Source organism: Coregonus clupeaformis, unplaced genomic scaffold, assembly GCF_020615455.1.
Source record: "Coregonus clupeaformis isolate EN_2021a unplaced genomic scaffold, ASM2061545v1 scaf0013, whole genome shotgun sequence".
Taxonomy (NCBI): domain Eukaryota; kingdom Metazoa; phylum Chordata; class Actinopteri; order Salmoniformes; family Salmonidae; genus Coregonus; species Coregonus clupeaformis.
Window position 1 is genome coordinate 176,864 of NW_025533468.1, and position 72,089 is coordinate 248,952.

Below are 72,089 nucleotides of genomic sequence, written 5' to 3' on the forward strand. Positions count from 1 at the left end.
TTATGGTAGAGTGGCCAGACGGAAGCCACTCCTCAGTAAAAGGCACATGACAGCCCGCTTGGAGTTTGCCAAAAGGCACCTAAAGACTCTCAGACCATCAGAAACAAGATTATCCGGTCTGGTGAAACCAAGATTGAACTCTTTGGCCTGAATGCCAAGCGTCACGTCTGGAGAAAACCTGGCACCATCCCTACGGTGAAGCATGGTGGTGGCAGCATCATGCTGGGGGGATGTTTTTCAGCGGCAGGGACTGGGAGACTAGTCAGGATCGAGGGAAAGATTAATGGAGCAAAGTACAGAGAGATCCTTGATGAAAACCTGCTCCAGAGTGCTCAGGACCTCAGACTGGGGCAAAGGTTCACTTTCCAACAGGACAACAACCCTAAGCACACAGCCAAGACAACGCTGGAGTGGCTTCGGAACAAGTTTCTGAATGTCCTTGAGTGGCCCAGCCAGAGCCCGGACTTGAACCCGATCAAACATCTCTGGAGAGACCTGAAAATAGCTGTGCAGCAACGCTCCCCATCCAACCTGACAGACCTTGAGAGGATCTGCAGAGAGGAATGGGAGAAACTCCCCAAATACAGGCGTACCAAGCTTGTAGTGTCCTACCCCAGAAGACACAATGCTGTAATAATAATAATAAAATTATTAATTAATATTATTATTATTATTATTATTATTATTATTATTATTATATTACTGTAATCGCTGTCAAAGGTGCTTCAACAAAGTACTGAGTAAAGGGTCTGAATACTTATGTAAATGTGATATTTCAGTTTTTTTACTTTTAATACATTTTTCTACAAACCTGTTTTTGCTTTGTCATTATGGGGTATTGTGAATAGATTGATGAGGGAAAAACAACATTATGGGGTATTGTGTTTTTAATCCATTTTAGAGTAAGGCTGTAACGTAACAAAATGTGGAAAAAGTCAAGGGGTCTGAATACTTTCTGAATGCACTGTAGCTACACCACCACATGGCAAAAAAAGTAATTAACTACTGAAAACATTTGAAAATGTAGTTAAATTACTAGTTGAACTACATGTAGTTCAATACTCACCAACAGTGGATACTGGATGGTGGTGGTTCCGTTAGGGTGGCCATGTTTCCTCAGAATGTTGTTGTAAAGTCATCTTGCCACGTCTTATTGCACATCTAAGAATGACGAACACACGATGAGTCCCGGACTCCCTGCATAACTCTCTCTCTCTCTCTCTCTCTCTCTCTCTCTCTCTCTCTCTCTCTCTCTCACCCTTTGCCTTGAGGACAGCTTTGCACACTCTTGGCATTCTCTCAACCAGCTTCACCTGGAATGCTTTTCCAAAAGTCTTGAAGGAGTTCCCACATATGCTGAGCACTTTTTGGCTGCTTTTCCTTCACTCTGCCGTCCGACTCATCCCAAACCATCTCAATTGGGTTGAGGTCGGGGGATTGGGGAGGCCATCTGATGCAGCACTCCATCACTCTCCTTCTTGGTAAAATAGCCCTTACACAGCCTGGAGGTGTGTTGGGTTATTGTCCTGTTGAAAAACAAATGATAGTCCCACTAAGCCCAAACCAGATGGGATGACGTATCGCTGCAGAATGCTGTGGTAGCCATGCTGGTTAAGTGTGCCTTGAATTCTAAATAAATCACAGACAGTGTCAGCAGCAAAGCACCCCCACACCATAACACCTCCTCCTCCATGCTTTATGGTGGGAACTACACATGCGGAGATCATCCGTTCACCCACAACGCGTCTCACAAAAACACAGCGGTTTGAACCAAAAATCTCAAATTTGGACTCCAGACCAAAGGACACATTTCCACCGGTCTAATGTCCATTGCTCGTGTTTCTTGGCCCAAGTAGGTCTCTTCTTCCTAATGGTGTCCTTTAGTAGTGGTTTCTTTGCAGAAACTCGACCATGAAGGCCTGATTCACACAGTCCCCTCTGAACAGTTGATGTTGAGATGTGTCTGTTACTTCACTCTGTGAAGCATTTATTTGGGCTGCAATTTCTGAGGCTGGTAACTCTAATGAACTTATCCTCTGCAGCAGAGGTAACTCTGGGTCTTCCTTTCCTGTGGCGGTCCTCATGAGAGCCAGTTTCATCATAGCGCTTGATGGTTTTTGCGACTGCACTTGAAGAAACGTTCAAAGTTCTTGAAATGTTCCGTATTGACTGACCTTCATGCCTTAAAGTAATGATGGACTGTCATTTCTCTTAGCTTATTTGAGCTGTTCTTGCCATAATATGGACTTGGTATTTTACCAAATAGGGCTATCTTCTGTATAACGCCCCCCTACCTTGTCACAACACAACTGATTGGCTCAAACGCATTAAGAAGGAAAGAAATTCCACAAATTAACTTTTAAGAAAGCACACCTGTTAATTGAAATGCATTCCAGGTGACTACCTCATGAAGCTGGTTGAGAGAATGCCAAGAGTGTGCAAAGCTGTCATCAAGGCAAAGGGTGGCTATTTAAAGAATCTCAAATAAAACATATATTTTGATTTGTTTAACACTTTTTTGGTTACTACATGATTCCATATGTGGTATTTTATAGTTTGGATGTCTTCACTATTATTCTACAATGTAGAAAATAGTAACAATAAAGAAAAACCCTTGAATGAGTAGGTGTGTCCCAACTTTTGACTGGTACTGTATATATATATATATTCTTGTTCTTTCTCTCCTTCTCCTTCTCTCTCTGTCCCTTTCTCCCCCCTCTCCCTCTCTCCTTCCTTCCCTCTCGCTCTGTCCCTTTCTCCCCCCTCTCCCTCTCTCCTTCCCTATCTCTCTCTGTCCTCAGTCTCCTTCACCCCTCTCTCCCTCCCACTCTCCCATTCCTTCTCTCTCTCTCTCTCTCTCTCTCTCTCTCTCTCTCTCTCTCTCTCTCTCTCTCTTTACGTGGGAGTTCATTCATTGAGTGCTGTGACCTACAGGGGGTAATGAAAACATCGTCACCATTCATGAGCTCTGATTTCGGAGAAGAAGTAATCACAGGTGTGCTAGCCTGCTCTGCCTCGTGGAAACAGCACACCAGGGAACTGCTTCTGTAGTGGGGCAGGTGCTGCTGAGCTGCTTTTCTGTGCTGCTTACCAAGAATAGTCTTATGTTCCAACCAAATATTAACAGCGGGACGCCCTGTTCAATTATGGATGAAGCAACTCAGCACTCATTTAAAAAATGGTCACTTGAATTCTATTGTAACAGTTATCGTAGTCTTGCAGGAAATACGTGGCCTATTTAATACACGACGACCTCAATATTTCATTGAAGAAAAAAGAGCGAGGTTGAAGTGGACTAATTGGGTGTATTTATAAAAAGTGATGACCTATTAATGCACTCTGAAACACTCACAAGTGTTCTTTCTTCCTCTCATCAGTCGATTTCCCCGGAGTGCAAACGGGTGTGACTTCTGTACCCTTCAGGCCCTCCGGTTCACCACGCGACACTCTGCCTTACTCTTCCCCAATCAGCTCAGCAGAGAGAAACACACTCTGAAGAGATTCACATTTCACTTTTACAGTACCTGGGGTATAGCACACACACGAACACAAACACACACACACACACACACTTATCTCCGCAGAATCTCACTTTGCCCTCCTCCTGATACTTTGAGATAACACCCTATCTGAGTATTTATATAATAATAAATTAATTAATTAATACTGTCTATTTACTTCCATGCAATAAATAGGCTGTTTATAAGCTGTGTATGTTGATTGTCAATCTCTTATAAACATACACGTACACACACACAGACTTTCTGGATGCTTTATAGCCTCAGGATAGTGAATTAGCCTGTCCCTTGATGTTCATCCCATCCTTACATTTATCATGTTGTATCAGCAGAAAATCCTAAATAAACCTTTTAAAAAGGCTTCTCCTCAGTAATGCTGTAAATGATACAAGAGGCCAATGGGTTTATCTTGGTCTTAAAAGCCCAATGCTGAGATTTTCGGTGCAAAAAAGAAGAGGACAATCAAAAGAAAATCATAGAATTTGAATTTTTCAACTGTATTTCTTGTATTTACATTACAATCCTCAAGTCCAAATGTATCATTCACTTTGACCAAATGTATGTAATGTAACCTATACAGAACATTTATGTGGTCCCGATTCTCATAACTACGGTCTAGCGTTTTCCTGGTCATGTCATCATATGAAACGGTGAGGAAAACCTCAGGGCCCTAAATCCCTCCAATTACAGTAGGTTGATATGATTCTCGATGAGGGCTGCGACTGTGTTATATATTGTGTCTCCAGACGTTTCTTGGCTCTGTGGGATTCACAGTGATGTGTAGGAGGGAGGACTGCCGCTGTATCTGTATGTGCATTATTACACATAGTCAGTCAGTCAGAAAAGATCGAATCAAATGTAATTTAACATTTTACATTTTTTACATTTTAGTCATTTAGCAGATGCTCTTATCCAGAGCAACTTACAGGAGCAATTAGGGTTAAGTGCCTTGCTTAAGGGCACATCGACAGATTTTTCACCTAGTCGGCTCTGGGATTAGAACCAGCGACCTTTCGGTTACTGGCACAACGCTCTTACCCACTAAGCTACCTGCACCCATTTAATTTGTCACATACTTCGTAAACAACTGTGAAATGCTTACTTATGGCCCTTCCCAACAATGCAGAGAGAAAAATAGAAAAAGGATAGAGCCCTGCCTCCACAGTGCCCCTGTTGAGATAAATCCACACTACTCCACATAATCATTTTCCAGAAATGATCATAATCAACCAGTGTAATCTCTCTTTGGCTATTCCCATATAGTGTAGCATTTGGACAGAGCTACTGTATGTGGAAAAGTTATTATTTGAGTAGGGTGTCATTTGAGATGTGCACCTTGGCCACCTTCACGGTGATATCTTCACAGACTATACAGGATAATTGTATGCTCGATGTGGTTGTCTTTTCTGATCAATGAGTGTTAAAATTACTTTAATTGTTTAATATCAATACTGTTAACATAAATAATTATATTTCATTGATGTCACCTCTAATGGATTAGTAATTTACTGAGAGGGACAACCTGCTGTGAAACCACATTCGATTTCTCTGCAAACGCAAAATCTCAGCTATGTTTGTCTCATCATCCTTGCCGTAGTTTGGAGTCCGGAAACGAAACAAGTTTTTAAGCAAACAAGAGTAAGCAACTCAAGATTAATCTTTCGTTTTGTCATCGCTAGTTATTTGTGAATACCTTTAATGATTTGAAGTAGTTTTACTGTGATGCCTCTGGAATTGCGTCAGATGTCATCACTTACTCAACCTTACGCAGCGTAACTGGCTAGCTACTATAGCTAGCCATTCTTGTGCTATGTGGCATTCTTGTGCTATGTGCTAGCCATTATAGTGCTATTGACAGCAGCACCTAGCTAGCTAGCTGTCTGACTTAGCTAGCTAACTGTTTCTCAAATCTTCTGTCAATAGCAACTGATGAGTGTCAATGTTTATTGCTATGATAATTGTCATCCAGCCAACATATGACAGCTAAATTAGGATAATCGTTGTGTTGATGATAATTAATGTAAACATTTTTCACATTCCAAAAATATGTTCTCCTTTCACAGTGGCTGAATAGCCTATTTCATCTGGATCTCATCCTTAATGTTGCCTAAATTCAAGTGCCCCAGTCCACTACAAAACCTGCACAAGCTTGCTACTGTCAGTGACATACCTGATCATTGAATCATGAGTCCCTCCAGTTGAATGTTCAGGAGGATTCGTTACTGCCTCAGCCACTGTCTCTACGCAGCCATGTCACGCCTGGAGCCGGAGGAGGAGTGCAGGCCTGGACCTGCGCCCGGCGTGGAGGTGGACATGTGGTCATCGGTGCGTTGCCTTGGTTACCTGTCCAGTTTCAACCTGATGGTGGCGGTATGCCTGGGCCTGTACGTGCGATGGGAGCAGACGGACGAGCCCATGATCCTTGTCATCTTCATCCTGGGTCTCTTTGTCCTGGGCATCGCCAGCATCCTCTACTACTACTTCTCCATGGAGTCAGCCAGTCTCAGCCTCTTCCACCTGTGGTTTGGCTTCCTTCTGGGCCTCCTGTGCTTCCTCAATAATCCCTCGCTGGAGGAGAATGTGAAGGAGCAGGCTACTAACTACCTGCTGCTGGCTAGTGTGATTTTGAGGACAGTGTGGGCCTTAACAGATAGGATAATGGGCTGTGTTCACTATAAACCCACCCTGCTCTCGTCCGAGGAGCTCCTTGAACTCCTGGGCTTTGGCATCGCCAGCACCACCATGCTGATGCACAAATATATCGCCCTCATTGCCCTAGTGGTGGCGCTGGGGGCTCTGATCGTGGGCCTGCGCGTCAAGTCCCTCATAGCCCTGCCCAACTTGGCCTGCTTCGCCCTAGTCACCTCCCTGCTGTTCTTCAAGGCCGTGGGGATAACCACCAACCCCTTCGCTCTGGGCTGCTACCTGGGCCGTCTGATCTGTGACCCCCTCCTGGACGTCTACTTCAGCAGCCTGGGGGCCACTGAGCGCTGGCTGCCCCTGCTTTCCTGGGGACGTGTCTGGCGTCGACTCTCCCTGCTCCCTCTGGGGCTTGTGGAGATAGCCTTCTTTGTCCTAGCCGCTGTAAAGATGAGCCATCTAGAACTGTGGTACCTGGTGATCCCTGGGTTCTGTGTGTTTGGCCTGTTCTGGACAGTCTGCCACGTGGTGCTGCTGATCACACTGTGGGGCTTCCACACCAAGCTGAGTGACTGTCAGAAGGCGCGCTCGGTCCAGCAGTCAGACACACGCAGCCTGGACCGGGTCATGGCATCGCGGGGGATGAGACACTTCTGCTTGATCTCTGAACGCCTGGTCTTCTTCAGCCTGGTGTCCACAGCCATACTGGCAGCTGTGTCCTGGCAGGTAAGATGCTACATAGGGCTGAATGGTGAACTGGCAGGGTAATATATGTTAAACTAATGAATGAAAAGATGGATTGATAAATCAGTTGGTTTATTGATCAGCTGATTGATTAATGGATTGAGCGATTGATTGATGGATTGATTGATGGATTGAGTGATTGATCTGAGCTTTTCATTTATTTGGGTTTTGCCTCATTGAGAAGATTTGAATCATTGAGAAGATTTGAATTATCTTATTCGAGACAGACCTGACCATAATAGCTGCATAGCCTAGTAACAAGACAAGTTGAGTAGCATCATCAACATTGAAACATCAAGCTTCCCGTCATAAGCCCCAGAGACTGATGCTTGCTAGAGGCCTGGCATGCATTCACAACAGTCCCAAGCCGGAGAGGAGAGCTGCTTCTGCTCTCAACCGTGACCAAGTTAATTAGCACTTTAATATGTCTATCTCCTTACATAAAGAGCCATAAATGATCTAGCCCTAATTTAGCTTTACCTTGAAATCTGCTATTAGCATAACAGGCTACACTGAGGCATGTCCAACTATTTACCACATAATATAAGATCTCCAGCCAGTGTATGCTACCTTACCTGTAGACTTCCAGTTATTGCGCTAATACTAGGCGAGTAGTGTCATCATTGGCTTGCGAAAAAAAACGACCTGTAACTTCTTTCATACTGCACGCAGAGACATAAACATGGTATCCACGAGTTTGTCTGGGTAGGTAGAAACATTAATTGTCCGAATCTCGCTGTATCCCTTTAAGCTATGACCCCACCATTTATTTTAATCATGAGTAAAAGCTATTTGTTTTCTATTTAAACTTCCAATGGGTCCGTTTAAAGGCCCTGTACAGTCAAAAATGTGATGTCCTGTGTTTTATATATTTCCACACTATGAGGTTGAAACAATACTGCGAAATTGTGAAAATTATGATAATGCCCTTTCAGTGTAAAAGCTGTTTGAAAAGGCCGCCTGAAATGTCTGCCTGTTTTGGTGGGATGGATATTTGGCCTGACTGGTGACATCACCAGGCGGTAAATTAGTAAATAGACCAATAAGAAAGAGTTCAGTTTTCCCACTCAGACCACTCCCAGACAATCCTAGTAAAATTCTTGCTTGAGAAATTGCTCTTTGATAAGAAGCTATTTTTGGTTCTATTTGACCATTTTAATTTGAAACAATCACAATCAAGGTACTTAATTGTTACTCAGAAATGATTTGATATTGAGATAAAAAGGACCTTTAATAAGCACGAGAAACCTGCAAAATTAATGAAAGGGTGTGTCACTAAGAGCAGGAACAGCAGCATCTAGTGGGCAAAACCTGGTACTTTCACACTAATTTATGGGGGGAAATGCAAGTGACTTCAATGGCTAATTTCTCTGAACAGGGGAAAAAAACATCACCAAATTTACTGAGAATACATTACATAGTATGAATTAACAATACTCCAAGCAACAGCTTCATACTACTTGTCAAACATAGAGAACTGATACTGTATACTGGCGGTTGGGGTGGGCTTGGTTTGGGGGGGTACGTGGGTGGCTTTTTACAATTTATTTGGATTCCTCACATCTTAGGCATTTTAAGAAGTGGTTTGGTCCAAATCGGATGTTGGGTATTATATTTAATGAATATTATATGAATCATATGAATTCACATGACCAATTTGGGTGCAATCAATTAGCTTAATTTCTCAAAGTTCAAATAGTCTTTCAACAAAATAATGTTGTTGGAATGCTTATCTTATCTGTTAAAACTACAGAAACCATTTCAGAACAATCGAAGATGGTGGGTGTCATGGCTGGCTGAAATGAAATGGAACTACCTTTGTATACTTTTTAGCCAGTAGTTTTGAAAGTGGTACTCACGAGCCAAAAGTGTTCGCCAAAAATTGCATACTACGTCACATATGTGCAACTACAGTGGGGAGAACAAGTATTTGATACACTGCCGATTTTGCAGGTTTTCCTACTTACAAAGCATGTAGAGGTCTGTAATTTTTATCATAGGTACACTTCCACTGTGAGAGACCGAATCTAAAACAAAAATCCAGAAAATCACATTGTATGATTTTTAAGTAATTAATTTGCATTTTATTGCATGACATAAGTATTTGATACATCAGAAAAGCAGAACTTAATTTTTGGTACACCTGTTTGAACTCGTTACCTGTATAAAAAACACATGTCCACACACTCAATCAAACAGACTCCAACCTCTCCACAATGGCCAAGACCAGAGAGCTGTGTAAGGACATCAGGGATAAAATTGTAGACCTGCACAAGGCTGGGATGGGCTACAGGACAATAGGCAAGCAGCTTGGTGAGAAGGCAACAACTGTTGGCGCAATTATTAGAAAATGGAAGAAGTTCAAGATGACGGTCAATCACCCTCGGTCTGGGGCTCCATGCAAGATCTCACCTCGTGGGGCATCAATGATCATGAGGAAGGTAAGGGATCAGCCCAGAACTACACGGCAGGACCTGGTCAATGACCTGAAGAGAGCTGGGACCACAGTCTCAAAGAAAACCATTAGTAACACACTACGCTGTCATGGATTAAAATCCTGCAGCGCATACAAGGTCCCCCTGCTCAAGCCAGCGCATGTCCAGGCCCGTCTAAAGTTTGCCAATGACCATCTGGATGATCCAGAGGAGGAATGGGAGAAGGTCATGTGGTCTGATGAGACAAAAATATAGCTTTTTGGTCTAAACTCCACTCGCCGTGTTTGGAGGAAGAAGAAGGATGAGTACAACCCCAAGAACACCATCCCAACCGTGAAGCATGGAGGTGGAAACATCATTCTTTGGGGATGCTTTTCTGCAAAGGGGACAGGACGACTGCACCGTATTGAGGGGAGGATGGATGGGGCCATGTATCGCGAGATCTTGGCCAACAACCTCCTTCACTCAGTAAGAGCATTGAAGATGGGTCCTGGCTGGGTCTTCCAGCATGACAACGACCCGAAACACACAGCCAGGGCAACTAAGGAGTGGCTCCGTAAGAAGCATCTCAAGGTCCAGGAGTGGCCTAGCCAGTCTCCAGACCTGAACCCAATAGAAAATCTTTGGAGGGAGCTGAAAGTCCGTATTGCCCAGCGACAGCCCCGAAACCTGAAGGATCTGGAGAAGGTCTGTATGGAGGAGTGGGCCAAAATCCCTGCTGCAGTGTCTGCAAACCTGGTCAAGACCTACAGGAAACGTATGATCTCTGTAATTGCAAACAAAGGTTTCTGTACCAAATATTAAGTTCTGCTTTTCTGATGTATCAAATACTTATGTCATGCAATAAAATGCAAATTAATTACTTAAAAATCATACAATGTGATTTTCTGGATTTTTGTTTTAGATTCCGTCTCTCATAGTTGAAGTGTACCTATAATAAAAATTACAGACCTCTACATGCTTTGTAAGTAGGAAATCCTGCAAAATATGCAGTGTATCAAATACTTGTTCTCCCCACTGTATGTGCACCATGTCATTGCTCTCTCTCTCGCTTTCTCTCTGCTGTGTCCATTGAGCCGTTGGGCCCGCACTGCAACCTCTTTGGATAATGATGGGCAGGCGTCTTGCTAGCTGTCACTCAAATGCGAGGGCCTGAAGCTCATTGGCTAGAACTCGAATTGCTAGGAGGCTGGCCCACGTGGGGGGAAATGTAGGGAAAATGGCGCGGCACAGCTTTAAAAAAAGCAGTCGTTTTCAAACCAAGGATTCCGTGGCTAATTAAGGTGACAGTAATTCTGCTCATATATTATGCATGTATGAACACATCCAGCCCAAAGCGGGAGGTTTAAAAAAATACTTTCTTAGTCGCCAAAGTACCGGAGCATGTCTTTAAGCAAGGATACTTACTCAACCCACCCACACACACACTCTTCAACATTTTAAAGTAAAATATACAATGCAATGTCCATGTTACCAAACATATAGGCCTAGCTATAGCCTTGAATTGTTTCTATAATCTAGGCCTATAGCCTTGCTCTACATTAAAAGGGCTTGAAGGCTGGGATGGCATAAGAGCTTCAGTGTTGCTGTGTCATGAGAACTGAGGAGATGAAGCTGGACCAGCTGTGAGGCCTTGGGCAGTAGGACCTGAATTTAACAAGAGGTCTGCTGCCTCCATCCAAAACTCAATAGCTAATAATGAAGCAGGGAGCTCTGAAGTGATGTGGTAACCTTGCTGGTGCCTCGCTAATTGGACAAGTCGTATTGAGGAAAAATATGGATTTTAATAAGGATTTTAATTGCAAATGTGAATGTAACACAAGTGTAATTGAGGAAACGCAAGGCTACGTGGAAATCGTCATGGCAACGGCATAAAATTATTTTGTTGTCCATTTTTTCTGTGTAATTTGTGTGTATTTACTGAATTTTAACAGCTTGGTGAATTTATATAACAGAGTCCATTGTGGCCTTGGAATTTCATTCTCACTCATTCCCACAGCTTCACTTGAGTGTGTTTTGAAGGGTGTTTTGAGCTGAAGCCTTGTGATAGAATTTTCTTTATGTGTGTATCTAACTAGCTAAATTCTCTTATGCTTCAATACATTTAAAAAAATCACAAATTAAATGCTCTCTTGTGTTGCAGCCCTCCAACGGTGTGTTCATGAGTATGTTCCTGGTGGTCCTCTCTCTGGAGTCTCTGGCCCACGGGCTCTTCCATGAGCTGGGCAGCTGCCTGGGGGGCACGTGTGTGGGCTACGCTGTGGTCGTCCCTACCAGCTACAACAGGTACAGTGCATTCGGAAAATATTCAGACCCTTCCCTTTATCCACATTTTGTTACGTTACAGCCTTATTCTAAAATGGATTAAATAAATAAAAGTCCTCATCAATCTACACACAATACCCCATAATGACAAAGCGAAAACAGGTTTGTTGAAAGTTTTCAAATGTATAAAAAAACAAAACAGAAATACCTTATTATATTCAGTATTCAGACCCTTTGCTAGAGTCTCGAAATTTATCTGAGGTGCATCCTGTTTCCATTGATCATCCTTGAGATGTTTCTACAACTTGATTGGAGTCCATCTGTGGTAAATTCAATTGATTGGACATGATTTTGAAAGGCTCACATCTGTCTATATAAGGTCCAACAGTAGAGCGCCGAGACAGGATTGTGTCGAGACATTTCTGCAGCATCGAAGGTCCCCAAGAACACAGTGGCCTCCATCATTCTTAAATGGAAGAAGTTTGGAACCACCAAGACTCTTCCTAGAGCTGGCCGCCCGGCCAAACTGAGCAATCGGGGAGGGCCTTGGTCAGGGAGGTGACCAAAAACCTGATGGTCACTCTGACAGAGCTCCAGAGTTCCTCTGTGGAGATGGGAGAACCTTCCAGAAGGACAACCATCTCTGCAGCACTCTTCCAATCAGGCCTTTATGGTAGAGTGGCCAGACGGAAGTCACTCCTCAGTAAAAGGCACATGACAGCCCGCTTGGAGTTTTCTAAAAGGCACCTAGAGGACTCTCAGACCATGAGAAACAAGATTCTCTGGTCTGATGAAACCAAGATGGTACTCTTTGGCTTGAATGCCAAGCGCCACGTCTGGAGGAAACCTGGCACCATCCCTACGGTGAAGCATGGTGGTGGCAGCATCATGCTGGGGGGATGTTTTTCAGCGGCAGGGACTGGGAGACTAGTCAGGATCGACGCAATGATGAACGGAGCAAAGTACAGAGAGATCCTTGATGAAAACCTGCTCCAGAGCGCTCAGGACCTCAGACTGGGGCGAAGGTTCACCTTCCAACAGGATAACGACCCTAAGCAAACAGCCAAGACAATGCAGGAGTGGCTTTGGGACAATCTCTGAATGTCCTTGAGTGGCCCAGCCAGAGCCCGGACTTGAACCTGACGAACATCTCTGGAGAGACCTGAAAATAGCTTTGCAGCGACGCTCCCCATCCAACCTGACAGAGCTTAAGAGGATCTGTAGAGAAGAATGGGAGAAATTCTCCAAATACAGGCGTGCCAAGCTTGTAGCGTTCATACCCAAGAAGACTCAAGGCTGTAATCGCTGCCAAAGGTGCTTCAACAAAATACTGAGGAAAGGGTCTGAATACTTATGTAAATGTGATATTTCAGTTTTTAAATGTTTAATACATTTTCAAAAAACCTGTTTTTGCTTTGTCATTATGGGATATTGTGTGTAGATTGATGAGATGTTTTATTTTTAAAATCCATTTTAGAATAAGGCTGTAATGTAACAATGTGGAAAAAGTCAAGGTGTCTGAATACTTTCCGAATGCACTGTATATAACCGTACACACACACACCAGGGTCTTCATTAGCCGGTAATAGCCGGCTTTTGGCAAAAATAAAATAAAATGAAAAGCCAATAAATATAACTGGCACCGGCCAATTGTCCTGGAGAAAAATACAATCCCATTGCAAAATAATGGAAATACAAGTTGATGTAAATGCATTTGACCAATTATGCTTATCAGTCTATAAGTTAATTTGCATAATTTTGTGGAATTAAATTGGCACGTGTGTGTTTTCGTTAGTCGTTATGTTTATCACACGAGATACAGATACAGAGCCTATGAGTGGAAAATCTGTCACACAGCGTGAGAGCTGCTGCTACAGCTTCTCAAACAGCTCATTTGTTGCTGCTGGAGTGAAACTTGCTTTTATAAGCCCAATCATTGCGTAAAAATTCTAAATGCAATCGCGTGTTAAAAATTGTTTTGATGGCCACAATTTAAAAAAGCTACTATTTTTATTTCTCAGCTGGTAATTGAAGCATGCTTCCCATTCGTCATTCAAGTGCATATAGGCAACGGTATAGGCAGGCTTCAGCGTGTCACTCACCACTTTGCAATGAGCTGGAGGCAGTATGCATTTTGAAAACATATATTTAACTGTTTGAAACCTGAACGTTTTACTTCATATTATGAGGCATGTCTTACCTTACTTCAAAGTCAAATCCGACCATAGAAACGTGGAGGCAATTCTTTTATAAAGACTTCCATATGCCATTGAAACCAGTAGCCTATTTCTCTCATGTTCTATTGGTTTTCAAATCAACTTTCTTTCATTGTCCAGTAGCCAAAGGCACAATCCTAGTCATATTAGCAACCCATGCTAGTTGTTGCATCTTTAGATCTCCCCTCTTTCAAAATGTATAATGGATGTTTTTATCTCTGTCACATGAAACCGCTTGCATGTGCAGTTTGCTTTTGAAAACGGTGGTTTCCCGCTAATTGCATTATGGAACAAACGTTTGTGCGCAGCTTACTGACGTGTGCACATTGCTAAGCTTATAATGTGAAGAAATAATAGTTTATCAACATTTTTTGCTGAGAGTTATTTTCTGTTGCATCAGCCTCATTGCTTTAAAACATTTTATGTAGCCTAGGCCTACTAGTTGTATGAATTTGGGATCTATCATCCCACAACTGTCCCAGAGTCAGTTTGGAATAGGCTATTTCTTTCTCGCACAGAACAACAAGCTGACCATAAGAATAGGTCAACTTTTTGTACTATGGGGGATATTACATTGACATAGGCTAGTGATTTTGCTGTTCGTTACTTGTCTTGTTGGCTGATGAAAGTAAATGTGGCAGTTATTCTTACATCAAGTATGCATTGGAATTCGATAAGAAGGACGCACGCCGTTGCATGTTTTGTGAAGATAAGTAATCTAAATGTGATTTCTGTCATTGGGTGGACGCCCTAATCAGGTTAAGCGCCCAATGCATATGGGTCCGGTAAATTTCTCAAATGTCTGTTAAATTAAAATGCTGCCGGTCAAAAGTCTGGCGCCACATTTTCCTAATAGAAACCCTGACACACACGCACAGGCACACACAATTCAGTATACACGTACACAGACCTCACACACACAGACACACTCACTATATTTTTCTCCACAATCATCAATCTTCCCTGCACCGAAGTCAAAAAATCCCTGTCCGGAGGGACAGACCATAATTTCAATTCCCTCACTGGACAAACTAAGTGGAAAAATATCCCAATAACCATGCATAAACATGGCCCTAATGTTTCCCCCCTGAGGCTGCTCTCTCCCTGGCATACTAAGTGGCTGTGGGTGGAAGATGTGTTTACGACCAGTCAGGGCTACTCTCTGTCCGAAATGGCACCCTATCCCTTTGATTAGGACCCATAGGGCTCTAGTCAAAAGTAGTGCACTATGTAGGGAATAGGGTGCCATTTCAGACTCTACCTCTATCTTTGTGCTAGGGCAGTTAGCACTTAGCAGTAGCTAGCTGCTGTCTGTCTGTGGTGGTGATTCGGATGCAGGCCCATACATCTGCTCTGTATGCCAGGGCTGTGGATGTAGGCCCCAGCGGGAGACCAGAGTGCATGTTGAGAATATAGCAGTGTATTATCTACTGTTTGATGGGTTCAGATCATGTTTTTACAATGATGAGGGCCCCTTGGGAAGATGAGAAAGAGGAGGAGGAGAAGAAGGGAACGGCGAGGGACAGAGAGCATAGGAGAGAAAGTCAGACAGGGACAAGGAGAGAGAGGGTGAGAGGGAGAGAGACCCAGGCCAGGTTAGTGAAACAAATCTGTCACATCAGCCTCCAACAGCCATGTCATCCACTGCCCCCAGTCATCTCAATACAACTACTCAGACAAAATCTACTCATTATTCAGACAGAACTCTCTCCAACTCTCCAGCCCAAGGTCTCTCTCAAGATCATAATAACTCTGCTTTCAGATGACATGTTTTGAGTTATGCAGATGTCTATATGAGTGAATGGAGAAAGTCGTGAGCAATGCCAGGGACAGACAGATACAGAGTGAGTGGGGCTATATTGAGTAACAGAGACTGGGGCAGCCTTGACTCCTGTCCTTATGCCTGGTGCTGTGGGGTGGAGAGAAAGAGAGAAAGGTGTGTCGGATCGAACAGATGGATCTGTCTTGACCTCCGAATCTTGTTGTGGGGTCGTTGGGTCAGAACTCATCTTTATTGTCACTCATCTTAGTCCTCCACACACACACACACACACACACACACACACACACACACACACACACACACACACACATTCATATTATCTCATATTCCATCTCTACTGTTCTGCCAGTGCCTGCACCTCTCTTTCACCTCTATTCCGTTTCTTCCTCTACATTCTCCTCATCTTCCTCTTTTCAATTCTGCTCTCCATCTCCACTTGCCATTCTCTCCTCATATTCATACTCTTCCTCCCCTCTCCCACCCTATTCAGCCATTCTCGTTCCCTCCTCTCCTCCACCCATCCACCCATCCTTCTCTCCCTTCCCTCCACAGCCCAGACGGCCAGCCCACCCTCCTACCTCCGGACCAGGTGCAGGAGCTGAACGTGCGCTCCACGGGCATGTTGAACAGCGTGCAGCGCCTCTTCTCCCACCACATGATCGAGACGTTTGGCTGTGACTACTCCACCAGCGGGGTGACCTTGGAGGCCCTGCAGGCCAAGCTCAAGGCCTTCCTGGAGCTTCGCACGGCCGACGGGCCCCGCCATGATACATACGTGGTATTCTACAGCGGGCATACGCAGCGCACCGGGGCCTGGGCACTGGCAGGTGAGGGTCACCATAGCTTACAGAGTCTGGTTGGCTGGCTAGTTGGCTGGTTGGTTGGCTGTCTCTCCTCAACTCTCAGAAAGCAGCAGACAAGCTTATTGCCTCTCTCTGTCTCTCATCATCAATCAATGTTTATTTTGCACCTATTTGTTTCCAGACTAGATCAAAAATGAAAAATACAAATACAGGATCAAATTAAGGTTATATGTTTGAATAAAACATGATGATGAGGGTAGAATAATGTATTCTTGCTTTGCCAAACATTTTAAAGTTTTCCATTTGTTTGTGAGAAATGTCTGGAACAACAGCAGTAGTTAGAACAAGTACAAAATATTTTGTAGTCTGCCAGAACCTTTCAGTAATCCATGCAACTCTTAGTAGAAATGAAGAGTACAACATTTTCCCAGTGTGATAACTGAAGTTTGTCTTTAGAGTGGCTGCCAACACACACCCACGCTTTATCACTGCATGGTGCTGCTAGGAAGACAAGCTCCATGACAATTAAACATGACTTGACCATGTTGTTAACTCCCACTCCTAACTTTTATTTGTCTCCATAAACTCAGACAACTTTGACCCTTTGTCTTTAATGTCCATTACTTGCTCACCACCTACCTTAACCTAACAGTCATCGTGACTCATCGGGCAAGTCAGCTGTAATAAGTAGATAATTAGTATTATTATTAACCCATTACCCAATTATTCTTTAATGGACTATGGAAGGAATATATGTTAATCATACTGTAATTTTTTAAAACCCTTGTTATCAAACTAGCTGCTAAACTCCTAACATTCAGGGTGAATAAAAAAAAACTAGTATGTATTGTCTTCCTAAAGATACAGATCCAACTACGGACCAACCAAGTATTCTAGTAATATGTGTCAAAACATCAACGTGGCCACAGTATAGTATCCCGGTGCTCCCCTGAAACCCACATTTTACTTAAAACATCAGTGTGTCGCGACCACACAGTATCGCTCCTCCTAACCGTTCCCTTTCTGAGCAGCTCCCCAAGCTGTAAAGAAATATCTTATCTTGGCTCCATCTACGGGCACCTCTTAATCTTCCTGCCATGGAGCACACTGCCGTATTAATCCTCATGAAGGATACTGCGTGTCATACCCTGTGTCGCAGTGTTTGAGCAGTGGAGGCCGAGGGGGAAAAACAACCCGGGCCCTGGCTGGCGTGGGAGCTTTACAGAACAGTCTGGGAAGAGCGTGCTGGGGGGTGTCTCTGGCACTCTCACTCACTCACGCAGGCTGCTCACGCACACATATAGACACTCATACGCCGCTCACATATTTGCCACAGAGGAGGGGTGTCCAAACAGAATGTCCCTGTAACTCAAGATTTAGGCGCCTTAGACTAGGGATAGGCCATACAGGCGTATAGCTGTAGATGGTATTCAGAATAACAATAGAGATGATTTGACAAATAACTTGACGAGTCACATGTTCCTTTTGTTTCCATTGTGCATGTTATGATATAGATCATATCAACTTTTCGCAAATGGTTGTTCCTTGTTGGTCCCAGCCTAAGACTAGGTTGTGGTTATTAAGCTAGAAACATGTTTATTTCTCTCTCTCTTCCAGGAGGAGACTCTCTGCGTCTGGAGCAGCTGCTGGAGTGGTGGAAGGAGAAGAACAGCGGCTTCACCTCCCGCCTCATCCTGGTCCTGGACACAGAGAACTCCCTGCCCTGGGTAAAGGAGGTCCGCAGCTTGGAGGGAGTCTACGTGGCCGTGCAAGGGGCCGAGCTCGCCCCCGCCGGTGACATCGAAGGTGTGGACGCCGCCCGCCTCGGGGACTTCACCTCAGAGTGGGTGGAGTTCAACTGCAACCCGGATAGCGCCACCCAGTGGTTGGAGAAGGACAGGACGGTGGCAGCGGCCTACGGCGTGTCGAAACACTGGAGCGACTACACGCTCCATCTTCCCACAGGGAGCGATGTGGCCAAGCACTGGAAGACCCACTTCCCCCAGGCTACCTATCCTCTGGTGCACCTGTCCAACTGGTGCTGTGGGCTCAACCTCCTCTGGCTGTGTGGAGTGTGTCTGAGGTGCTTCAGGCGATTCAAACTGGGCTGGTTCCCTCCCAATATACTGGACACGGGACAGGGCATCAAACTGGTCCACTCATAGACTGAGCTGTGTGTCTGTCTGGGTGATCACTTGCCTGACCACTCACCCTGAATTTAATTCCTCTGCTCTATCAATCGCTACATATATTCAGTCTGAAACTGCCATCCTAGAAGTTGTTTGTGTGACTTCAAAACAAATTCATCAGTGATTGGATCGTCTATAACAAATCTAACCAATCAGAGAATCAAAGTTGATAATTTCATCAGGTAGGCTGGCTCTGGCCCAACCCATCGGTTTCTGGGACCAATCAGATTGGTCAGATTGTGTTTGCATTCTAGAAATCGTCGGGGAGGGAGGCAAATCCAGACGCATCTTGGAGAAGAAACGTCCGTTGGCCGGAGCAATGTGGATGGGTAGCCAGGCAAGGAGATCACAATGGTGTTTCAGCAGGTAGCCTAGTGGTTAAGAGTGTGGGGCCAGTAACCGAAAGGTCGTTGGTTCAAATCCCCGAGCCGACTAGGTGAACAATCTGTCAATGTGCCCTTGAGCAAGGCACTTAACCCTAATTGCTCCTGTAAGTCACTCTGGATAAGAGCGTCTGCTAAATGACTATAATGTAAATGTGTTAACAATCATAAGTATCAATGGTAAGTCATGTGTAGACAATCACCAATAGTATATGTGGTAAAGTACAGTCACCACAATAGGCCTGCTTTCTATGGTAAATCTGTAGACAATCAGTCTTATTGCCACAGAACGCTACCATGCTAGTATGGGCCTTGCATCTAATGGTACAAGGAGACAATCTCCACAATATTCTTTGTATCTGTGGTTTACTGACATCCACCCTATGTGCCTTGTGTTACTTTGTAAATTGAACTTTCTTGGGACAGTGTGCTTTATTTTGAAAATGTAATGTATCATTATTTCAAGTGTTTTTTCTGGGATTTTTTTTGTAATTGTTTGCCATGTTTATTTCCGCTTCTGAACCCGATAGTAAATAGGTTTTAACATTTAAAATGTCTAGCCAAAGATTTTGGGACAATTTTCAAGAGTCATGTGGCCAGTGTCTTACCTTGTGTTTGGTGTTGGTTTCTATTGACTGATTATTTAAAATGATGAGATGAAAGCCTTATTACCTTGTTTTAGCACCCAATTCTGTTCTATTAGATGGATCACAACAAATGTGGTTAATTTACTTATTTGTTTTTTAAACATTAATTTAGTAAATGTGCTGTAAAAACAATGACTCACCACATGTAGCCTATCATTGCATCATAAATAGTTCACTGTGCCCTCATTGGTTGCGATGGCCATGGTGACCCATATTGGCCAACCTTTCTGCTTCATTTGATGTTGGTCTTGCTCTCTCTCTCTCTCTCTCTCGCTCTCTCTCTCTCTCTCTCTCTCTCTCTTTCTCTGCAATGCTGCCTTTATGATACACTGTGATGTTTTTGCTAAAAAGGTCAAATTGTATTATTCGACATATAAATGAAAGCCAAGCCTTTTGTCTCGCTATATCTTTGTTGTCCTGATTTGAACCGATGTGATGCCTTATCTCAGATTATGCTGGAATAATAAAGTGAATATGTAAAAAGTTGTATACATGTGTTGATCACTTATCTTTAGAAATGTATTGCCTTTTGTAAAAAAAATTGTGCAGCTGAGCAACATTCTGGTATCTACCTGGACATTGAAATGGGAAGTTTCCCCCAGAGATTAAAAGTCACTCAGTTTAGTTTGGAAAGCACAGTCAATGGGTTAAATTGGGCCCAATCGCCTCTACATAATTGCTTTTCTCTCAGTTGTGGTTTGAGAGGATAGGATGGGTAGAGAGAGGATGATGCATAGAGAGAGAGAGGGAAAAGAAAAAGCAGAGTGGGAAAGACTAATCATGAAATGGGGGAGGGGGAGATGACCCAGAGGTGTCCCTAGCCATCCGTTCCAATTCCAGACATTAATATTTCGTACTAAATTCCAGACATTAATATGGCATGGTTTACAGACATTGAGCAAATACAGACCCTCGCTGTATAAATGTTAGTGTTGGCAGCAAATATTGGGTTTGGGAACCTAGAAGTCCGGACAGATGTTGTAGGAATAATTGTCCTGTGCTGCTGTAAAAAGCTGTCAGTTCTTTCTCTCTCACCGGGGAGTCTAGCTAGACACAAAGCGTTCACTTCAGTTTAGTCCCCCTTTCCTCAACATGTCTCCCAAGGTAGAGCTGCTTTCAATGGTCACATTTTCGATGCATTTTATTGGTTTCATAGAGCAGGTCAGTGAACCGCCGCATGGTGCCTGGAATATACTATTAGACTAGAGAGAGGAAGGAATAAAACAATGTTGATAAGCTTTGGGAGGAATAGAGAGAACTCCATTGTCAGCTTTGATGCTTTCATACAGGCCATTTAAACCTGCATCCTCACACAGACGCACGCACACACACACTGTCTCTGTCTTTCTATTGGCCGTGGCTGGAATAGAGTTCTGTTATTGGGTAAGGTCAGTGATTCATGTATACAGGAGGAATCATTTATGGGGATATTAGATTTAAGGCTGGATTCATCTCCTAAACTGGATTAGGCAATAAAAGAGCCTGTCTCTCGCTCTTCTCTCTCTCTCTGTGGCCCACATCAATGGTCTCTCTCTCGCTTGCTTCCCCTTCTCTCTGCACCCCACATTAATGTGCTGAGTCAGAGCCTGCCACTCACATACACACACACACACTGACAGGCAGACTACCCAGCATGCTTCATTCAGCAGCTGTGCCTCATCTGTACTGAGTGGGCAATTTGAGCTCGTCATAAAATGTTTCCCTAAAACAGGCAAAATGATGTGCGTGAGTGGTATCCAGAATTTACTTGAGCATTACTTAGCTTTATATCATGCTTTTGTAACCGTGAATTAAGTCACTTGAAAGAAGCGTGCTTGAAAGAACAGAAACATTGAAACAGCCCACATTAGGAGGTCATGGGTAGAACATCTTCTTCTAGAAATCTTATTTCGCTGCTAGACAGCAACACACCAATATGAAATGACTCACTGTCTTCATTTAACCATTTCTCCACAATCAGGTAGGTACACATCATTATTCCTAGTCTCATTCATTATGTTTCCAAGCCTTTGCATTGTTGCAATATGAACCATCATGCAGTACTGTATGACTATGAGCTCATTCCACTCTTTCCTATTCAGAGTTATGGGCTGTCTATGGTCTGTCTGTTCTCCTGTGTGTCCTTCAGGCCTTTAAGTGTGCTGCTCACAATCATTCAGCATCTGCTCGTTGCGAGGGAAATGTACTGTAGATGTATGAATGCTGAATTTCTATTTTCTCTCTGGCTGGAAATGAGCCTGACTGGCTGCTGAAGTAATAGGATGAGATTATTGATTCATTCGATTCCTGACCTCTCCAACCTTTCCGCCCAAAAAAGACAGTTGATGTTGCTGTGACATTGAAATGTCAGAGGCGTTATCTCTTATCACGAGGTGAGGAGGCGTTTAGTCGCCACATAACCACTGAACGCTTCCCTCTCCACATGATTGTTATTTTAAAGAAGGCTGCCAAATACAAAACCTTCCATCCAGCTCACTTGTCCTTCCTTCATCCAGCAAGGGAATTAAACAAACTAGCTACCCTTTTGGTCTTTTGAAGTAAAAAGGTCTTTCTCTGTCCCACTGTCCTTCCATCTATCTGTCTGTCTGTCTCCTTATTACCAATAGCAATATATGCTCCTCCCTTTTGATGATAATAAGAAACGTGCCATGAGAAGGAAATAGATATTATCCTGTTATTTTGTACTTTGATCAGTTTTTACGGGAATGACTCATAAACAACCATTATATTAGTTAACTATTGATAGAAAACAATAGTTGCTTCCTTGTGGCCAGGTGTATATAGGTGATCCCCTTTCTCCAACTAAACAGAACCTATAAAGACTTCCAGAGATTCCTTAAACAACAGGTAAGTCCACTATACTCAACTCCACCTACTGTGGCTTGCGAAAGTATTCACCCCCCTTGGCATTTTTCCTATTTTGTTGCCTTACAACCTGGAATTAAAATTGATTTTTGGGGGGGTTGTATCAGTTGATTTACACAACATGCCTACCACTTTGAAGATGCAAAATATTTTTTTAGGTGAAACAGACAACTTGAGCGTGCATAACTATTCACCCCCCCCCAAAGTCAATACTTTGTAGAGCCACCTTTTGCAGCAATTACAGCTGCAAGTCTCTTGGGGTATGTCTCTATAAGCTTGGCACGTCTAGCCACTGGGATTTTTGCCCATTCTTCAAGGCAAAACTGCTCCAGCTCCTTCAAGTTGGATGGGTTCCGCTGGTGTACAGCAATCTTTAAGTCGTAAAACAGATTCTCAATTGGATTGAGGTCTGGGCTTTGACTAGGCCATTCCAAGACATTTAAATGTTTCCCCTTAAACCACTCAATTGTTGCTTTAGCAGTATGCTTAGGGTCATTGTCCTGCTGGAAGGTGAACCTCCATCCCAGTCTCAAATCTCTGAAAGACTGAAACTGTTTTCCCTCAAGAATTTCCCTGTATTTAGCGCCACCCATCATTCCTTCAATTCTGACCAGTTTCCCAGTCCCTGCCGATGAAAAACATCCTCACACCATGATGCTGCCACCACCATGCTTCACTGTGGGGATGGTGTTCTCGGGGTGATGAGAGGTGTTGGGTTTGCGCCAGACATAGCGTTTTCCTTGATGGCCAAAAAGCTCAATTTTAGTCTCATCTGACCAGAGTACCTTCTTCCATATGTTTGGGGAGTCTCCCACATGCCTTTTGGCGAACACCAAATGTGTTTGCTTATTTTTTTCTTTAAGCAATGGCTTTTTTCTGGCCACTCTTCCCTAAAGCCCAGCTCTGTGGAGTGTATGGCTTAAAGTGGTCCTATGGACAGATACTCCAATCTCCGCTGTGGAGCTTTGCAGCACCTTCAGGGTTATCTTTGGTGTCTTTGTTGCCTCTCTGATTAATGCCCTCCTTGCCTAGTCTGTGAGTTTTGGTGGGCGGCCCTCTCTTGGCAGGTTTGTTGTGGTGACATATTCTTTCAATTTTGGGGTGAATAGTTATGCATGCTCAAGTTTTCTGTTTTTTTGTCTTATTTCTTGTTTGTTTCACAATAAAAAATATTTTGCATCTTCAAAGTGGTAGGCATGTTGTGTAAATCAAATGATACAAACCCCCCAAAAATCTTGTAATCAGGTTGTAAGGCAACAAAATAGGAAAAATGCCAAGGGGGGTGAATACTTTCGCAAGCCACTGTACGTGCCGCAATGCATAGTACCAACTGTAAAATTTGGTGGAGAAGGAATAATGGTCTGGGGCTGTTTTTCATGGTTCGCTCTAGGCCTCTTAGTTCCAGTGAAGGGAAATCTTAACGCTACAGCATACAATGCCATTCTAGATGATTCTGTGCTTCCAACTTTGTGGCAACAGTTTGGGGAAGGCCCTTACCTGTTTCAGCATGACAATGCCCCCGTGCACAAAGCGAGGTCCATACAGAAATGGTTTGTCCAGATCGGTGTGGAAAAACTTGACTTGCCTGCATAGAGCCCTGACCTCAACCCTACTGAACACCTTTGGGATGAATTGGAACACTGACTGCGAGCCAGGTCTAATCGCCCAACATCAGTGCCTGACCTCACTAATGCTCTTGTGGCTGAATGGAAGCAAGTCCCCGCCGCAATGTTCCAACATCTAGTGGAAAGCCTTCACAGAAGAGTGGAGGCTCTTACAGCAGCAAAAGGGGGACCAACTCCATATTAATGCCCATGATTTTGGAATGAGATGTTTTCGGTCATTTAGTGTACTTACAAATCTGATGGATAGGTGCTCTAAATCCTTTAGCTTCAAATGTTCTTAGATTCCCACATTTATTAATGGCTATATAAATATGAAAACAGATGGGAGCAGAGTTTGAGAGCTGGGCCCTGTTTCCCAAGAGCATCTTAAGGCTAAGTTCATCATTAGAACCTTTGTAGGAGCATCGTTAAATCTTTGAGCTGTTTACCAAAACCATCCTTATTAAAGTTGCACTTGAAAATGCTCGTAAGCTAACGCCTGCCTCAGACTTCTCGTAGAACAGCTAAGTGCTTTGTTAGATGCTTCTTTGCCGGCCCGCGTCACTTTATACACAGAAGAATGGTTTATCCGTCTCTCTGTGAATGCGATCACTACAAAACTTATTGTCGGACCGCTTATATACTATATTAGGCCCAGCCTTTGGAACTTTGGTTTTCCTAGATATGGCTACTATATTGTGATCACTACATCCAATGGATCTGGATACTGCTTTCAAGTTAATTTCTTCAGCATTAGTAAAGATGTGATCAATACATGTTGATGATTTCATTCCTGTACTGTTTCTAACTACCCAGGTAGGTTGACTGATAACCTGAACCAGGTTGCAGGCTCTGGTTACAGTTTGAAGCTTTTTCTTGAGTGGGCAGCTTGATGAAAGCCAGTCCATATTTAAATCACCCAGAAAATATACCTCTCTGTTGATATTACATACATTATCAAGCATTTCACATGTCATCCAGATACTGACTGTTAGCACTTGGTGGTCTATAACAGCTTCCCACAATAATGGGCTTTAGGTGAGGCAGATGAACCTGTAGCCATATTACTTCAACAGTATTTAACATGAGCTCCTCTCTAAGCTTTACAGGAATGTGTTAGCAAGCATGGCATTTTCTTTTGTCTGCGCACAGGTCACGCAAGCAAACAATGATCATTATGATGTTGTTGTTTTACCTGGATGCTTTGTGTGCAACCTGCACCCCTGCTACTTTTTACTTGTGGATAGAGACTTCAGGTTTTCGGGAACACATTGAAAAGTAACTTGACACTGTGTTGATCAGTCAGCATAAATTTGGATTATAATGACAAGAAGAAAATGTCATTGACAGAGGAGGGAGCGAACTGAATTAATGTATAAGGTAAGTGCTAGAATTTGCTCTGGATCTTCTAACAGCATCACGTCTGTCTGGTGTGTGCATGAATTATAATTAGCAGCGTGGCAGTTTCCCCAAAGTTCCCAAAGTTTGGTGTATCTAACTGGCTATAATAGCAGCCAATAGGAGGTTCGCTAGCTTATTTGTTTGTTCTCTTATTACGCGCAAGTGTCCAGGTCAGCAGTTTGCTTAGGAGCTAGAAGCAGAGCTGCAATATCTGTCGGCACCATCATATTGTGTTTAATGGTGCCGACAGATTTGCACAGATGACTGTCTTCAGCCACATGAAAACCTTCCACAACAAAATATACCTAGCTAGCTGGCTAGTTATTTTATTTTGCTTCTCATCCAACTGGTGTTAGCTAGCCAGCTAAAGCTGCTGGCTTTCTACTAGCTAGCTGCTACTGTTGCGCAGCAACCGAGTTGCTCGACTGGTTTTAGAAATGTATCTAAGTCTAATGGTCACCTTATGGACGCTGTAGCCTTGTTTTAATCCAACGTCTAAAATTTGAGCTAGGTTTGGGAGAAAAAATTAATTGGACAACCCTAATGCTAACGGGCCTGAAGTTCACCAAACGGAAGAAAACAGACAAGCAGGGAGGGACTACCTGGACTTGTCCAACAGGAACCACTTGGTTTTCATTTTTAAACTGTTTGCTACAGTGTGCCCTATTGACTAAAACCCTGGTCTAGAACAAAGGGTGATGCATGAGAAATCCTTCTGCTTCACATCATCACATTCACAGTCCAGTTCATACTTGGAGCTCCCGAGTGGCGCAGCGGTCTGAGGCACTGCATCTTGCAGGCTGTATCACAATCCGGCCGTGATTGGGAGTCCCATAGAGCGGCACCCAATTGGCCCAGCGTTGTCCAGGTTTGGCCGGGGTAGGCCGTCATTGTAAATAAGAATTTGTTCTTAACTGACTTGCCTAGTTAAATAAAAATATATATATACTCAATAAGCATCTAAGACCATACTCATCAAATGCTATTCATTCTTCATTCAAAGGAATGTGGGAAAGCTCCCTCAAACCTTTTTAGTGATGGATATTTTACCCTCTTTATGTAATGTTGGGAGATGGGAGTAAATTGTTTTAATTGCCCATTAAGTCATATATTCATATGAAGGTGCTTTTTGACCTAGACCATCCAGACCCACAGAGGGCGTTGTTCTGCCTTGGCACTACACCCTTCATTATGACAATAATGATGGCAGCACAGTGCGAGAGGTTCTTGAATGGAAGTGGTCCTCATTAACACAATGTTTTCACACCCAAGACTGTTTCCCTGTTTTATAGTCCATTCACACGTCCCATGAAAGATATTCTTCATCCAAATGGAACAGCTGAAGCAATAACGGCAATAACAGGTCTCCTGCCCCCCATGCATCATCAGTGTGTTTGTGCCTCAACACAAAATACAGTCTTGGTCTCAGTTGCTTTTTTTGTTCCCTCGCTCTCTCGTTCTCTCTCTCTCTCTCGTTCTCGTTCTCTCTCTCGTTCTCTCTCTCTCAGCAGTCACAGCAAGGACACAAATGAGACGAGCCCTGGAATGTCCCCACACTGCATGCCACGGAGGATGACAGATATTCTCATGGGAAATGTGGTTATGTCTGTTCCGTACTTGTGTCTCTTACTTTTGCTGTTTGTCGCATATTTGCGTTTCGCACGCACACACACACGGTCATCTACTTTAGGCTATTCCATTCCGTTGCCCAATTGCCCAACAGCGAGGGAGTCCTGCCTCTCTACAGCAGGGCAGGGACCGTGCAGGCTTTTATATCCTCCACCCAGGCAGGCGATGATGCTGCTGAGGACGTGCGTGTGTGTACGTGCATGTTTGTTTGTCTATTCTATCTCTCTCACACAAACAGATAGAGAGGGAGAGAGAATGATAAAGAGAGAGACTCCTCCCACCTCTCTTCCCAATCCAGCACCAGGGTCCAGCCTGATTTTCAGATTTTCACAGCTGGGGGCAACTGACTCGCCCCCCTCCCCTCCTCCCTTCATCATTCCATTCAGGCCCACATCACAAGCCAGCTGTGAGGCTGCAATCAAACAAGCTCCTGCAGGGAGGGCCTCTTGGGGAGGCAGTGCCCAGGAATGAGCTAATGGCTCCAATAATAAGGCACGGGCAAATCTGGGAAATAAATCAGTTATCTGCATCATTTATGTCTGGCATCTTTACTCATACAGTTCACACTGGATATACATCAAAATGTAAACCGAACTAGTTGCGAATGGTATTCCACATTCCAGAGAAGGAAGGTAATATTTGAATATAATGGTATAATTCTGGAGATTCCTCTGGGCAGGACAAATCTCATGTGTACTGTATGTGGGCTACCGACATACATGCGTGCAAGCATGCACTCTGTCATGCATGTAATATCATGCAATATTTTATCTCAGCAGAAATGTCATACTGTAATATAATGAAGTGGTCAAATCTCTAGTGTACAGTGTGTAGGCTACCTACACACATGCATGCATGCAAGCATACATACATACATACATACATACATACATACATACTACAGGCACAACATCTCTTGAGACAACACACACATGAGTATTACACACATAACATCAGCCCATGTAGCTAAGTAACACTGTAGGGTACAGTATTCTGCACTACCATGATGCGTTTCCCATTTGTTATTCCTCCTCCCCCATCCACCAAACGGTTGCCATCCATGCTCTACTTTACGGTGCAGTAAACAGGTATGTCTCCAGCAAGCTACAGTCTGAGTGCATGTGTGTTATGGCGGGGAGGTGGAGGAGACCCCGTCTTGTCTCCATAACCCAATTTTCACTGCGCAGCCAGATGGAGAGCGCTTAAGTCATGTCAGCCACTTCATTAGGGGGAGAGTGGATTTGATGGCAGGGACTTAGGGAGAGGAGGCTGGCACGCTGGCTGGCTTTGTGTCTTTGAGGAACTCCTGTATCAACTACAGTGGGGGAAAAAAAGTATTTAGTCAGCCACCAATTGTGCAAGTTCTCCCACTTAAAAAGATGAGAGAGGCCTGTAATTTTCATCATAGGTACACGTCAACTATGACAGACAAAATGAGGAAAAAAATCCAGAAAATCACATTGTAGGATTTTTAATGAATTTATTTGCAAATTATGGTGGAAAATAAGTATTTGGTCAATAACAAAAGTTTCTCAATACTTTTCTATACCCTTTGTTGGCAATGACACAGGTCAAACGTTTTCTGTAAGTCTTCACAAGGTTTTCACACGCTGTTGCTGGTATTTTGGCCCATTCCTCCATGCAGATCTCCTCTAGAGCAGGGATGTTTTGGGGCTGTCGCTGGGCAACACAGACTTTCAACTCCCTCCAAAGATTTTCTATGGGGTTGAGATCTGGAGACTGGCTAGGCCACTCCAGGACCTTGAAATGCTTCTTACGAAGCCACTCCTTCGTTGCCCGGGCGGTGTGTTTGGGATCATTGTCATGCTGAAAGACCCAGCCACGTTTCATCTTCAATGCCCTTGCTGATGGAAGGAGGTTTTCACTCAAAATCTCACGATACATGGCCCCATTCATTCTTTCCTTTACACGGATCAGTCATCCTGGTCCCTTTGCAGAAAAACAGCCCCAAAGCATGATGTTTCCACCCCCATGCTTCACAGTAGGTATGGTGTTCTTTGGATGCAACTCAGCATTCTTTGTCCTCCAAACACGACGAGTTGAGTTTTTACCAAAAAGTTCTATTTTGGTTTCATCTGACCATATGACATTCTCCCAATCCTCTTCTGGATCATCCAAATGCACTCTAGCAAACTTCAGATGGGCCTGGACATGTACTGGCTTAAGCAGGGGGACACGTCTGGCACTGCAGGATTTGAGTCCCTGGCGGCGTAGTGTGTTACTGATGGTAGGCTTTGTTACTTTGGTCCCAGCTCTCTGCAGGTCATTCACTAGGTCCCCCCGTGTGGTTCTGGGATTTTTGCTCACCGTTCTTGTGATCATTTTGACCCCACGGGGTGAGATCTTGCGTGGAGCCCCAGATCGAGGGAGATTATCAGTGGTCTTGTATGTCTTCCATTTCCTAATAATTGCTCCCACAGTTGATTTCTTCAAACCAAGCTGCTTACCTATTGCAGATTCAGTCTTCCCAGCCTGGTGCAGGTCTACAATTTGGTTTCTGGTGTCCTTTGACAGCTCTTTGGTCTTGGCCATAGTGGAGTTTGGAGTGTGACTGTTTGAGGTTGTGGACAGGTGTCTTTTATACTGATAACAAGTTCCAACAGGTGCCATTAATACAGGTAACGAGTGGAGGACAGAGGAGCCTCTTAAAGAAGAAGTTACAGGTCTGTGAGAGCCAGAAATCTTGCTTGTTTGTAGGTGACCAAATACTTATTTTCCACCATAATTTGCAAATAAATTCATTAAAAATCCTACAATGTGATTTTCTGGAGAGAAAAAATCTCAATTTGTCTGTCATAGTTGGCGTGTACCTATGATGAAACTTACAGGCCTCTCTCATCTTTTTAAGTGGGAGAACTTGCACAATTGGTGGCTGACTAAATACTTTGTTTCCCCACTGTATCTATCTGTGTGTTTTTCCATTCTTCCATCCGGTCCAGATCTGACCCAGGCCCGGCCCGGTCTCGGCCCGGAGTAAGACCCATCTGAACCATACTGTGACAGCTGAGCTAATTACCGTCCTCGAATCCCACAAGGCTGACAGGCCAGTTAGCTCCCAGATTTACACTTTGAATCCTATCATCCGTTTCAACATCATCTTGCTCATACTAAGTGTATTTGGCCAGCTATACAGCAGATATATCCAGCATCCAACACCATCCTCGGTTAAAATAATCCGATATGCTGAGAGCTAAGGGGTAGGTTTGGTTGTTACAAAGGAGTACTTGCAATTAATGGTGTACATGCACGCACATATTAATACATTGTTTCATGAGGGTGCTTCTGCAAAGGAAACCCCCTCCCTGGAGCCACACGTGAGCATTTTCTTTTTTTTTGTTGCAAAAACGACCACTGAACAGGAAATATTACAGACAGTGGCTTTATTGAAGAATCCCATATCCTGAGAGCCTCCCAGATGTAATAATAATAACAATAATAATATATTTTATTTTAAGTGCTTTTCAAGACACCCAAAGTCACTTTACATAATCAGCAATAATCATCAAGATAAAAAAGCAATAAAATCCCACATTACAATCAGCAAAAATATAAAAGTACACTAAACATGATGACAGACTAACCTGGCGAGTAACGATAGAACATGTATTCTCTCCTAATCTGTAGAAATCACCGTTTTCTGGAACACATGAATGGAAGTAGCATCCAGCAGGGTGCATCATTCTGGCCGCGGTCACGTGGGAAAGAGGTTAACACAGAGAAAGCTAAGTATTGTATTGATGTTTTTTTATGTAGCTAAAAAAGGAACATTCTCTTTTTAAGATTTATTTTTACATCTATTAAAATGTTTGATGCATAATGTGAGGGAGAGTGCTCTGGCAACTGCATCGTACCTCAATAGTTCATCTCCATGCAATGCTCATGGCCATTCGTGTTGTCGTTCCCAGCACCATAGTTGCTGTTATCGGGTTGCCCCTGGCCCCAGTTCTGGTACCTAAACCTGGACCCGTCGCTCCACAGCCAAAGACCCTCCTAAAGAGCATCCAGGCAGATGTGTAACCAGCAGACACTAAACACTACTGTTCTTTAAAGGAAAGTGCAATCTCTTCGCCAGTGTTTTGGTAAACCGCTGAGGGATGGGACTGGAGAAATGTAACCACTCTCAAATTCATAGACAGACCTAATCATACATGATATGAAAATTATTTAACCATGTTTTAAAGCTACACAGTGTATGTTTACAGTTACATTGTTTACAAACAATGGAATAAAACAAGCTTTATATTTCGGGTGAGACAATACTAGGCATTTATAAGTTATGTCCTCAAAGGATCAACACATGCTACTGTATATGTTAAACAGAGTGCTTCTGACCTTGATGGCATCGTTGGCTACAATCCAGATGCGCTGGATTTAACCTTTATTTTGACAGTTAAGTCATACTGAGACTAGGGTCTCTTTTACAGATGAGCCCTGTATAAATACAATCAAACACATACAACATACAAAATTATATAGCATATTATCAACATAGATGTCTCCGATCATTACTCTGAACTGACCAAGGGGGACCAGAACATCTCATTTCAGAGAGCTCTGTAAGTTGTTCCACATAAAGGGCGCAAAATAACTAAAAACAGCTTTACCCAACTCTGTGGAGACCAAAGTGGCCTCCAGTGTTATCGAAGCCTGAGAACCGGTTTGGTAATTTGTAAATCTAAATTGAATGAATTATGATAGATTCTGCATGAGTTTCTGAATTTGCAGAAAAAGAGAAGGAATAGCACATCAAGTTTTAGTTTAGCAACACTGTTAAACACACTAATCCTATGACGTTTACAATGAGTAAGTCTGGCCCTAAATATGGACATTTATTTACAGCAATTTACAAGTACCTCTGCCTCTGGCCATTTGGCCAAGATGGGGACGTAGTGATAGCAGTGTGTCCAATAACTGTGCCAACCAGGTGGGCATGATGAACTCCTGGTTTGTAGTCCCCGCTTCTCCTTCGCCCCCATCTCCTCAGACTCTGTAGGGGGGAGAGATTACATTCAATATTATGATGAAATGATTAGTCCCGACCACACAATCTGAGTGGTCAAAAGTGCGTTTGAGCCGTGATGTTATTGAGCACAACACCACGGCTGTCTGTGCTATCCGTATATTATCAGTCCGTTAACATTAGCGAACCAATGCAATATTATAGTTTTCTGCAGGTTTCAAAAAGCCTGTTGGTATGGGATTGAGGACGGCATTTTACTGATTTGGCAGGTTAAGTATCAGGTTCTCCATAATGTGTTTCTCTGCATCATTCAGATCACCTACAACAAAGACAGACAAAGACAGAGGAAAGATTAAGACTTGTGCTCTTTAAAGTGTAGAATGATACAGTATCATCAAACTGCATATGATGAGTGTGAACAGGTAATCATACCATTGACAAGAATAACTCTGCTACCTACACATCAATAAACAACTCTGTTATCTACACTCTATAACTAAAAGTAGTTTTAAAAAATCTGGTGGAATCGACGAGGTACAGTGGCTTGCGAAAGTATTCACCCCCCTTGGCATTTTTCCTATTTTGTTGCCTTACAACCTGGAAGTAAAATGTATTGTTGGGGGGTTTGTATCATTTGATTTACACAACATGCCTACCACTTTGAAGATGCAAAATATTTTTTATTGTGAAACAAACAAGAAATAAGACAAAAAAACAGAACCCCCCCTTGAGCAGAGCCACCTTTTGCAGCAATTACAGCTGCAAGTCTCTTGGGGTATGTCTCTATAAGCTTGGCACATCTAGCCACTGGGATTTATGCCCATTCTTCAAGGCAAAACTGCTCCAGCTCCTTCATGTTGGATAGGTTCCGCTGGTGTACAGCAATCTTTAAGTCATACCACTGATTCTCAATTGGATTGAGGTCTGGGCTTTTACTAGGCCATTCCAAGACATTTAAATGTTTCCCCTTAAACCACTCAATTGTTGCTTTAGCAGTATGCTTAGGGTCATTGTCCTGCTGGAAGGTGAACCTCCGTCCCAGTCTCAAATCTCTGGAAGAATGAAAGAGGTTTCCCTCAAGAATTTCCCTGTATTTAGCTCCATCCATCATTCCTTCAATTCTGACCAGTTTCCCAGTCCCTGCCGATGAAAAACATCCCCACAGCATGATGCTGCCACCACCACGCTTCACTGTGGGGATGGTGTTCTCGGGGTGATGAGAGGTGTTGGGTTTGCGCCAGACATTTTCCTTGATGGCCAAATAGCTCAATTTTAGTCTCATCTTACCAGAGTACCGTCTTCCATATGTTTGGGGAGTCTCGCACATGCCTTTTGGTATGTGGGAGACTGTTTGCTTATTTGCTTATTTTGCTTTTTTCTGGCCACTCTTCCGTAAAGCCCAGCTCTGTGGAGTGTACGGCTTAAAGTGGTCCTATGGACAGATACTCCAATCTCCGCTGTGGAGCTTTCCAGCTCCTTCAGGTTTATCTTTGGTCTCTTTGTTGCCTCTCTGATTAATGCCCTCCTTGCCTGGTCCGTGAGTTTTGGTGGGCGGCCCTCTCTTGGCAGGTTTGTTGTGATGCCGTATTCGTTCAATTCCGTGGGATGTTCAAAGTTTCTGATTTTAAAAAATTATAACCCAACCCTGATCTGTACTTCATTTCATTTCATTTCAGTCATTTAGCAGACGCTCTTATCCAGAGCGACTTACAGAAGCAATTAGGGTTAAGTGCCTTGCTCAAGGGCACATCGACAGATTTTTCACCTAGTCGGCTCGGGGATTAGAACCAGCGACCTTTCGGTTACTGGCACAACGCTCTTAACCACTAAGCTACCTGCCGCCCTACCTGCCGCCTACTTCTCCACAACTTTGTCCCTGACCTGTTTGGAGAGCTCCTTGGTCTTCATGGTGCCGCTTGCTTGGTGGTGCCCCTTGCTCAGTGGTGTTGCAGACTCTGGGGCTTTTCAGAACAGGTGTGTCTATATACTGAGATCATGTGGCACTTAGATTGCACACAGGTGGACTTTATTTAACTAATTATGTGACTTCTGAAGGTAATTGGTTGCACCAGATCTTATTTAGGGGCTTCATAGCAAAGGGGGTGGTGAATACATATGCACGCATCACTTTTCCGTTATTAATTTTTTAGAATTTTTTGAAACAAGATATTTTTTTCATTTCACTTTACCAATTGTGACTATTTTTTGTATGTCCATTACATTAAATCCAAATAAAAACCATTTAAATTGCAGGTTGTAATGCAACAAAATAGGAAAAACGCCAAGGGGGATGAATACTTTTGCAAGGCACTGTAGTGTTCTCCTGGCATCCGCCAAACCCAGATTCGTCCGTCGGACTGCCAGATGGTGAAGTGTGATTCATCACTCCAGAGAACACGTTTCCACTGCTCCAGAGTCCAATGGCAGCGAGCTTTACACCACTCCAGCCAACGCTTGGCATTGCGCATGGTGATCTTAGGTTTGTGTGCGGCTGCTCGGTCATTTCATGAAGCTCCCGACAAACAGTTATTGTGCTGACGTTGCTTCCAGAGGCAGTTTGGAATTCGGTAGTGAGTGTTGCAACCGAGGACAGACGATTTTGACGCACTAGGTGCTTCAGCACTCGGCGGCCCCGTTCTGTGAGCTTGTGTGGCCTACCACTTTGCGGCTGAGCCGTTGGTGCTCCTAGACGTTTCCACTTCACAATAACAGCACTTACAGTTGACCGGGGCAGCTCTAGCAGGGCAGAAATTTGACGAACTGACTTGTTGGAGAGGTGGCATCCTATTACGGTGCCACGTTGAAAGTCACTGAGCTCTTCAGTAAGGCCATTCTACTGAAAATGTTTGTCTATGGAGATTGCATGGCTGTGTGCTTGATTTTAGCAACGGGTGTGGCTGAAATAACCGAATCCACCAGTTTGAAGGGTGTCCACATACTGTTGTGTATATATGGTGTATGTATTCTTAAAAGTATTTTGTACTTGTCTAATGACTTTGTATTTTACAGGTGTTTCTCAGCAGTTTCTCATTTGTCACAGTGTTTGTATCAGGAGTTACCAAAATTGCTATTGAGGAGCCACAGAGTTCTGCAGGCTTTTTTGTTCAAGTCCATTGCTACCACACCTGATTCCAGTACTCAGCTGTTCATCAAGACCTCAACTGTTCATCAAGACCTTGAATAGTAGAATCAGGTGTGGTAGAACTGGGCTTGAACAAAAAAAGCCATCATAAACCTGTAGCTCTTCAAGAGCAATTGTGGCCATCCCTGAATTGTATATACTAATTGTACTATATCTGATGAATGTACAGTACCAGTCAAAAGTTTGGACACACCTACTCATTCAAGGGTTTTTATTTATTTTTACTATTTTCTACATTGTAGAATAATAATGAAGACATCAAAACTATGAAATAACACATATGGAATCATGTAGTAATCAAAAAAGTGTTAAACAAATCAAAATATAGTTTATATTTGAGATTCTTCAAAGCAGCCACACTTTGCCTGTGACGATCCCGGCTGTCTGAGTCGGGTCCTGTCTGGTGACTAGTGTTCCTGCTCGTAATCTCCAGTTTCCCGAGGGTTCGGGAACGCTCCGGGGAGCGCTCTGGTTTTCCGCACCTGCATCCCATCAGCAATCTGCACACCTGGTCCTGATCATCACCCTTCTTAGGCTCTGGCCCAACATCCAGTTCCTGCCGGATCGTTAGCCATGAACAGTATGTTTGTCAGCGTATCAGTCTCTGAGCCAGTAGTGTTAGTTTTGTTGTTTTGCACCTTTTTGACTTGCTGTGTACTGACCTCCGTTTTGTTCTGTCTGCAGTCTCTCACCCGGAACCTTCACCCAACCTCTGCCTGATGGTCGGCGGCTGCCGAGCCAGTACCGGACCAACCACTGCACCCTCAACAACCCATCCACGCCACCCGCTCTGTTCCCTGGATTATTCAGCCTCACTCGGAATCTATTAATAAACACTCACCTTTGTCTCAACGTACCTTGTCCTGGTCTGCTTCTGGGTTCTGGCTTAGTTAACCGTGACAGAACGATCCGGCCAGTAATGAACCCAGCGGACCTGGACTCTGTTCGCCATGCTATTACCCAGCAGGAGAAGATGTTGGGCCATCATAGCACGGTACTACAGGAGATCGCGTTGTCAGTTCGGAACCTTTCTACCGGTCTGACGGAGGTCCAGAACCAACGCAAGTGTCCGGTGGAGGATCCACTACCGGTTTCACCCATCTCGCCTGCCGCTTCTGAAGCTGTGTCCATCCGTGAGCCCAAGGTTCCGACGCCGGATAAGTATGAGGGAGAGCTGGGAAGATGCCGTTCCTTCCTTATGCAGTGTGGACTAGTGTTCGATCTACAGCCCTACTCTTATGCCACAGACAAGGCTAGGATAGCCTTTGTGATTGAGTTGCTGCGTGGTCGAGCGCTGGAGTGGGCTTCAGCCGTTTGGGAACGACAGGATCCCTGCATGGCTTCATACCAGGGGTTCACGGCCGAGATGAGGAAGCTCTTCGACCATTCCGTCCGAGGGAGGGACGCAGCTAGGCGCCTGTTTTCGCTTCGCCAAGGAACTCGCAGCGTGGCCGACTTCGTGATCGAGTTCAAGACGTTGGCTGTGGAGAGTGGGTGGAACGAGGAGTCTCTGCAAGCGGCCTTTTACCAGGGTCTGTCGGAGCAGCTCAAGGATGAGTTGATCTCCTATCCGGAGCCTAGTGACCTGGACAGCTTGGTAGCTTTGTCTATTCGGGTGGATAATCGAGTCCGAGAGCGAAGGAGGGAGAAGCAATGGGGTCCGTCCAATCGATCAGCTTCTCAGTTCCCAGTCGGGTCGGGTGGTGGACCAGAACACGTCGATCATTCTCCACCACAATGGATTAGTGGAGAGGTCCTCTCTCCCGATTCTGAACCCATGCAAGTGGGGGCGGCACGGGTTAACCAAGGAGGAGCGTCAACATAGACGTAAGACCAACTGCTGCCTCTACTGTGGTAGCTCGGGACATTACATCTCCACTTGTTCCCGGCGGTCGTCAAACTGCCCGGCTCGCTAAAGTTGGGAGGACTTTTAGCGAGCCAGTTTCAACCTCTCAGTACCTCTGTCAGACCCCGTTTCCGGCTACCCTTGTGAACAGGAATCAGAGCTTAGCGCTTAACGCTTTTATCGATTCAGGTGCCGATGGAAGCTTTCTTGATGCCGAGTTGGTGGAACAGCTGGGGCTTTCCAAGGAGCAATTGCCGGAAGCCATTGAAGCGACCACTCTGAACGGCAGTAGTCTGGCACGTATCACGATGAGGACTGAACCGGTTAAGATGCGGTTGTCGGGGAATCATTCTGAGATGATGTCATTCTTCATTCTGCCGTCTTCCCATGTTCCTCTGGTCCTTGGATACCCCTGGCTGAAGGAACACAATCCCACGTTCGATTGGGTGACGGGCAAGGTAACGAGTTGGAGCCTTGATTGTCATGCTAACTGTCTCAAGACTGCCTGCCCCCATTCGGTTCCCAGTCAGGTGATTGAGGCTAAACCCCCAGATTTGTCCCTGGTTCCCGAGACATATCACGATTTGGGGGAAGTTTTCAGTAAGCAGAAGGCTCTGTCACTCCCTCCCCACCGACCATATGATTGTGCCATCAACCTGGTCCCTGGAGCTGTCTACCCCAAAGGGAAGGTTATACAGTATCTCCCGACCTGAACGTGAGGCGTTGGAGACCTACATCAAGGAGTCCCTAGCTGCTGGTCTCGTTCGTCCCTCGTCATCACCCCTGGGGGCAGGATTCTTCTTTGTGGGTAAGAAGGATGGCTCTCTTCGACCGTGTATTGATTATCGGGGGTTGAATGACATCACGGTCAAGAACAAGTATCCCCTGCCCTTGATGAGTTCTGCCTTCGACTCCTTACAGGGTGCTACGGTGTTTACCAAGCTAGACCTACGCAATGCGTATCACCTGGTCCGGATCAGAGAGGGGGACGAGTGGTTGACGGGTTTCAATACACCGATGGGTCACTTCGAGTATCAGGTGATGCCGTTTGGACTGACCAATGCTCCAGCGGTATTCCAGAGTATGGTGAACGACGTCCTGAGAGATATGATCGGTCTCTTTGTGTTTGTTTACCTGGATGACATTCTGATCTTCTCGAAGGAACCTTCCGACCACGTCCAGCATGTCCGGCAGGTTCTGCAGCGATTGTTGGAGAATCGCCTGTTTGTGAAGGCCGAGAAGTGCGAGTTTCACGCCCACACGACATCCTTTCTCGGGTACATCATCTCCAGGGGAGAGATTAGGATGGACCAGGAGAAGGTTAGAGCGGTTCTGGAATGGGCCCAGCCCGGTACGAGATTGCAGCTCCAGAGATTTTTGGGGTTTGCGAATTTCTACCGCAGATTCATCCGGGATTACAGCCGTGTGGCCGCTCCGTTAACTGCCTTGACTTCCAGCATCAGGACCTTCAAGTGGAATCCGGAGGCGGATCGAGCGTTTCTGGATTTGAAGAGGCGATTCACCAACGCACCGATTCTCTCTCAACCGGACACGGCCCGTCAGTTCGTCGTTGAAGTGGACGCGTCTGATGTGGGAGTTGGCGCCATCCTGTCGCAGCGATGCTCCACGGACAGTAAACTCCATCCCTGCGCCTACTACTCGTCGCCTTTCGCCTGCGGAGAGGAATTACGATGTGGGTAACCGGGAGCTTCTCGCGGTGAAACTTGCCTTGGAGGAGTGGCGCCACTGGTTGGAGGGGGCGGAGCAACCGTTTATTGTCTGGACTGACCACAAGAATCTTGCTTACGTGCAATCGGCTAAACGTCTCAACTCCCGTCAGGCCAGGTGGGCGTTGTTTTTCGGACGATTCAAGTTTGCCCTGACGTTCCGACCTGGATCTAAGAACGGCAAGGCGGACGCCTTGTCCCGGATGTTCTCCAAGACGGAGGAGAGTGGGTCCAAGACCGAGACAATCCTCCCCCGGAACTGCGTCGTGGGAGCAGTTATGTGGAAGATTGAGGAGGAGGTGCTGGCGGCCCTTCGGACTCAGCCCGGTCCCGGTAACGGTCCACCCGGTCGGTTGTTTGTGCCTGAGTCGGTTCGTCCTGCTGTCCTCAAATGGTCCCACGCCAGCAAGATGGCTTGTCACCCTGGCGTGGCTCGGACAATGGCGTTTCTTCGCAGACGCTTTTTGGTGGCCTGCCATGGCCGAGGATACTCGGGGTTTTGTTGCTGCCTGTCCAGTGTGTGCGCAGAATAAGAGTACCAATCGGCCCAGCTCTGGACTACTTCACCCCCTTCCTATTCCCCGGCGACCATGGTCGCATCTGGCCCTGGACTTCGTCACGGGGTTGCCCGCTTCTGAGGGGAACACGGTCGTTCTGACTATCGTGGACAGATTCAGCAAGTTCGCCCACTTTGTGCCAATTGCCAAGCTTCCCTCTGCCTCGGAGACGTCCGAGATCCTGGTTAGGGGAGGTTTTCAGGGTCCACGGTTTGCCCAGTGATATCGTTTCCGACCGTGGCCCTCAGTTTACCTCTGCTGTCTGGAAGTCCTTCTGTTTGGCCATTGGAGCTACTGTCAGTCTCACATCTGGTTTTCACCCCCAATCCAATGGTCAGGCGGAGAGAGCCAACCAGAAGATGGAATCAACGCTACGCTGTCTGGTCTCTTCCAACCCCACCTCCTGGGTCTCTCAGTTGCCTTGGGTTGAGTATGCCCACAATACTCTTCCTGCATCTGCCACTGGGATGTCTCCCTTCCAGTGCCTGTATGGCTACCAACCTCCCCTGTTTCCTTCTCAGGAGAAGGAGCTCTCAGTGCCTTCTGTTCAGGCCCATATTCGGCGTTGCCACCGGACCTGGCATCGGGCCAGAAAGGCACTCCTTAGAGTTTCGGACCGGTATCAGCTCCAGGCGAATCGTCGCCGGATTCCCGCTCCCACCTATACCATCGGAGATAGGGTTTGGTTGGCCACACGGGATCTTCCGTTACGGACTGAGTCTAGGAAGTTGTTACCGAAGTTCATTGGTCCGTTTGTGGTGGAGAAGGTGATCAATCCAGTGGCAGTTCGACTCAAACTACCGAGGACGCTCAGAGTCCATCCCACCTTTCATGTCTCCTGCCTCAAGCCTGTCTTCCTCAGTCCTCTGTTGCCTCCTCCGCCTCCTCCTCCTCCTCCTCGGATGATCGGAGGTGGTCCTGCCTACACGGTGCGTCGCATCATGGATTCCAGACGGCGGGGCCGGGGTTTCCAGTATCTCGTGGACTGGGAGGGGTATGGCCCTGAAGAGAGGAGTTGGATTCCGCGGCGACAGGTCCTAGATGCAGACCTCATCAGTGACTTCTACCGCCTCCATCCTGGCGCTCCGGGAGTCCGCCCGGTGGCGTTCGTCGGAGGGGGGTACTGTGACGATCCCGGCTGTCTGAGTCGGGTCCTGTCTGGTGACTAGTGTTCCTGCTCGTAATCTCCAGTTTCCCGAGGGTTCGGGAACGCTCCGGGGAGCGCTCTGGTTTTCCGCACCTGCATCCCATCAGCAATCTGCACACCTGGTCCTGATCATCACCCTTCTTAGGCTCTGGCCCAACATCCAGTTCCTGCCGGATCGTTAGCCATGAACAGTATGTTTGTCAGCGTATCAGTCTCTGAGCCAGTAGTGTTAGTTTTGTTGTTTTGCACCTTTTTGACTTGCTGTGTACTGACCTCCGTTTTGTTCTGTCTGCAGTCTCTCACCCGGAACCTTCACCCAACCTCTGCCTGATGGTCGGCGGCTGCCGAGCCAGTACCGGACCAACCACTGCACCCTCAACAACCCATCCACGCCACCCGCTCTGTTCCCTGGATTATTCAGCCTCACTCGGAATCTATTAATAAACACTCACCTTTGTCTCAACGTACCTTGTCCTGGTCTGCTTCTGGGTTCTGGCTTAGTTAACCGTGACATTGCCTTGATGAGTACTAGTACTACTGTAAAGCACATTTTCATATCATTAGTTAATGGTTGCAAATTAACTATTTTAAGGTACTTTAAACTAGGCTGTTTGAGAATGTTTGAATCCTAAGCAACCTGCCTACACATTGTTGGAAGTACAACAGACCAACATAGCTACTGTAGTAGGTCAAAGCTGTGTGCTGGAAAACCTTGGTAGAGCATGGGTGAAGTATGCATTGTGGTGCTCATGTGAATTTCCTTCCTTTTTCGACTTCAGACCAATGCCTACTTCTCACTTAAAACATTGTTTTTTGTTTTTAATATCATTACATTGACCGATTGAATGTATTCAAAGAGGCAAGGGGTGTCTCTTTATTAAGTACACTTATTCATGTATTCATCATTCATACATCTAGTGGAGGTTGAAAGGCAGAGCAGCAGATAAGAGGCAAGGGGCTACGTTGAAATATTCAATGGGTACAATGTTTTCAAACACATTAATTTATCAGGACCACATTAAATCCAGTGTCAGGTGTAAATGGACCATCTTTAGAGCTTTTTGAGAATCACAACGAAACAAAAGGCAGGTCCTGTCACGTTCGCTCATAGACGGGTCAGACCAAGGCGCAGTGTGATATGCATACATGTTTATTTTAAACTTAATAAAAAACGGCAAAACAATAAACCAACGAAACGTGACCTCCAAAGGTAACACACAACAAACCTCACACGGAACAAGATCCCACAACCCACTAGTGCCAATAGGCTGCCTAAGTATTGAACCCAATCAGAGACAACGAGCGACAGCTGCCTCTGATTGGGAACCACACCGGCCAACATAGATCTAGGCCTACTAGATCCTAAAACATAGAACAAGCACAACAAGGAATATACACACCCGACTCAACATATAAGCCTCCACTGAGTCAGGGCGTGACAGTACCCCCCCCCCCAAAGGTGCGGACTCCGACCGCACAACATAAACATAACAGGGTAGGGGCCGGGTGGGCATTCCGCCTCGGAGGCGGATCCGGCTCAGGGCGTGACGACCTCTCACTCTTCGCCTCCCTGTTGCGCCCCTGGTCTGGTCTAGACCTCGGCGCGTTGCTTCCCCTCTCCTTCCTCCCACGATACGCCAGGCCCAGTCTGGACCCTGGTGTGGGAGACCCCGAACCTGGAGAGGGGCTGACGTCATGGACTGGAGCCGCTGACCAGAGCTGGACTAGGCACCGGTGGAGCGGACTGCTCTGGCTCCGGAGTGGAGCCGCTGACCGGAGCTGGATCAGGCACCGGTGGAGCGGACTGCTCTGGCTCCGGAATGGAGCAGCTGACCGGTGCCGGACCAGGCACCGGTGGAACGGGCACGGGCCGTGCCGGACTGGACAAACGCACCACTGGCCTGGTGCGAGGAGCAGGCACGGGCCGGACCGGACTGGCGACGCGCACCACTGGCTTGGTGCGAGGAGCAGGAACGGGCCGGGCCGGGCTGGCGACGCGCACCACTGGCTTGGTGCGAGGAGCAGGAACGGGCCGGGCCGGGCTGGCGACGCGCACCACTGGCTTGGTGCGAGGAGCAGGAACGGGCCGGGCCGGGCTGGCGACGCGCACCACTGGCTTGGTGCGAGGAGCAGGAACGGGCCGGGCCAGGCTGGCGACGCGCACCACTGGCTTGGTGCGAGGAGCAGGACTGGGTTCCTTTATTAACCCCCGCTCCTTCTGCTGCCTTATCAGCTCCTCTCGCCGTGCCTCTACACTTTCCTTCTCCCTTTTAGCCTCCTGTAGCGCCTCCCTCTGACCGAATAACTCCTGCTCCCTCTGAACCAATAGCCCCCGTAACTTGGTGGCCTCCTCTCCTAACCTGCAGATTCGCCCTTCCACAGCCTCCTGCTGCCTCGTCATCCACCCCGTGTGCCCCCCCCAAAAATGTTCTTGGGGTTGCCTCTCGGGTCTCCGTCGTCGGCACGGTTGGCGCCGTTTCTCCTCTCCTACCTGGGCATCAACCTTCATCGCCTCCCGATAACGGACGGCCTCCTCCTCAGTAATTCTCCCCCAACCGAGGAGGATATCTACTAAAGTTACCTCCCGTTGAATCCCCGGCATTTGCTCCTTCTGGGCACGCTGCTTGGTCCTTGTTTGGTGGGATCTTCTGTCACGTTCGTTCATAGACGGATCAGACCAAGGCGCAGCGTGATATGCATACATGTTTATTTTAAACTTAATAAACAACGACAAAACAATAAACCAACTAAACGTGACGTCCAAAGGTAACACACAACAAACCTCACACGGAACAAGATCCCACAACCCACTAGTGCCAATAGGCTGCCTAAGTATGGAACCCAATCAGAGACAACGAGCGACAGCTGCCTCTGATTGGGAACCACACCGGCCAACATAGATCTAGGCCTACTAGATCCTATAACATAGAACAAGCACAACAAGGAATATACACACCCTGACTCAACATATAAGCCTCCCCTGAGTCAGGGTGTGACAGGTCCATGTGAACCACATACAGAGATTGCCTGTTGGTATATTTTCTTTATCGATTTTTAAAATATGTTTACCACACACTGACAGATTGAAGTTGTGACATCAGGGACCGACTGTATTACCCAGGGGTCTTTTGTATTCCGAGCTCTCACCACTGTGAAAAGCCTTCTATCGATTGACAACAAACTAGCAGAGAGGATTTAGTACTGAGGAGAAACACAGCACAAGCCATTTCCCTGGATTGTATATTCAAACAGTTCTTATTTGTTTAGGGACGGATTGAAATTTACTGGGGGGAGGGGTGGTCCAAAATAGGGGAAGGTTGTCAAACTTTTTTGTTTTGCTTTGGGGAGGGTTGTGTGATTTTTTTTGGGGGGGGCACAGGGAAGGGTAGTGCGTTTTTTCCCTGGTTTACATTTGCTCTTCTGCTCGTATTTTCACTATAAAACAATGGCTTGACTTACTTTTGATATTAACCTAATCAAGTTTACAAAAGTTTGTGAAGGTTTGGTATGGTGTGGCTATTATTAAGCTTTCGTTACTGCAGGCCTTTGATATGAAGGCAGTGCGCCCCAGCGCTCCAACCGACTCCGACAGTTGAACTTGAGATGAGGAAGACTGTCTCAGGCCTACCATCGTTACTCCTATGATCTAACTTCATAATGCTTATGTTTATTTAACCCTCCCGTTGTCCTAGGGTCAAAATGACCCGCCACTGTGTTGAACCAACTTTATTTAATTTTTATATTTTTGGGATCATTTGTGAGAAGGAGGCAGTGAGACTTTAAAGAAAGTATCACTGCCTCCTTCTCACAAATGATCCCAAAAATATAAAAATTAAAGAAAGTTGGTTCAACACAGTGGCGGGTCATTTTGACCCTAGGACAACGGGAGGGTTAAAAAAATATTGGATCGAAAATCAACTAATTCTGTATGTCTATATCTGTATAGCAGACGCTGTAGCCACCTGGCATAAAGAAATGCATGTCGTTGTCGTAGCATGCCACCACCATATCTCTATCTCTCTGGGGATAGGCCTAAGCTTCTCTTCCTTTATATTGGCTTTATGCACTATATATACAAAAGTATGTGGCTTCGGCTATTTCAGCCACACCCGTTGCTGACAGGTGTATAAAATCAAGCACACAGCCATGCAATCTCCATAGACAAACATTAGCAGTATAATGGCCTTACTGGAGAGCTCAGTGACTTTAAACATTTCCAACAAGTCAGTTAGTCAATTGCCCCGGTCAACTGTAAGTGCTGTTATTGTGAAGTTGAAATGTCTAGGAGCAACAATGGCTCAGTCACGAAGAGGTAGGCCACGCAATCTCACAGAATGGGACTGCCGAGTGCTGAAGCACGTAATGCGTAAGCATCGTCTTTCCTCGGTTGCAACACTCACTACCGAGTTGCAAACTGCCTCTGGAAGCAAAGTCAGCACAAGAACTGTTCGTCAGGAGCTTCATTAAATGGGGTTCATGTCCGATCAGCCGCAAGCCTAAGGTCACCATGCGCAATGCCAAGCATCGGCTGGAGTGGTGTAAAGCTCGCTGCCATTGGACTCTGGAGCAGTGGAATTACGTTCTCTGGAGTGATGAATCACGCTTCACCATCTGGGAGTACGACGGACGAATCTGGGTTTGGCGGATGCCAGGAGAACGCTATCTGCCCCAATGCATAGTGCCAACTGTAACGTTTGGTGGAGGCACATCATGGTTCACCAGCAGCACCAAACATCTAAAGAATAAGCTATGAGCCAAACAAGCATGTGTCACGTCTCCTCCCGTTGCTCCCCTCCGGCGCTCTGATTCACCGGTCTACTGAGCCACCGGTCTGAGCACACCACCTCGGCAAACACAGGAATGGAAACCCAACGCACCCTAATCACCTCCAGCACACCTGCACCTTATCATCTCATCACCACCACTATTTAGCCCTCAACTGTTTGTTCATTGTTGTGTGTGATTGTTTAGCTTTGTGTCGTTTACTCTATCTTTGTTATTTCTCTTTCTCATTGTTTAAGTAAACCTTTACCTTGTTAATTCCTGCGTCTGCGTCCTGCCTCTTCGTATACTCAGTACTCGTCACAGAATTACACACCACTCACGAAAATGGATGCAGCAGGAGTTTCCCAGTGCCTGGACCAGCACCAGCAGCAGCTTGCCCAGTTGAATGCCGCCATGCAGGAAGTGCTCCAAACTCTGCATAATCTGCCCAACACTCCGGTTCCACCTCAGGAACCGGCGAGTGCACCCAATCCACCTGTTCCCGTGCTATCACCCACTTCTGAGGGAACCCTCGCCCTACCGGAGCACTATGACGGTAAAACTACTAAATGTAGCGGCTTCCTGCTACAGGTTTCACTTTATCTGGCGTGTCAGCCTGGGGCATATTCATCTGACCAAGCCAGGATAGCGCTGGTGATTTCGCTACTTAAAGGAAAGGCGCTGGATTGGGCCATGGCTGTCTGGGAAGGAGGTGAGGCCGTGGCGCTTCCCTACTCCACCTTCCTCACTCGGTTCAGGGCGGTGTTTGATCATCCCACGGAGGGAAAGGATGGGGGTGAGTGTCTCCTCCATCTACAACAGGGAGAGGGGCCCGCGTCCGAGTACGCTCTGAGCTTTTGCACAGTGGCGGCGTCTTCCGGCTGGAATGAGCGTGCTCTGCGCACGGCCTTCAGGAGAGGCTTACGGGAGGACATCAAGACGGAACTCGCATGTCGGAACGACGAGATGGACCTTGATACCCTCATCGCCACGTCCATCCGTCTCGACGATATGTTGAGAGACAGACGGCGTTCCCAACACCTCCCGGAGCCTCGACGCTCACCCCATCTGAGCTATGGAAGCCGCCCTGCCTCCGAGTCCTCACCCATGGAGGTGGGCAGCACCCCCTACACCGCCACGGACCACAGACCTCCTGGTGGCTCCCTATCTAGGCGGTATGACTCCCGTCGCCGCTCCGTGAGTGTTACGTCATATCCTATCACAAAAACATTGTTTTTAGTTCCCATAACGGCGACTGGTTATTCCTTCTCCTACATTTCCACTGCAATGATAGATTCCGGATCAGCGGGGAACCTTATAGATAGGGAGCTGGTCTCTGAATGGGGGTTGCCAACCATGCCACTGCCATCTCCGCTACACGTCACCTTGCTGGACAATAAACCACTTGGATCAGGCACCATTACGCACGTCACTCTCCCCATCACCATCACCATTCCCACACTACCGGAGCACCACGAGGAGCTGTCATTCTACATCGTCACGTCGAAACCTGTTGGTGGAAAATTTGTTGCATATATTTTATATCATTATAAATATGGCATAACAATTTTGAATATCTGATTTCCCCCTAACTGATCATTGTCTGCAACCAGCTGTGATCATAATGTAATGAAACAGGCAGGGAGAGTGATCTTGTGTGTGGTGGTCGGTGAACCCTCAACTTTATGGCCCGTAGCCCTGCGTGGCATCGACTGTGCAACAAAAGCATGCTGAAGTGGCAAAGTCGACATCCACATTTATAAACACAGGGTCGCTACAGTTATTGTTATTTGTGGTCGTAAACATTATTTTGAGTTAATTCTATGAGAGGGGAGGGTGTTCAATTTATTTTACAGTAGAAGGGGAGGATCATTTGAAAATATGTTTTACTTTGGGGAGGGGGGTGCATTTTGTTTATGACACCTTGAGTTGGACCAGCCCCTCCCCCCCAGTAAAGTTAGATCTGTCCCTTATCATGTCTAAGAAGACATTTTTGGGTTGCACATAACATTATCAACACAGCCCACCATAGACAAACATGTACATTTGATTAAAATATGAATTAAATGAAAAAATGTATGCGCTGTAGCCCTCTATTGAAATCCAATGGAGTCAACTGTCAAGACATCTCCTCAACATGAAATGACTAACATTAGTTAATAGCACAACCAAGAGTTAACCTCGAATGACCGCATATGACCACAGTGTGTTTGTGTTTTATCGATTGCGGGAGTACATGCATCCGTCCTTACATGTGTGCATGTGTCTGTGTGCAAGGATGCCTGCATCTTTACCAGTGTGTGCATGTGTATGTGTGTGTGTGCATGCGATTTTGCGTGTGTGTGTGTGTGTGTGTGTGTGTGTGTGTGTGCCAGCATCCCACTCAGCATTATATATGTGGCCCCTGTCACATTAGCATTACTGATAAGTGTGCTGTGTGCAGCATTACAGAGAATTAAGTGGCTGACTAATTTAAGATGTCAGTGCTCTAATTAAAACAACTCTCTCTCAGGCTGATGGAGGAGCAATGGAAAGCTGCTAATTAAATACAGAAAGGCCACTTTCTGGACATTAGGATTTCTTTAAGGTTGACAGCGTCAAAGCGGTTTGTTTTCATTCCTGCATGGAATTATTTGTATTGAACCCCTTATAATAATCCTAATCGGTAACACTTATTTGGTAAATCCTTCTGTAGACACTCTACAGACTATCAGCAACATTTCAAATAACTATCTACCAACCCTAACCATAGCCCTAACCTTATCTTGACTCTAAACTTAACCCTTACCCTAACAATAGCCCTAACCCTTAAACCTAACCCTAACCTTAGCAAGCAGTTGCTTATCAACAGTAGTTTGTTGATAGTATGACCATCTGTAAAGCATCTACAGATGGACTATCTGGACTATCCAAATAAAGTATGACCTCATAATCTGTTAGATTTAATGTTAATAGCTATGTTAAATGCACCAATGTGAATGTTCATTTACTGATTTGCCATTTGAATTAAGAATGTCAAAGAAAGTTTTCTTTATAGGTGAGATCCTGTTTTGGCTTAGCGAATATATTATGTAGGCTACAGACAACTATCCCCAGTGCACCCATTTCCCCTAGTCACACAGTGGTAGTTAAATCTCCTTATCTTATTCCAGTGTGACCAGAGGGAGACCATAGTCAGTAAGCTGTCCTTGTCACCAGCTTATCATCAGTTAAACATGGATTTAGAGGCCCCTAGTGTATGCTTCAGCCACACATCCTCAGCCACTGTGCAGAATACTGAACCCCGTGTTTGACTTTCAATATGGCCACCGTTAGAGTATAGGCTGTGGATGGTATGTGAGTCTGGTGGTTTAAAACGTATGACCCAGAAAGAGGTCCAACCAGTGTGGGCTATTACTCTGTCCAACACCATCCATACCACACCATTCATTACCATCAATAACAGTAATAATGTTTGTACTGCACCTGGAATTGCTTTTGCTTTTTATATTCCAGTAGGATTGTGTTGTGAAATAAGACTGTGTGTGTGTGTGTGTGTGCGTGCGTACGGACATACATGTGTGCCTGCAAGCGTGCATGTGTGTGCATGCGTGTGTGTAAGTGTTTCAACCACGTTTGAAGACCGAAGAGATCCCCCCCAGCAGCCCGGCCTCTGGTGAGTGTGGTCACCGACCATGTTCCAGTGATATTAGTGAATTGATTTATATGTTGAGAAACACTGTGCACTCCCCCTAATAGAGCTTTATGACAGGATGATGGAGAGCTCCTCTGAATAGACTGCATTGCTGCATTTCTCCACCGTTAAAAGCAGCTGAATTTATTGTCACTCTAATGTGATGAATTAAGCGCTCAGGCAAATTTTCCTTGTGACCTTTTTCATTCTTATCAACAAAGCAGGCAGCCAAGCCAAACATGTATATCCACACTGATCCCTCAGAACAGGTGTGTTTGGTTCGATACAAGAGGCAAATCAACATCGGGCTTGGGTCACAGTTCCACATTTCACCTTTTGAGAAAGCCATACCGAAAGCAATCAATGAAGCTATGGGACACTGTAGCCTGCCAAACAACATTCTGGTGATTTTTAAGCCAATTAAGGAATCAAAATCAGCCCAGTCTATTTGCATATGGACCACATGTACAATACCGCTGATTGGCTGGGAGATAATTGGACTCCCTCAGCCAGATGACAACAGACTGATTGACCTGCGTTGACATTCTCGACAATGTCGGACTAAGTCCTCCACCCGCTTAGAGAAATCACAGCCAATCAGCCAGAGATATGCACAGGCACATCTGGAGGATCTTGAGCGTTGAGACTGTAAGGGAGGGGTTCAGCTGCCCTAATAGGCCACCCCGTCTTGTAGAAGCCCAGACATGGCTAATTTCGAGAACTAAATTGCTTTCACTTAAAAAGGCCAGACAGTGTTACGAACCAAACCCCTCGCAGTTTGAGGTAAATTAATTTAGTCTATCCCAAAAAATTTAATGGAATGATTACATCGTTTGCGGCAAAACTTTTTGGGCCACCATCGCTCCCCTACTGTCTGACCTTTTCCTGCTTTAAACCAAACCCTTGTTTGTCAATCTTGTTCTGGCTCTCCCCTTGTAGCTCTTGTGGGTACAACGGTAAAACGGTACAACAGGAAATAAAATCCTGTAGTCACACACTCCCTCTCTTAGAGCTTTTCTGAGTGAAGGGGCCTCTTGCCACTCAGGGTCTTTGGAGCTGATTTCTTATTTCTTGCATTAGTGGCTCAGGCTGAGCTGAAAGAAGAGGAGGAGGAAAGGAGAGGAGAGGAGAGGAGCAGAGGAGGGGAGGACAGGGGCCCTCCAGGACTAGCAGTGTCCCTGACCTTCAGGAACTTTATTGGTTTTCACAAATGGCTCTGCAGGGTGTCGTCTCCAGCAAGCCTTAGCCACTACTGGCCCGATGCCACCTCCACCACCACTAACCCCTTTAATGATTACAGCTATAGGCCCGGTTTGCCATATCTGAACCGGAGCTGAGGCCATTGTAATGTGGACGCAGCACTTTTCTGTAGCATCTTGCAGTTACTTTACTTCTTGTTAAAACAATTTAATCACTTGGTTTTTTTCAGCCTTCATATGAACCTGCTGGGTCTGCATAGGCCTACAATGAGTTATTTATTGAGAATGTTTAATAATGACCTGATCATCGCTGTTACTTTGACTACCACAGGTACAAATAGCTCGTCTTTTGGATGAATACCAGACTTCAAATCAAATCAAATGTTATTTGTCACATACACGTGTTTAGCAGATGTTATTGCGGGTGTAGCGAAATGCTTGTGCTTCTAGCTCCGACAGTGCAGTAATGTCTTCCAGCAGAGAAAAACGAATATCGATGACTTTATCATTTTTGCCTGGTGACCTTTCTGGCGTACTCCTCCTCCCCTTCTCTCTACTCCTCTCCACACCTTCTCCCCCACCTTCTCCTCCACCTCTACCTCTCCTCCCAATCTGTGTGGTTCTATTATGACCCATTCTCTACCTCTCTCTGTCTTCCTCTACATCTCTTTTCTCTCTCACTATCCCTTTCTCTCCTCTTTCCTCCTCCCTTTCTTTCTCTCACTCGCGCTCTCTAGTTCTCCTTCTCTCTCCCACACTATTTCCCCCTCCTTCCCTTTATCCCCTCCTTCTTTCTCCCCCCCTCTAGCGCTCTCTCCCTCCCTCTCTCAGGAGAATTATTCATAGAGGGACTCTGAACAGGGTTTCAAGGTTAAGTGCCAGTGTGTTCGGTGGTCTTGCTGAGTTGTGTTCTCTGTGTCTGTTTGTTGTACCTGGGGGGGGGTTGTTGGATGGGGCCGTGACTGGCCTGAAGTGAGAAACGCAATCAGAGGCAATCAATAGGTTTCAATATGGCCCGCCGCAGGCTGAAAATGAAACTCAATTTCATTTCGCAATCTGGTGCATTTATTAGATGAGCGGATATTGATGGAGAAAAGAGCCCTGGTGGTGCTCTGTCCAATACACACACGAGCTGGGTCTGGTTTATAGGCAGATTTCTTGAGCCGAGATGAGATGAGAGACAGTATCTTTTCTTAATGGATGCTATACTGTAAATAGATAATAATACAAATACTATGTTGATGTATACAAAACATGAATTCGATTTAGATACTTCTCAGAAAAGTCACAGTTGTCACTTTCCCTTCCTCACTCCCCAATGTTTGAATCAACGTTGTTTCCACGTAATTTCAATGAAATTACGTTGAATCAACGTGGAATAGACATTGAATTGACGTCTGTGCCCATTGGGTCATCTGACGTCTGTTTTTTACTAGTCTTTCCTCCTAACCATTCAATCATATAACTGTGGACAGTCAAGGTAACCAAAGTAGAGACCTTCTTCCATGTAGCGACTTTGGTTAATCAAGAGTCACAGCCCCCCAACAGATGCTAGAAGTGAACGTCCATCCCACAGATCCTGCAGGGCCTATCAGGAGTTAACACGATTAAAGTGGATCAAGGCTTATTGTGGTATCTTGGTTGATATATTGGTTGTGGTATAAAGCTACGGTAAAAAGGTTGCATGTTTGAGTCACGTCGGGGAGAATTTTACCATTTTAGCTAACCCTTAATCTAATTCTCCTAACCTGCTACGTTCATTTCTATTAACCTGCTGCGTAAGTTCTCCTAACCTGCTACAAAAAAGTAAATTCTGTCCATAGCTGTATAGCCTACTATCTAAAACCGATGGATTTAGTGTTGTGTTGAGCGGAAGATGGGAGGCATCCGAGCATAAAGCTCTCCTATGATGACTGCATGCACAGCAACTGACCTGGAACCAGTAGCACATTAACCCTCTACAGCCCCGCTAATGGTTCGACTGGTCTCACCACTGATCCAGGATGAATTATGACCCTGGTTGGATGACGTACTGTTTCTAAAGCCTGATTCACAGGGCCAAACTGAGCCAAGCCATGTCGAACTGTACTGGCCTGATTATGCATTTACCATAGCTGCTGTAACAATGCTGTAAAGGACAATGTGAAAAGGAATTATCAGAGAAACCACAGCATACAGTTTGTTCGGGCCTATAAAGTGAATCAGGTATAATGGTCCCCTTCGTTTCACCACTGATCCAAGGTGAGTTATGGCCATGGTGGGATGACGCACTGTATCTAAAATCTGAAGGGGACTCTTCAGGTTGGGGTTTGTCCAACAGATACCTGTCTCCATCTATAACCCAGCATGCATCTCTTTAGAAATCTAAATTGCACATTAAGGGACAACAACCTTGAGATATGGTGAGTTCAGCATCAAATTACCTCACAAGGGCATCACCATGCAATAACTGTAAATCACCAAATCAGAAGAAATTATTTTGCAATTTCTAAAGGACAAAAGAGCTCAGCCGATGAATTACAAGGTAGGGGATCTAACTGAAGCAAAAGACTAATTAGAAGACATCAATAACCAGGCGTGGAGGAGAGCTGTCCACGGCCAGCGGACCAAAGGTTAATAGATAAAAGGATATGGGTTTTCAGTGACACCCGCTTTGACTCTGAATATTCAACGACTTGTATTCATCCTTTTGACATGTTGTAAAAATGGAAATCTATCATTTGAATTGCAAGCAGTCAAGCACTTGCTTTTATATTTGAGTGTGAGAGAGGGTGTTTGTGATTTTTGTCAAAGACAGGTGTTCTCTGTAGGCTGGGCGGATGCGACTTGAGAGTGTTATTTTGAAAGATATTATACATAATTTTTTTCCTGGTGGATAGTTGTTATAGCGACTGGTTGAGAGAGGAAGTGATTTGTACAACTGAATGAGTAAGCCACTGATGAGTAGTAAGGCTAATTATAATTGTTTCTATGACTGTAGTTCTTGGTACCTGAAATATTTAATTAGTTAATGTTATATCAGTGTACTAATTTTCTCCACAGAGCAGTGAATATCACTTCTCTTGGGTATTTTGGCAGCGCAGGAAGAAGTGACTTATCAACCACATTTTCATTATGTGATTATCCTTGCTGATTTATGCATGAAATACTAGATACAGTGAGGGGGAAAAAGTATTTGATCCCCTGCTGATTTTGTACATTTGGCCACTGACAAATAAATGATCAGTCTATAATTTTAATGGTATGTTTATTTGAACAGTGAGAGACAGAATAACAACAACAAAAAATCCAGAAAAACGCATGTCAAAAATGTTATAAATGTATTTGCATTTTAATGAGGGAAATAAGTATTTGACCCCTCTGCAAAACATGACTTAGTACTTGGTGGCAAAACCCTTGTTGGCAATCACAGAGGTCAGACGTTTCGTGTAGTTGGCCACCAGGTTTGCACACATCTCAGGAGGGATTTTGTCCCACTCCTCTTTGCAGATCTTCTCCAAGTCATTAAGGTTTCGAGGCTGACGTTTGGCAACTCGAACCTTCAGCTCCCTCCACAGATTTTCTATGGGATTAAGGTCTGGAGACTGGCTAGGCCACTCCAGGACCTTAATGTGCTTCTTCTTGAGCCACTCCTTTGTTGCCTTGGCCTTGTGTTTTGGGTCATTGTCATGCTGGAATACCCATCCACGACCCATTTTCAATGCCCCGGCTAAGGGAAAGAGGTTCTCACCCAAGATTTGACGGTACATTGCCCCGTCCATCGTCATTTGATGCGATGAAGTTGTCCTGTCCCCTTAGCAGAAAAACACCCCCAAAGCATAAGGTTTCCACCTCCATGTTTGACTGTGGGGATGGTGTTCTTGGGGTCATAGGCAGCATTCCTCCTCCTCCAAACACGGCGAGTTGAGTTGATGCCAAAGAGCTCGATTTTGGTCTCATCTGACCACAACACTTTCACCCAGTTCTCCTCTGAATCATTCAGATGTTCATTGGCAAACTTCAGACGGGCATGTATATGTGCTTTCTTGAGCAGGGGGACCTTGCGGGCGCTGCAGGATTTCAGTCCTTCACGGCGTAGTGTGTTACCAATTGTTTTCTTGGTGACTATGGTCCCAGCTGCCTTGAGATCATTGACAAGATCCTCCCGTGTAGTTCTGGGCTGATTCCTCACCGTTCTCATGATCATTGCAACTCCACAAGGTGAGCTCTTGCATGGAGCCCCAGGCCGAGGGAGATTGACAGTTCTTTTGTGTTTCTTCCATTTGCGAATAATCGCACCAACTGTTGTCACCTTCTCACCAAGCTGCTTGGCGATGGTCTTGTAGCCCATTCCAGCCTTGTGTAGGTCTACAATCTTGTCCCTGACATCCTTGGAGAGCTCTTTGGTCTTGGCCATGGTGGAGAGTTTGGAATCTGATTGATTGATTGCTTCTGTGGACAGGTGTCTTTTATACAGGTAACAAGCTGAGATTAGGAGCACTCCCTTTAAGAGTGTGCTCCTAATCTCAGCTCGTTACCTGTATAAAAGACACCTGGGAGCCAGAAATCTTTCTGATTGAGAGGGGGTCAAATACTTATTTCCCTCATTAAAATGCAAATCATTTTATAACATTTTTGACATGCGTTTTTCTGGATTTTTTTTGTTGTTATTCTGTCTCTCACCGTTCAAATAAACCTACCATTAAAATTATAGACTGATCATTTATTTGTCAGTGGCTAAATGTACAAAATCAGCAGGGGATCAAATACTTTTTTCCCTCACTGTATGGTCTATGTGGTTTGTGTATTACACAGGGGAATGCAAATCAATTGGATATGCAATGTAGTAAACTTAATTTCAACCCAACAATATCCCTCTCTTCATCTGTGTTTGGGAAGACATCCACAGACCACTACTAAAACAATGACTGGATGTATTTTCCCAATTTTTCCTCTATTTCATTGTCAAAGTGACTTTGTATTTTCATGTCCTTTCTGTGGTCAGAGTGTCTTAGCATCATCAGGCTCAGTACTGTGTGTACTGCAGTGCAGAGAGAGGACCCTGGCTGACCAGCCTGGAAAGAGAGAGAGAGGACCCTGGCTGACCAGCCTGGAGAGAGAGAGAGAGAGAGAGAGAGAGAGACACACACACACACAATTAGATCCAACCAAACATGAATACCTGACCACTGTGACTGACCCAAAATTAAGGAAGGCTTTTTACTATGTACAGACTCAGTGAGCATAGCCTTGCTATTGAGAAAGGCCACCTTAGGCAGACCTGGCTCTCAAGAGAAGACAGGCTATGTGCACACTGCCCACAAAATGAGTTGGAAACTGAGCTGCACTTCCTAACCTCCTGCCAAATGTATGACCATATTAGAGACACATATTTCCCTCAGATTACACAGACCCACAAAGAATTTGAAAACAAAACCAATTTTGATAAACTCCCATATGTATTGGGTGAAATATCACAGCAGCAAGATGTGTGACCTGTTGCCACAAGAAAAGGGCAATCAGCGAAGAACAAACACCATTGTAAATACAACCCATATTTATCTTCATTTATTTTCCCTTTTGTACTTTAACTATTTGCACATAATATGACATTGTTAATGTTTACTGTTAATTTTTTATTGTTTATTTCACTTTTGTTTTATCTATTTCACTTGCTTTGGCAATGTGAACATATGTTTCCCATGCCAATAAAGCCCTTAAATTGAATTGAATTGAGAGAGAGAGAGAGAGAGAGAGAGGAGACTCAAATGATCCTGTCTGATATCATTCCCAGAGACCATTAGACTGTAATGATGTTCTTGTCATTGAATTTGCATCTGAAGGGCCATTCTTCGAAGCGACACAATCAAATCATATCACAGACACAGACACACACACACACACACACACACACACACACACACACACACACACACAGATATGTACACACAGACATGTACACACATACACACATGCATGTGCACAAGCACTCATACACACAGAGACAGACAGACCGACATAGACAGACACACAGACAGACATAACATTAGACACACACACACGTACACATATTCCCACAGGTGAGGTGATGACATAATGCATCAGCTGGGGGATATTGAATGCATGAAACCGGAGCGTTCGTCTGGAATGTGATTACCATTTTGATTTCTCATCTCATTTCTTCCTCTGGATTATCTATGAGATTTTCATTTGTTGCATGTCTATCAGCTGTGATGAAAATCATATTGTTCTGACGAATCCAGTGCTTTTTCCTGGTCTAGCTAGTCATCGGCTTTCTCTGCAGAAAGCAGAGAATTCAAATGGCAGTCATATCATCTGAAAATTACGGTTTAAAAGGTTACATGTGGGCAGAGTCTGGAGCTGTGCTTCAGGGAGAGACTCGAAGTCAGACCAGAACATCCCTCAGCAATACAGAGGCAGACCAGGGATAGGGTGACAATGCAGCTACTGATGGTAAATGACTGTTGTATTTCAATAGTATTTCCTGTTAGAGAGGAGAACAAAAATGTTACAGTAAACTGGAAAGCGGTGACAGTACTGATGGAAAATGAAATGGCCGCCATAAATAATGGCAATGTATTTACTGCCCTTGTAAAAAAAATATGATGGAATACATTTGAACCCTGAATGCATAGTAAAATGAGTTGAAGGATATATGGCGGGTGGCGGATGGCTAACTGACTGTAATTGCGCCTTAGCAATAGGCCTTTCCTTTAAAGTGGGTATGTGGAGTAGTAAAGATAAGGTTATCTATTGTAGAGGGGTTTTCAGACGGCTGACGTACTGTATGGGAGTATTCCTTTAGTGGAAATCATGGCTGCTACCAGCAAGGGTAGCCAGCCTGGCACTTGACGACCTTGTTTAATTCACTAGCACACTCTCACACTCTCACACTGCCGAGACACACGTGCGCAAGCGCACACACATGGATACGTACACATGGACGCGCACAAACTCACACACACATGGATACGTACACACGGACGCGCACAAACTCACACACACACATGGATACGTACACATGGACGCGCACAAACTCACACACACATGGATACGTACACATGGACGCGCACAAACTCACACACACACATGGATACGTACACATGGACGCGCACAAACTCTCACACACACACATGGATACGTACACATGGACGCGCACAAACTTACACATGCACACTCAAATGTGCAGACCAGCCACACAATCGCATGCATGCACGCTCACACACACACACACACGCACACACATACACACATACACACACCAGCCCAAGGCAAGACATCTCAGTTCTCAGTGTTATCATTTTACATTACATTTTAGTCATTTAGCAGACGCTCTTATCCAGAGCGACTTACAGTTAGTGAGTGCATACATTTTCATACATTCTCTTCTATCGTAGAGAAACAGTGCCTCCTGTGCACAACTTTCAGTAAAGTACTCTTCTTTTTTATAAAAATATTTGTTGGCTCATAAAGAATCACAATTATCTCCTTCTTCCTCATATACACTAACCTGATCCATAGGAGTCCTGGAGTGCAGTTAAACTTGCATTGTACAATCAAGACCCTCAAAACCATGTTGAAATGTTACTTCCATGGTCTGAAACTTAAAACCTTCACCTGTTTTAATTATTGTCATTCATGAGGTTTGGAAGGGAAGCTCGTTTCAAATATCAGTCGAACTTGAACACTTTTAAGAAAAATAAACATTTATGAAATAATAAATAATAATAATAATAATTATTATAATTATCAGCAACCAGAAGCCACAGACAAGGAAGCTCTGTGAAGTAACTACCTACTCTACATGTCTACATAGATTTGGCTGTGTTCTATGATACTCTCATGTTAATACACAGTTATCTATTTTCTACCTCACACAGCTGCCCTTTACGTCCTTTTATCAATTAAAGATCACAGAATGTTATAAAATCCCTCCTTTTACAGAAAATACAATGCTTCCATCCACACTGTTCCGTGATTTTGGCGTAATGATACACTCATCATTTGTGTAATTACGATCCCGAGGATAGAAAATGAGTTTCCCTCACCTTGGCTACTGTACTGCAGTGCTGATATAAAAACAGCTCCTTTGAAATAAACCTAATTAAAAGAGGATGGGCTACGTGGGCTGATGGGGAGTGTAATGAGAGAACCAGTGGTTGGTGGGGGAGATGGGAAAACAAGTTAAAAGGTTCCTGTATTAGAAGAGAGAGAAGACCGTCTGACTGGTGGGGGATTCTCCAGTCATGGGAATGAGCCAATCAGCTTGCTCTCTCCCTCTGAGCCGCTTGGCAACAACCTCCTCGGCAAAGGCAAGCTTCTGCGTGTGTGCGTGTGTGTTAATCATGTGACAGCCAGTACATGCCCCACTCCTCTGTATTCAGGTATTGTATGAGAGCCAGCTGTTTAATGCACTCAGTTTAGACTAAACACACACATGAGTGCACACACACACACTTTAATTTGTGCTATAAAATGCATGATTCAGGGGTGACCACTTTCATCCCATGATTGACAGATAAATGGATGACCTCATAAATTTATAATGAAGGTCCAGCTATAAGTAGACATGGCACTACAGTCTGTATAGTTGGGACCAGAATATACAATGAATATTTACAAGCTACAGTATAAACTGATAGCACTAGTCCCATATGGAAAACATAAAGAAGAATTGAACAAGATTCTTATGTTTTACCTGCAGCAAATACACATACAAGATTCATAGAAGATTCTGACTTACTGACTTACTGTTAATGTTGCATGTATTGTATAAAAACCATACAAGAGACATATAAGCTTTCTATGGTCTTACATACCATATCTGTGTAGGAAAGTCACCACAGTCATGTATTCAAATAAAATCAAATGTATTTATAAAGCCCTTTTTACGTCAGCAGATGTCACAAAGTGCTTATAAAGTATTAAATTGTGTTTGCCACATAAAGGCATTTAAGTTAACACATATACAAATACACCACTGACATATAATCAGCCGTACAAGATTCTTATTTGATTTTGATTCTTATTTTCCATATGGGTTTATATATCCTTTATCATGTATCCAGGTTAGTCCTATTGAGATACTGAGATCTCAATTCTATAAGGAAACCCAGGGCAAGAGGATGTGTAATAATGTTTTTATTAACCAGTGTAAGAAGGCTACGAAAGGGCACAGAATATTCTCACTCACCAGCATATTAAGGGAATGAAAGGGTGTTCAGCACATGATATAGGTAAACTCCAGTATTGGCCCTGTATCTCTCCCTTCCTGTCAGGGTGGCTGTGTTTTGGGCTCCTAGGCAATGTTTCTAAAGAGGAGATAAAGCCGGGTTTCCGCTGAGGCCTTGGCTCCACTGCCAGAGCGCTAGCTGGCTCGTGTTGCTCACTCACAGTTGTCTTCCAACACACCCTGGCCTCCTGTATCAGGCAGCTACACACAAACAGTTGTCAGCCTCAACGGGGGCCTGTGTGTGTCGCTGGCCTCCATCATGGGAGAGAGGGGAATGGAGGGAGGGGAGTGTGTGTGTGTGCGTGCATGCATGTACATGCTTCGCTGTGTGTGCATATAAGTCACACTGCCACACAGAGTAGGAGCTACAATGCATCTGTGCCCTGCATGACAAATGCGTACCACTTGACTCAGGTCTAGAAACATTATGTATGGACATCCATATGGTGTCAGTCAGAGTGACATACAATAATGTATAGACTGATGGGTTGCTGTTTTACAAAGTGGATTCATTCAACAAACTATTTAATTGGTCTGTTTAGTGATGATATCATCAGGTTAAAACAAAAATGCATATATTTTCTCATGCCAAACAAACATTGTTTTCACAAATTCAGTGCATTAGATCTGCGTCTGTTGAATGTTTACAGAAATGCAAATGAGATACTGAAGATTACAGTAAAATTCATAATTTAATATACTTTGCTATACATTACAGACAAACACAGTGGAGTAGTTTCAGAAGTGACAGAAGCACCAATGTGATATTCCCAAGGCGCTCTATTTATACTGTAAAGTGCATAAAGACTTGTCATTCCATTCAGTTTTTGTGGTAAATAACTGCCACCTGCTGGTGGAAAATAAAAACTACAGTCTGATTGACATTACTCAGACATGCTTAGAAAATGTAAATGTTTAAAAAAATTTATAAAGATGAAGACATAAATACACAATTCTAACCTGTTTAAAATAATGTCAAATACAACGCATTCGAATACCACATATTATAAATACAGTATCCCTTCACCCCCCTCATAATCGTTTCTTTGATTACTAACTGTAAGTCGCTCTGGATAAGAGCGTCTGCTAAATGACTAAAATGTAAAATGTAAAATGTATTAACACATGCTCCACTGTATCATTCTCTCCTCACATAAGCTACCATAACAGAACCTAGATGATATAGGATAGGAGGAAGAGAGGAGAGGGACAGTCACAGAGTCATATCATCAATAAATAAATTGTACCATTAACCCATATGGGCTCTTTTGAGATAAGTGATCCATTCAAGTAAGCCCTGCATCAAGCACAGCAGACAGCACCTGATGTGGATTTTTACATTGATGTGGATTTTTAGATTGGTACATCTCTGTTGCTAGGCAAGAACTTAATTGGTTCCTCTCACTGGGTTGATGTGTGTGTGAAATAAGAATGTTTGTGAAGTAGGAATGTTTGTTCTATTGTAATCTGACCTGTCTACAGTTGTCTTATCTTATCAGTGACTGAAACCAGACTGATGCCCTTTGGCTCTTGTTAGGCATATCCCTGGAACAAGCCAGGGTTGAACAGAGTTCAGGCTAAACCCTTTGCATCTTCCTGATTAATTACAGCGTGACAGGGTGGGACAGAGGGGTTGGGCTTGGGTATGTTTGAGAGATTGATTGTGGACCTGCCATATCCACAATCAATCTCCAGGTCAAGCCAGGGTGAGCCGGGGTTGAACAGAGTTCAAACTGAACATGATTATTTTTACATGACAGGGCTGTTATTTTTTGCATGAAAAGGCTTGGTTGGTCACACCACCATTGTTTCCAAACTGAATACATAGAAGGAGGAGAAGTCAGATTTCGCCACTATCATAAACTAAGGAAGTGGGCGGAGCGGTCAAGAGGTGCAAACTGGAGACAGTGGTGGGGGAACCAACGAGGGAGGGATTAAGCTAAAAGGTATTCTTAATTCTACAAAAACTCTGGAAATACTTTGGTTCTTTGATCAGTATAAGGACACATTTTTCACAACATATTTGGCGACCACGAAGGGACTGGAAAAAGAGACCATAGGGTTGCTCTGCCATCTGGAGGAAGCTGAGTGAATCACACACAAATATGGTGGCCACTATGAACAGAGGTAAGCAACGTTCTTGCTTTTAGTGTAGAAATTGTGTGATTGGCTCAGCTGATTCTGAATGTCAGGTACTGGGTCTCTCCAGTATTAAGGGCTAAATTTAGGAAAAGTACAGAGTTTTTGTTGGAATGAGAAATAAGCATGCATGCAATGTTGTTGATTATTGATTTTGATTTTCATAAGAAGAGTGACGTCCTATGGATATAGCCCAGGGGATGCAATACATAGAGAAAGTGCTAGGTAAAAAGTAGTTCTGCTCGTCCTGTGTAGGTGAACAGAAACAAAATAAAAAATCCTGCGGATATAGCCCAGGGGATGCAATACATAGAGAAAGCGCTAGGTAAAAGGTAGTTCTGCTCATCCTGTGTAGGTGATGCAATAATTAGAAAGTAGTTCTGCTCATCCGGCCGAAAGGGCTGCGCTACATTGGGAAAGCGCTAGGTGGAGTAGGAGTTCTGCTCAGCCCGTGCGGATGGATAGTTTGCTTGGACGGCTGTGATTCATTCAGTTTGATTAAGTTGTGTAGTTCATTTGTCTCATTCAAGTTGCTAATTTGGTCAGTTTGATCAATCTGTTTGATTCGATTGTTTTGTCTGACTCGTTTTCTAAAAGACTGGTTTTATTGGACCTGTTTGAGTTTGCGAAAGCAATCTGTTAATCTTGGTCAACTGGTCTGACTCAATTCAGGCATGCAATTCATCGAGGTCACTCGGTTGTTCATCTGGTGCATTTGTTCAATTTGTCTGATTCATTTGTTCGTCCTGCTGGCCATTCTGTTCGATTCATGTCGGCACGAGCGGCTGCTCATCTTTACCGGTGTGGTTATATGAAGTCTAGACATTGTATTTCGGCCAATCTTTTAGGGTGTGCTTCGGCCATTATATTTGGAAACCTTATAGGTGATTTATGATTATGGTAAAATTGATTATAGTAAAATGATAATGTGATAGATTTGACATACCAAATGTGGGTCCTTTTATAGAAGAAAATATTCCTGCAGGTTATACAAATAATGATTAAGTGTATTTGAGAATAGCATTGTGTGAAGGTGATATGAGAGTGGTGTAAATGTGTGTGTAATTGATTACTAGAGATTTGATAAAGTAATAAGTGGAATACTATTCATATACTAACTTGCGCACCCAAAGGTAGACGTACGTCAGGGGTGGGAAGCAAGAGATAAGGTTAAGCATTATATGACTGTCTATCATTGCGGAGCTAAGGTGATATAGTAAAGGAATTTCATTATGTCGCAAGGGAAAACATAATCCATATGATTAAACTTGTCAGATCTATTTCCAAATCAATAAAGTTGGATTGGCTGCGTATGAGGTATACATATGGAAGGAAAGAGAGAACAGATATAAAACATTTAGGTACAGGATAACAATAAGAGAAGCTCAATTAGAAGTGTCTATAGTATTGAGAGAATTTCAGTGGGTTATTCCAAAACGAGCAACAGTAATAAGGGAACAAACAGGCACAAATAAGAATAATAAGAATAAGAGGGGCACAAATAGAATTACCCAAATTGGTACATGAAATTCGAAGGTGGGGGCGCAGACCAGGAGAAAAGATAACAGTTGGACCACGATTATAAAAACAGTGGTGGGCACAGGAAATAGTGATAACATAGATGGTAGGAGAATTTAGGATATGAACTAGGCGTCCAGATATAAACAAGTAAAAGAGAAAAACTAAGAAGGAGAAGTTAGGGAATAAATGCCAAGACGAAGATTAGAACGAGAACCAGCCGCATTTTAAGTATAGGATAAGGGGATATACAATAGTGGATTACACAGTGACAGCAAACATAAAAATAATAACGTATGACATAGACATACTGAAAGACAGGAAAATAAGGTATAGGAATTTGAATACGGGATACCTAGAGTACGAAAATGGAAATGTAGGAATATTTGAAGAAATAGTAACGTGAATATTATTAGGGGAAAATAGGGGTGGTCTAGTGACCCAAGACTGAATAGACCACTGGGAAAATACCTAAGGACAGGAGAGTGAGGGGGGTATCTTATTGGGAGATGAGACAAGAGAAAAGAGAATAAAATAATATTAAAAGAAACACAAGGGATAAAAACGCATTTTTGGAAAGAAGTAGAGTATGAAGATATATTAGGGAAACTCTTGAAGAGTTAGTAGACCAAAGAAAGTTGTATTTTATAATAATCCCAATAGATAAACAGGTTGAACCTTGGCTGACACTAGGGAGGAGCAAGGTTTTGAAAGAGGGAGACTCAGAGGGGGATCCACTGATGACAACACTGTTCAGGACATCGTTGAGGGAAACAATGCCAATGCCTGTCAGAAGCAGATTGGAGGATGTGGTGGGACTAACGTCAAGGTCATGCAAGGAGTTCTGTGACCATGTTATCCATGCAATGGAGAAATACAGGAGGGACGAGCGAAAACTGGCGGAGCATGGGAGAGACATTCAGAAAAAACGGACATTCTGCGACCAGGTTATCCATGCAATGGAAAAATACAGGAAGGACGAGAGACATTCAGAGAAAACTGACACAGATGCAGCTGGAACAGCTGACAAGAAAGGACAAGAAGAAAACACAAGCATCAGTAATCACTCCAACGCCGCCAGAAGAGGGCGCCATGGCACCTGACGTCCAGGGAGGCCAACAACCGCCACCTCAACAGCAAGGCAAAGAGCTCCAGCCACACCAGTAGTGAATGTGTACACACAACAATCCCCTGGGCATTGGCAAAACAAAAATAATGAAAGCGGACCCAGGAATCAAGGGCACCAACTACAGCAGCAGACATACCAAAATGGTGGACAAGGAAGATTTCTAGGTGTCTGCTGGGGGTGCAATCAATCAGGACATAGAAGAAGGAATTGTCCTACCAACCTGTGGCTGCCTAAGCAACCACGACAGGGCAATTGGCAAATAAATGGCACTAGCTCAGAGGCATGGCAGCAGTCTCAGACACAGGCTCCACAGGGCCCAGTGAACCTGTGGGGAGGACCAAATCAGGGATACTAGAGAAGCAGTTCATTTTAAACTATAACGCTGATGGGACAGCACCAACTTTTTGTAGGTTCTGGATTTATTAAACAACAAATTTATATTTTGATTAAATTAATGCAATAAGTTACAATTACAGACAATGAAGTCTAAAGGGTAATCAATTAAAAATACTCCTTGCAAACTCAGAGAACCTTGGGTGGTTTTCATCTTGTGAGAGATTTTATGTCATCTTATTCTGGAGTTGTCACGAGGAATTAGATTGAAACAAACAATTAATGATTTGAGAGAGTACAGTCGTGGTCAAAAGTTTTGAGAATAACACAAATATAATTTTTTACAAAGTCTGCTGCCTTAGTTTTTATGATGGCAATTTGCATATACTCCAGAATGTTATGAAGAGTGATCAGATGATTTGCAATTAATTGCAAAGTCCCTCTTTGCCATGAAAATTAACTTAATCCCCAAAAAACATTTCCACTGCATTTCAGCCCTGCCACAAAAGGACCAGCTGACATCATGTCAGTGATTCTCTCGTTAATACAGGTGAGAGTGTTGACGAGGACAAGGCTGGAGATCACTCTGTCATGCTGATTGAGTTAGAATAACAGACTGGAAGCTTTAGAAGGAGGGTGGTGCTTGAAATCATTGTTCTTCCTCTGTTAACCATGGTTACCTGCAAGGAAACACGTGCCGTCATCATTGCTTTGCACAAAAAGGGCTTCACAGGCAAGGATATTGCTGCTAGTAAGATTGCACATAAATCAACCATTTATCGGATCATCAAGAACTTCAAGGAGAGAGGTTCAATTGTTGTGAAGAAGGCTTCAGGGCGCCCAAGAAAGTCCAGCAAGCGCCAGGACCGTCTCCTAAAGTTGATTCAGCTGCGGGATCGTGGCACCACAGGTGCAGAGCTTGCTCAGGAATGGCAGCAGGCAGGTGTGAGTGCATCTGCACGCACAGTGAGGCGAAGACTTTTGGAGGATGGCCTGGTGTCAAGAAGGGCAGCGAGGAAGCCACTTCTCTCCAGGAAAAACATCAGGGACAGACTGATATTCTGCAAAATGTACAGGGATTGGACTGCTGAGGACTGGGGTAAAGTCATTTTCTCTGATGAATCCCCTTTCCTATTGTTTGGGGCATTCGGAAAAAAGCTTGTCCGGAGAAGACAAGGTGAGCGCTACCATCAGTCCTGTGTCATGCCAACAGTAAAGCATCCTGAGACCATTCATGTGTGGGGTTGCTTCTCAGCCAAGGGAGTGGGCTCACTCACAATTTTGCCTAAGAACACAGCCATGAATAAAGAATGGTACCAACACATCCTCCGAGAGCAACTTCTCACAACCATCCAAGAACAGTTTGGTGACGAACAATGCCTTTTCCAGCATGATGGAGCACCTTGCCATAAGGCAAAAGTGATAACTAAGTGGCTCGGGAAACAAAACATCTAAATTTTGGGTCCATCGCCAGGAAACTCCCCAGACCTTAATCCCATTGAGAACTTGTGGTCAATCCTCAAGAGGCGGGTGGACAAACAAAAACCCACAAATTCTGACAAACTCCAAGCATTGATTATGCAAGAATGGGCTGCCATCAGTCAGGATGTGGCCCAGAAGTTAACTAACAGCATGCCAGGGCGGATTGCAGAGGTCTTGAAAAAGAAGGGTCAACACTGCAAATATTGACTCTTTGCATAAACGTAATGTAATTGTCAATAAAAGCCTTTGACACTTATGGAATGCTTGTAATTATACTTCAGTATACCATAGTAACATCTGACAAAAATATCTAAAGACACTGACGCAGCAAACTTTGTGAAGACCAATACTTGTGTCATTCTCAAAACTTTTGACCACGACTGTACAGTGGAATTATCTTCATCAGGTTTTGTTTGTAATTACATGTTTTGTTGCTGATTAAGAGTGAACGTTAACAACAAATATTATTTTTCTTCCAGGAGAATGGGGGTTTTCATTATCTCTCTTTGGAATGTTTCCTGAGTCTGTGGGCTGGGGGGAGCAGTTAGTAAAATTCGGCAGTCTTATAATTAGGCCGTAAGAGGGCGCTACCAAATTAAAAAAGGCCTGGCCATTTTTGTTTGGTTTTTACCATATAGTTTTCAAATAACCACACACAACCCACCTATTTTGAAATGTTAGTTGTATAGGGTTTTTATTTTAGGGGGTTTTCACAGGTTAGAAATGATATATCTTAAAGGGAATTTTCTGAAGTTTTTATTTTCTGTGAGTTTTAAGTAAACACGTGATTTCTTTTGAAAAGAACTGTACTAAGGACTTACTGTACACTTGGGATACGAAATTTATGAAATGTTTTGACTGTTGTTAATGATTAGTCTACTATAGAATGAAACACTTCTTTGAAGGATTTGAATTACCTCTGACCTCTGTCCTGACTTTCTAGTGTGGTTTGATCACCCTCACTGGAAAGCCGAGAGACATTGGCTGATGTATTTAAGGTCATTTAGAATACTGCTTTGAAGGTGTAATACCGTTAATAATGAAGAAGTTTATAGTGTATAGCCATACAGTTGAAGTCGGAAGTTTACATACACCTTAGCCAAATATATTTAAACTCAGTTTTTCACAATTCCTGACATTTAATCCTAGTAAAAATTCCCTGTTAGGATCACCACTTTATTTAAACCCTCCCGTTGTCCTAGGGTCAAAATGACCCGCCACTGTGTTGAACCAACTTTATTTAATTTTTATATTTTGGGGATCATTTGTGAGAAGGAGGCAGTGAGACTAAAGAAAGTATCACTGCCTCCTTCTCACAAATGATCAAAAAAATATAAAAATTTAATAAAGTTGGTTCAACACAGTGGCGGGTCATTTTGACCCTAGGACAACGGAAGGGTTAAGAATGTGAAATGTCAGAATAATAGTAGAGAGAATGATTTATTTAAGCTTTTATTTCTTTCATCACATTCCCAGTGGGTCAGAAGTTTACAGACACTCAATTAGTATTTGGTAGCATTGCCTTTAAATTGTTTAACTTGGGTCAAACGTTTCGGGTAGCCTTCCACAAGCTTCCCACAATAAGTTGGGTGAATTTTGGCCCATTCCTCCTGACAGAGCTGGTGTAACTGAGTCAGGTTTGTAGGCCTCCCTGCTCGCACACGCTTTTTCAGTTCTGCCCACACATTTTCTATAGGATTGAGGTCAGGGCTTTGTGATGGCCACTCCAATACCTTGACTGTGTTGTCCTTAAGCCATTTTGCCACAACTTTGGAAGTATGCTTGGGGTCATTGTCCATTTGGAAGACCCATTTGCGACCAAGCTTTAACTTCCTGACTGATGTCTTGAGATGTTGCTTTAATATATCCACATAATTTTCCTTCCTCATGATGCCATCTATTTTGTGAAGTGCACCAGTCCCTCCTGCAGCAAAGCACCCCCACAGCATGATGCTGCCACCCCCGTGCTTCACGGTTGGGATGGTGTTCTTCGGCTTGCAAGTACCCCTTTTTTCCTCCAAACATAACGATGGTCATTATGGGCAAACAGTTATATTTTTGTTTCATCAGACCAGAGGACATTTCTCCAAAAAGTACGATCTTTGTCCCCATGTGCAGTTGCAAACCGTAGTCTGGGATTTCTATGGCGGTTTTGGAGCAGTGGCTTCTTCCTTCCTGAGCAGCCTTTCAGGTTATGTCCATATAGGACTCGTTTTACAGTGGATATAGATACTTTTGTACCTGTTTCCTCCAGCATCTTCACAAGGTCCTTTTCTGTTGTTCTGGGATTGATTTGCACTTTTCGCACCAAAGTACGTTAATCTCTAGGAGACAGAATACGTCTCCTTCCTGAGCGGTATGATGGCTGTGTGGTCCCATGGTGTTTTTACTTGCGTACTATTGTTTGTACAGATGAATGTGGTACCTTCAGGCGTTTGGAAATTGCTCCCAAGGATGAACTAGACTTGTGGAGGTCTACAATTTTTTTTCTGAGGTCTTGGCTGATTTCTTTAGATTTTCCCATGATGTCAAGCAAAGAGGCACTGAGTTTGAAGGTAGGACTTGAAATACATCCACAGGTACACCTCCAATTGACTCAAATGATGTCAATTAGCCTATCAGAAGCTTCTAAAGCCATGACATCATTTTCTGGAATTTTCCAAGCTGTTAAAAGGCACAGTCAACTTAGAGTATGTAAACTTCTGACCCACTGGAATTGTGATACAGTGAATTATAAGTGAAATAATCTGTCTGTAAACAATTGTTGGAAAATTGACTTGTGTCATGCACAAAGTAGATGTCCTAACTGACTTGCCAAAACGATAGTTTGTTAACAAGAAATGTGTGGAGTGGTTGAAAAACGAGTTTTAATGACTCCAACCTAAGTCAAATCAAATCAAATTTTATTGGTCACATGCGCCGAATACAACAGGTGCAGACATTACAGTGAAATGCTTACTTACAGCCCTTAACCAACAGTGCATTTATTTTAAACAAAAAAAGTAAAAATAAAACAACAACAAAAAAAGTAAAGTGTTGAGAAAAAAAAGAGCAGAAGTAAAATAAAGTGACAGTAGGGAGGCTATATATACAGGGGGGTACCGTTGCAGAGTCAATGTGCGGGGGCACCGGTTAGTTGAGGTAGTTGAGGTAATATGTACATGTGGGTAGAGTTAAAGTGACTATGCATAAATACTTAACAGAGTAGCAGCAGCGTAAAAAGGATGGGGTGGGGGGGCAGTGCAAATAGTCCGGGTAGCCATGATTGGCTGTTCAGGAGTCTTATGGCTTGGGGGTAGAAGCTGTTGAGAAGTCTTTTGGACCTAGACTTGGCACTCCGGTACCGCTTGCCGTGCGGTAGCAGAGAGAACAGTCTATGACTAGGGTGGCTGGAGTCTTTGACAATTTTGAGGGCCTTCCTCTGACACCGCCTGGTATAGAGGTCCTGGATGGCAGGAAGCTTTGCCCCAGTGATGTACTGGGCCGTACGCACTACCCTCTGTAGTGCCTTGCGGTCGGAGGCCAAGCAGTTGCCATACCAGGCGGTGATGCAACCAGTCAGGATGCTCTCGATGGTGCAGCTGTATAATTTTTTGAGGATCTGAGGACCCATGCCAAATCTTTTTAGTCTCCTGAGGGGGAATAGGCTTTGTCGTGCCCTCTTCACGACTGTCTTGGTGTGTTTGGACCATGATAGTTCGTTGGTGATGTGGACACCAAGGAACTGTGAAGCTCTCAACCTGTTCCACTACAGCCCCGTCGATGAGAATGGGGGCGTGCTCAGTCCTCTTTTTTTTCCTGTAGTCCACAATCATCTCCTTTGTCTTGGTCACGTTGAGGGAGAGGTTGTTGTCCTGGCACCACACGGCCAGATCTCTGACCTCCTCCCTATAGGCTGTCTCATCGTTGTCGGTGATCAGGCCTACCACTGTTGTGTCGTCGGCAAACTTAATGATGGTGTTGGAGTCGTGCCTGGCCATGCAGTCATGGGTGAACAGAGAGTACAGGAGGGGACTGAGCACGCACCCCTGAGGGGCCCCCGTGTTGAGGATCAGTGTAGCAGATGTGTTGTTACCTACCCTTACCACCTGGGGGCGGCCCGTCAGGAAGTCCAGGATCCAGTTGCAGAGGGAGGTGTTTAGTCCCAGGATCCTTAGCTTAGTGATGAGCTTAGAGGGCACTATGGTGTTGAATGCTGAGCTGTAGTCAATGAATAGCATTCTCACGTAGGTGTTCCTCTTGTCCAGGTGGGAAAAGGCAGTGTGGAGTGCGATAGAGATTGCATCATCTGTGGATCTGTTGGGGCGGTATGCAAATTGGAGTGGGTCTAGGGTTTCTGGGATAATGCTGTTGATGTGAGCCATGACCAGCCTTTCAAAGCACTTCATTTAGGCAGGTTATCTTAGAGTCCTTGGGCACGGGGACTATGGTGGTCTGCTTGAAACATGTTGGTATTACAGACTCAGTCAGGGACATGTTGAAAATGTCAGTGAAGACACTTGCCAGTTGGTCAGCACATGCTCGGAGTACACGTCCTGGTAATCCGTCTGGCCCTGCGGCCTTGTGAATGTTGACCTGCTTAAAACTCTTACTCACATCGGCTACGGAGAGCGTGATCACATAGTCATCCGGAACAGCTGGTGCTCTCATGCATGCTTCAGTGTTGCTTGCCTCGAAGCGAGCATAGTATGTAAACTTCAGACTTCAACTGTATGTGGAATTTGGACCATGGGAAGAAGAAGAGGGCGATGCCTTTCATTAAGGGTAGGCTATCTTAAGTCTATTTTTTATGGAGTTACACATTTTTTCTTTATGGAGTTATTAAGGCTAGTGACTCTTATTCGATTTGTTTTAAACCAGTGGTAGGGTTGTTGTTTTTTAAACATTACTCGCATTATGAGTCATGTGTCAAAGTAGGGGAATTACCAGTCCTCTGAGGTTTTTGGATTGAAATGTACACACCTTGAGTGATATGTAAGAGTGTATCCAGTGATACATAAAGGAGTGTATTGTTGTGTTTGTTCTGTTCTGTTTTGTTTTGTTTCAATGTAAATCTCACCAGATTGGGTCTGCTGGATTGTTGGTATTTCTCCCAATGGGTTAGAGTTCTAACTTCCTGATCCTGTGACTCTAAGGTGAAATCGGCAGGGTGATAGAGGGGAGTGTATTAGAAATTGGTATTAAGAATAATTGATAAAAATAATAATTTGTCATATAGTCAATGCTTATCTGGATTTCCTGAATCAGAAATGAACTCAACTAAACTGTTCTGATCTTTACTCTCTCTCAAGGTAACTACAGATGGTGTTGTGATGCATAGCAGGGATAATTCGGTCAAGAACGGTGTGAACCTCAAAACCCCCTCTAACCGGCTGAAGAGGAGCAACAAAGGCGTTCAAACGGCCCTGTCCAGCACCACTTCTACCAAGAGACCTGAATCAGAACCAACATCCAATCGAAGCTATCAACTGCCTTTTATCTCATGCCTTTTCTCTCAAGAGTGTGACAGGAGTCCACGTGGAGTAAGCATGAAGAGAGATCCATTCCAAAACATCTCTCATGATGCTGATATACTGGTTTGCAAATGGACAAAACATAATACGGGTAGAGGTGGTGGCGGCTCAGGTGAGACATTGAAATTGGGACATAGTCATGGGTGTCAGTAGCTGAGTGTAGATGCGGTGAGGAATCAAGCGCAGGAAACACGGGCGTTCGTCAACAGACTTTAGTAACAAAAATACAGCACCAAACAGGCGAACAGCCAACCCAACCGGGAGAACAGTGCGTAAAAATGACGATAGCGCACACAGTGCGGACTCTCAGAAAACAACAATCCAGAGAGTAAATACCAAAGAGCAACAGCTTGACAAATAAACAATACCACATAACACCTGCCCCCACACACGAAAACTAAATAGGCAACCAAATCAAACACTAACAAGGGACAGGTGTACAAACAGACAAAACCAAACAAACATGAAACATCGAACGGTGGCAGCTAGTACTCCGGGGACGACGACCGCCGAAGCCTGCCCGAACAAGGAGGAGGAGCAGCCTCGGCCGAAACCGTGACAGTACCCCCCCTTGACGCGCGGCTC

General features: G+C 44.5%; 1 protein-coding gene across 1 annotated transcript; it reads left to right on the plus strand.

Moving 5' to 3' along the window:
* Positions 1–5,104: 5,104 nt before the first annotated feature.
* LOC121546260 (transmembrane protein 168-A-like) lies at positions 5,105–18,989 on the plus strand. Its single transcript, XM_041857424.2, has 5 exons — positions 5,105–5,156; positions 5,582–6,884; positions 11,481–11,623; positions 16,154–16,428; positions 18,022–18,989. Exons 2-5 carry the CDS (start codon positions 5,721–5,723, stop codon positions 18,567–18,569), a joined length of 2,130 nt encoding a protein of 709 aa, XP_041713358.2. The 5' UTR covers positions 5,105–5,156; positions 5,582–5,720; the 3' UTR covers positions 18,570–18,989.
* Positions 18,990–72,089: the final 53,100 nt, after the last annotated feature.

Bases quoted from the DNA above. Each gene is read 5' to 3' on its own strand.
- LOC121546260 (XM_041857424.2), top strand. From the start codon at position 5,721: ATGTTCAGGAGGATTCGTTACTGCCTCAGCCACTGTCTCTACGCAGCC. The intron at 11,624-16,153 runs GTACAGTGCATT...TTCCCTCCACAG, and splicing joins GTCCCTACCAGCTACAACAG to CCCAGACGGCCAGCCCACCC. The intron at 16,429-18,021 runs GTGAGGGTCACC...TCTCTCTTCCAG, and splicing joins CGGGGCCTGGGCACTGGCAG to GAGGAGACTCTCTGCGTCTG.